Genomic DNA, 66433 nt, shown 5'->3' with positions numbered 1-66433 from the left:
TTATTGTTGTTCAGTTGCTAAATCCTGTCCAGCTCTTAGCGAGTCCATGGACTGAATTATGCCAATCTTCCCTGTCCTTCACTATCTCCCTGAGTTTGCTCAGATTCATGTCCATTGAGTCAGTGATGCTTTCTAACCATCTCATCCTCTGCCACCCTCTTCTCCTTTTACCTTCAAACTTTCCCAGCATCGGGGTCTTTTCCAATGAGTCAGCTCTTCACATCAGGTAGCCAAATATTGGAGCTTCAGCATCAGTCCTTCCAATGAATATTCAGGGTTGATTTCCTTTAGGATGGACTGTTTGGATCACCTTGCTGTCCAAGGGACTCTCAAGAGTCTTCTCCAACACCACAATTCGAAGGCATCAATTTTTCAGCTCTCAGCCTTCTTTATGGTCTAACTCTCACATCCATGCATCATTAGTCCATCCACATTAGTCATGTATGGATAAAACATACTATTTTAACCATTTTTAACGGTATAGTTCAGTGGCACTAAGTATATTCACACTATTGTGCAAGTCTCACCATCATTCATCTCCCCAACTGTTCACCTTCCTAAACTGAAACTCTGTCCCCATTACACTGTCCCCATTCCCCCTTCCCACCTCCTATCCCCCAGCCCCTGGCATCTACCAATGTACTTTCTGACTCTATGAATTTGACTTTTCTTGGTACCTCACGTAAGTACAATCAAATAGTATTTGTCTGCACCTCATGTATATTGTAAGCTGAAGCTGAAACTCCAATACTTTGGCCATCTGATGCAAAGAACTGACTCATTGGAAAAGACCCCAATGCTGGGAAAGACTGAAGGCAGGAGGAGAAGGGGACGACAGAGGATGAGATGGTTGGATGGCATCACCGACTCAATGGACATGAGTTTGAACAAGCTCCGGGAGTTGGGAGTTGGTGAAGCCCAGGGAAACCTGGCATGCTGCAGTCCATGGGGTCACAAAGAGCTGGACATGACTGAGCGACTGAACTGAATGTATATTGGAAAACATATTTAAGGTTAACTTAATGTATGTCCTACAAATAGACTATACTTTCTTTTTGGGGGGTTGGAGATTGGGATTGACGTACGTATACAACTATGAATGAAGTACATGGCTAGTGAGAACCTAGTGTATAGCACAGAAAGGGGGACGTGTATTGTTTTTATGAGAGATGCCCACAATGAGAAGTTGTTATAGTCATTTCACAACACTGCCCTCTCTTTGGTGAAGAGGCCACTGTGACCTGCACTGTGACTGCCCATTACTTTCCGACTCTCATCTCCCAGCTCTTGCCCCATTGGGCGTTGAGCTCAGGCCACATGGCCTCCCTGCTGGTCCTTGAAGGTGACAGGATCACTCCTGACTCAGCGATTTGTCAGGATCTGTGCTTCTCTCTCCCTGTAATGCCCTCCCCTGGACACACCCCACCCCACTAGGTCCAGTTCCCTTCCTTCCTTCCCATCTGCACTCTCAGGTCTTCCTTAGCTGCCCTATTGAGACTCCACCTCATCACCCTCTTGGCCACAAACACATACATACACTTGATATTCCCCTTCCGTTTTGTTTTTATCCAAGTCCTTATCTCCCTAAAATACTCTGTCTTATTGATTTTTCTTACTATTATCTGTCTCTCACTAGATTCTAAGTTCCATGAGGACAGATACATGGTTTCTTTTTAATTGACTTATTAAAGTATACTTGCTTTACAGTCTTATGTTACTTTCTGCTGTACAGCACAGTGAATCTGTTATATGTTTACATATATCCCCTCTTTTTGGAATTTCCTTCCCATTTAGGTCACCACAGAGCACTGAATAGAGTTCTCTGGGCTATACAATAGGTTCTCATTAGTTACCTCTTCTACACATATTACCAATATTTGGTCTGTGTTATCCATTGCTTTATCTCCTGCTCCTACAAGTATGCCTGGCACACAGTTGGGACTTGAAAGATATTTGTTAAATGATTGGATGGCTTACCTAGGACCTAACCAGACTCCTCTGAGAAAGTTTGAGGGAGTGGCCTGAAGGCCTAGAACATCAGGTTTCATCCAATCAGAAAGGCGAGTTGCCCAGTTGAGAGTGGGAATCACTTATTTTGCTGTGAGAGCATCCATAGGTCTGACCTGTGGAAGCCTGCTGCTAAGTCACTTCAGTCGTGTCCGACTCTGTGCTACCCCATAGACGGCAGCCCACCAGGCTCCCCCGTCCCTGGGATTCTCCAGGCAAGAACACTGGAGTGGGTTGCCATTTCCTTCTCCAGTGCATAAAAGTGAAAGTGAAGTCGCTCAGTCGTGTCTGACCCTCAGTGACCCCATGGACTCCAGCCTTCCAGGCTCCTCCGTCCGTGGGATTTTCCAGGCAAGAGTACTGGAGTGGGGTGCCATTGCCTTCTCCATGTGGAAGCCTAGGAAGAGAAGATTTGCTGGAAAGGGTTCCCTTGGCCTTTGATAGGTGTTCTGGGATGGAGTAAGACTTTGAACATCTCCACCTCAAGAAATAAAAGCAAAAAGCATAAATCCATCTGAACTTCCTTCTGCCAAACCTGCCATGGTAGAGTGACAGTGCCTGCCATGCGTCACAGTTGGAAGTGGTTTTCTTTCAATGACTCATCTTCCCAGCTAAAGTCTAGTGGGGACCATATCTCTCTGGTTAACCACTGTATCCTGGTGCCTCAGTAAATATTGAATGTATGAGTCTGAAACTGTGAAGATGTGTGACCATGATTCCACCAACTGTTAAAGTACCTCCCAGAGTTTGTTCAGATGTGAAGACGTAGGTGTGCAGTGTTGATTGGAATGTGGTCCTTCCCTCATGGAGCTTGCTGACAGGATGTCATCAGCCAAGTAAATAACTGGGTGATACTTTCAATGAAAGAGCAAGTCAAGAATGCTGTGGTTTTTATAGCCAGGGAACTTAATCCAGGTTTATTGGCTTGGGAGTGAAAGGGCTGAATTAGCCTGAAGAGATTCGGGCTTGTCAGAGTCTTCCTGCCAAGTAGGAGGTTGGGTCTGAACTCCCACCAAATGCTCAGACCTTGAATCTCATGTTCTGTTGGCCACGTGTCAGTTTAAAGGCCCATCTTCCAAATCCAGGAGTGCTGGAGGGAGGGTTCTCTTTTCCAACATCCGTTCCACAAAAGTGAAGCTCATGACTCAGGGCCTCCAGTGTCTGCTGTTCTCCCCATCATGGCTCCAGCAGCATGAGGACAGCCATCTTGAGTCTTGACCTTGGGCCGGCGTTGGAGGCAAGGGCGGGGCGCGGGTGGGTTTCCGGCCTCAGGTGACCCGGTGCTCATCGTCCTGTGCACCCCGGCAGAGTTCGTGAAGCGGCTCCGGTATTGCGAATACCTGGGGAAGTACTTCTGCGACTGCTGCCACTCGTACTCGGAGTCCTGCATTCCCGCCCGGATCCTCAGGATGTGGGACTTCCGGAAGTACTACGTCAGCAACTTCTCCAAACGCCTGCTGGACCACATATGGCATGAGCCGATCTTCAACCTGGTGCACGTCAGCCACGGCCTGTACACCAAGGCCAAGGAACTGGACAGAGTGAGGGTGAGCAGCCACCTTTCTTGGGGGAGGGAGTCCAGCGGCCAAAAGGGCCCTGCGGCAGTAAGTGGACGTCTCCCCCAGCTCCAGGGATCCAGACAGACCCTTTAAGGGGCAGACTTGCCATCCAGCAGCTGGAGCTTATGCTTCAGAGACCTTCTCCTGCTTCGGCTCTTTTCAAAGCCCCGTACCCAAGTCTTACCTTTATGCCTAGTTTTGTTTGTACCTAGCTTTTGAATTTTATTGTCTTTTAAATGGGGCTTCCCTGCTAGCTCAGTCAGTAATGAATCTGCCTGCATTCTTAGAGACCAGGTTAGATCGCTGGGTTGAGAAGATCCCCTGGAGAAGGAAATGTCAACCCCGCCCCAGTATTCTTGTTTGGAAAAATCCCAGGGATAGAGGAGCCTAGTGGGCTACTGTCCATGGGGATGCAAGGATCGGACACAACTTAGCAACTCAACCACCGCCATCTTTTAAAGAAAAATTGTATGTGTTTAAGGGTACCTGATGACTGGATGTATATATATACACACAGTGAAATGATTGATAGTCAAGCTAATTAACATATCCATCCCCTCACAGGGTTACCTGTCTGTGTATGTGATGAGAACATCTGAAACTTACTCTCCTAGCAAATTTCCAGTTTTTAATACAGTCTCGTGAATTATAGTCATCATGCTGTGCATGAGATCTCTAGACTTATCCTTATTGTTCAGTTGTTGTTCAGTCGCTAAGTCGAGTCCAACTCCTTCGTGACCCCATGGTCTTATCCTAGGTAACTGTAACTCTGTGTCCTGGACCAATTATCTCCCCATTTCCCCACCTCCTCAGGCCAGGATCCACCCTTATAGTCGGTGCTTTTATGTATTTGACTGTTTTAGATCCCCTGTATAAATGAGATCAGGCAGTTTTTGTCTTTCTGTGTCTGACTTCACTCACTTGGCATAATGTCCCCCAGGTACATCCATGGTGTCTGCAGTCACAGAATCTCCTTATTTTGTACATAGGTTGGTGGTTTTAAAAAAGAAGGCCCCCAACATTGTGTAAGCTTTAGACTCCCCAAGACCTGGGTCCTTCCTGGGCCCTCTGTAGATCCCAGGACTCAGTCATGGGCCCCTTTATAGACTCTATAGACTGTGCATTATATGCTTTATATATATGCACAGTTGATATGCTTTATTGACTGTGCATTTCAAAGGCTTATTTTCTAGAGTTACAGCATTTCAAGGTTAGAACTAACATTTAATTTTGACTTATACATTTCCAGTGTTACTTATCACATTACACTTTCCCCCACTCCCTGTCTGGTTTTTCACATTAGGAAATCCAGGAGCAGCTATTTCACATCAAGAAGCTGTTGAAGACCTGCAGGTTTGCTGAAAGGTACTGCTGTGGGCTGGGCTGGGCTGGGCTGGGCTATGAATGGGAGGTCTGATAACCTCCACAGTCTTTGTGGTCCATCTCCACCAGTGCAGAGTGATTGTCTCATGCCTTTCCTTGGGGATGTAGACACTCTTGAATGTTGCTAAACGTTCTTACTCACCACCAGGGAATTTAACATGTTAAGAAGAATGGACCAGTATAAGTATCAAACAACCCTAGCCAGTGGACTTTTATTATTATTATAAAAAAAAAAGAAAGTGAAAGTCGTTCAGTTGTGTCCAACTTTTGCAACCCCATGGACTGTAGCCCACTAGGCTCCTTTGTCCATGGAATTCTCCAGGCCAGCATACTGGAGTGGGTAGCCTTTCCCTTCTCTAGGGGATTTAAGTTGTGATAAAATACACATAAATTTACCATCCTGACCCTTTTTAAGTGTACAGTTAAGCGGTTAGGTACATTGATGTTGGTAGGCAACCATCATCACCATCCATCCACAGAGCTCTTTTCATTTTGTAAAACTGAAACTCTTTACCCACAGTAGTTCTCCGTCCTCTGTTCCAGCCTTTGGGAACCACCATTCTCTGTTCTGTCTCTATGATTTTGACTGTTCTAAGTACCTCATATGAGTGGAATCATACAGTGTTTATTGTTTTGTGCCCGGCGTTTCATGTGGCATCATGTCAAGCTTCACTCACACTGTGGCCTGTGTCAGGATTTCCTTTGAAAGGTGGAGTGATGTTGAATATTCATACATTGTCTGTATATTCCATCTTTTGTTGATTGATCCACCCATCTTGGGTTGCTTTCTTTTGGTTATTGCTGCTGTGTTCATGGGTGTACCAGCGCCTTTTAAAACACTATGATAAAGAGGCATGTCAACTTTTATTGGCTGTATAATATTCTGTACTATGATGTGGTATTCATTTAAGTATTTTCCTGTTACTGAACACCTAATACATTTAAAGTATCTTTTGTTATCAAAAAAAAAAAAAATCACACCCAAACACTAAGCTTCAGCTGAATCTCTGACCACATCCATAGCTATGTCCTGAGGATGAGCTTTTGGAGGCCGTGGCCATAAAGGCACAGGCATGAATTCATTTACCAGAGATATTTTTAAGAGGCGGAAAAACAGCTTACTCAAGGAGTTAGGATTATTTGTTATAATAGGTGAGGTCATAGTGTTAGTCTCTCGGTTGTGTCCAGCTCTTTGTGTCCCCATGGTGTGTCCCTGGCAGTCTCCAGTCAAGAATACTGGAATGGTTGCCATTCCCTTCTCCAGGGGATCTTTCCGACTCTGGGATTGAATCAGGGTCTCCTGCATTGCAGGTAGATTCTTTAGCACCTGAGCTACCAGTTGGGATTATAGGTTTTTAAAAACTTTTGTTCTCTTTTAAAGCTGCTTTCTGTTTCTGATCCTTATTTAATGATGCACTACTTCTGAGTTACATTTCTTGGGGAGCAGCTTGTCCTTTATAATCATTTTGGCCTTGAACTCTAGCTCCTGGCTTTGGGGTGAAAAATTAGTTTCTTCTCAGAGCCTCAGTTTTCTCTATAACATGTAACAACATCCACAGTTCTTACCATCTGCAAAAATGTCTTGAATATCCACTCTGTGCTTCAGATGAAAAAGCCGCAGGACACGTGTTCAGAGAGAGTCTGGGGAGGAAGTCAGCATGGAGAGATCTTTGCCAAAGTGCGTGCCTGTCACTGGTGCATGTGCTTCTGAGGGCATGGGGGAGGGGCAGCATGTTGTTTTTAAGGGACAAGGTGGGGAGGCAGGCAGACAAGGCTTCCTAGGGACAAAGCCAGAGCTTGAAGAGCAAGTCAGAGCAAAAACAAGGGTTCAGGGACCCTCTGGCTGAGAAAATAGTGTGAGCCAGGACCACCCGTTGCTGGGCAGAGAATTAAACTGGGTTTAGCATCCCTAGTATTATCAGTATTGGGCTTTCCTGGTAGCTCAGACGGTAAAGTGTCTGCCTACAATGTGGGATACCCAGGTTCGATCCCTGGGTCGGAAAGATCCCCTGGAGAAGGAAATGGCAACCCACTCCAGTATTCTTGCCTGGAAAATCCCACGGACGGAGGAGCCTGGTAGGCTACAGTCCATGGGGTTGCTAAGAGTTGGACACAACTAAGTACCTTCACTCACAGCATCCCTAGAGCATCAAGGTCAGTGTAGGCTTGGGAATGCAGTTCATGGTGATGCTGCTAACTGACATAGGGGGTTCAGAAAGAGATCGGGGGGCTTGGAGAAGATTACCTACAGTTCTGAGTGCCCTTGGGACATCCAAGTGCCTTTAAGCAGCCCACACTTGGATTGTGGTTGTTGCTTAATTGTGTCCGATTCCTTGTGGGACTGCAGCCCGCCAGGCTCCTCTATCCATGAGATTTCCCAGGCAGGAATACTCGAGTGGGTTGCCATTTCCTTCTCCAGGGGACCTTCCCGACTCACTTGGATGCTTGTGTCTTAATATCATGGCTGGACCTGAGCTTTGGGAGTCATAGCATCAATAACTCTTCCTGGGATATCCGTCAGTCAGACTGATGGACTTAAAATTGAGCTGGAGTTGAATAAAGTGGTCATTATTATCTCAGTACATGTCAGGACTCAAAAACCAAATTTTAAGTTTTCTTTCACTCAAAGTGTACATGGGCAGCTGTCAGAGACACTTTCCTTATTCAGCTTTTTGAAATCATTATTTACGGAATTTTACCTTCCTGGCTTCCAAGCAAAACTTGCAAAACGTAAAGTAGGGAGTTAACTTGTTCCTGGGGCTGTTGTTTTTTTTTTTAAGTTGAAAAACTTCAGTTTTGAGAGCCAGGAAAAAACAAACCCTCTCCCAGTCCCTAGTTCCTGCCCAGACCTGTGTGGGTGGGTTTCTGATTTCCTCTGGTTTTCTCTCCTGAAGCACATTAAAGGAGTTTGAGCAGCTGCCGGGACACTTGACGGAGGCTCTCCACTTGTTCTCCCTGGAGGACATGGTCAAGGTCAAGAAAGGGCTGCTGGCGCCCTCGCTCAAGGAGATTCTGAAAGCTTCCCTTGAGCACGTGGCCAGCTGTGAGGTGAGATCTGCTTCCCCAGCGGGCGTGCCCTGAGCTGTCCTTTCTTCCGCCGATCCTGGGGGGGCTGTTTTGCACTTAGCCCCTTTACCCTCACAAGCTGAGGAAAGTGCCAGCAGCACGTGTCATTGCCATAGTTTAGTCCCTCAGTCGTGTCCGACTCCTTGCGACCTCACGGACTGTAGCCCACCAGGCTCCCCCTGTCCATGCGATTTTCCGGGCAAGAGTGGGTTGCCATTTCCTTCTCCAGGGGATCTTCCCAGTCCATGGACTGAACCCACGTCTCCTGCATTAGCAGGCGGGTTCTTTACCACTGAGCCCCCAGGGAAGTCCCTGCACTATTTACAGATGAGTGAAATGAGGTTCAGAGCTGTTCAGTACCAGATCAAGAGTGTCCTGCTGGTATGTAAGCCTGGGCCAAGCGACTGGTCGTCTGAGCGCCCAGCCCAGCGTGTGGCCTCCCTCCATTCTCGTCTGCTCTGATGTGCCAAGTGCAGCCGCATAGACTCAGGATCCAGTGGAAACAGGAGCTCTGTGTCTTCATGGACTGATGAATTGCAGGGAAGCTCCCAGAAATAAAATGAGATCATTTAAGAACACGTGTTTAAAATCATGATCTTTCTTTGGTGCCTCAAACTACCCTGATGCAGTTGTCCAGACAGAACGGACACTCATTTATTGCTCTGACCCATCCACTGTGGCAGGAGATAGTATTCTGTTCCTTCTAGAGGCTGGAATCACAGACACTTAAAAAATGATGTTTTTGAAACTGTATATCATTAGAACGCTTGTATAGTGAAAGGAGATTACCGTCTTGGCTTATAGAATACCAAACTGAAAATTTTCTTTCATCTGACATAGACAGGCTTTTTAATTGTTACTTGTATCCATGACATTCAGTGGCCTTCTGCAAATATGATATATGGCTTAGGCCTATCTTTTGTCCTGTGCAGAGTGTTTCATTTTGACTTGTATGAAAATTGCAATTCACAGATTTATATAAACCTTTTAAATGCAGAAACTTGCTACTTCCACAGCCAATTTAGGGGATTTTAGAAGAACATATTTCAGTACCTGGGGCGGGGGAGTGTGGAAATCTGGTGTTTATAGAGTTCTATGAAAGTGGAACTCAGTTTCTCCATTAGGAGAAATGTTACTCATGAAGATTCTCATTTTTGACTTCTGTTCTTACAGCTGTGTCAAGGAAAGGGCTTCATTTGTGAATTTTGCCGGAGTACAGCTGTCATTTTCCCATTTCAGACTGCAACGTGTAGAAGATGTTCAGGTATCTTAATACCATAATACCGTAAGCTTAATAGCAATATTATAACATAAGCGCAAAGTTTCTTAAGCAGAAAATTAACTTAAGCTTGAAACTGAAAGTCGCTCAGTCGTGTCCAACTCTTTGGGACCCCATGGACTCGTGGAATTCTCCAGGCCAGAATACTGGAGTGGGTAGCCTTTCCCTTCTCCATGGGATCTTCCCAACCCAGGGATCGAACTCAGGTCTCCTGCATTGCAGGTGGAGTCTTTACCAGCTGAGCTATCAAGCTTAATAACAGCTTAATAACTAAAGCATAGTGTTATTTCCTTAAGGTATAATGATGCTAGTGTGTGCTTCTCTGTTGAATTGGAGCTGATAAAGTTTTGGTTGCACAGGGAGGAGGTGTGATGGGGCAGGGAACAGAGTTCAGAGATAGGAGGTGGCCCTGTTTGACCTGTCCCCCAGTTCTTCTACATCAGGGCAAGTTACAGCTGCACCTGTTTTGTAATTGAATCACAGTCAACCCCAAGTTCACTCCAGGGGTCCCCAACCTCTGGGATCTAATGCCTGATGATCTGAGGTGGAGCTGATGTAATAATAGAAATAAAATGCACAGAAAATGTAATGCACTTGAATCATCCCCAAACCATCTCCCACCCTGACCCATGGAAAAATTACCTTCCACAGAACTGGTCCCTGGTGCTAAAAGTTTGTGAACCGCTGCCCTAGGGGTAGTTCTCAGGCTCCACACCCACGAGGGTACGAAGGCTGCAGGACTGGGCCAAGGAAGAAGGCTCGTTGCCATGAAGGCTCGGGGCATCTCTCAGAGAACTATAGAGCTGAGGTGGATTTTCAGCATTTTCCCGAATTAGGGACAGAGAGCCAGCCAGGCCTTTAAACCTCATATTGACCAGTCACTGGATGTGGCCTGCGACTACCAAGGGGACATAACGTTGGTCGAGGCAGCTCTCTCTAGTTAGGGCCATTTCCAGAGAAGGGATGTCACCTCCTGAGCCATCAGCCACCAGCTCTTCCGGCACCCATGGTGGATGGTCTTTGAGCGGATCTGGGAGGCACTGCAGTCCACTACCCAGGCTCTCTCAGCCTGTTTCACTGGTCCTTATGGCCTTGTTGTTGTTTTTGTTTAGTTGCTAAGTCATGTCTGAGTCTTTGTGATGTCATGGACTGTAGCCTGCCAGGCTCCTCTCTCTATGGGATTCCCCAGGCAAGAATATGGAGCAGGTTGCCATATCCTTCTCCGGGGTATCTTCCCGATCCAGGGATGGAACCCGTGGATTCTTTACCACTGACCTGCCAGGGAGGCCCATCCTCATGATCTTCTGGGGACAAATCCTCTTGTCTTCAAGGGACCTCTTGGCTTTAGGTCCTCTCTCCCCAGGCTGGGGATGAGTGTCTGTTACATATTTGAGAAACCAGCTACCCATTTGCTGATGGCTCTCCTCCTTGCTTGCAGCGTGCAGAGCTTGCTTTCACAAGCAGTGCTTCCAGTCCTCCAAGTGCCCCCGGTGTGCGAGGATCACAGCGAGGAGAAGACTTCTGGAAAGTCTACCCTCTGCGGCGACATGATGTGCTTGACTATAGCGAGAAAGACCTTGAAACATGCCTTACGATCACATCGCTCATGTCTCCTGTTGATAACATTGTTTTTTTTGACTATTGTCTATTAAGAAAAAAGATGACCAATATTCTCTTTATTATATATATTTAATATTTTTGGAGACTGCGGATTCTTTGTTATTAAAAGTAGAGTTGTTACTGGTGCCAAAGAATGCTCAAACAACCGCACAATTGCACTCATCTCACACGCTAGTAAAGTGATGCTCAAAATTCTCCAAGCCAGGCTTCAGCAATACATGAACCATGAACTTCCAGATGTTCAAGCTGGTTTTAGAAAAGGCAGAGGAACCAGAGATCAAATTGCCAACATCTGTTGGATTGTTGAAAAAACAAGAGAGTTCCAGAAAAACATCTATTTCTGCTTTACTGACTATGCCAAAGCCTTGGACTGTGTGGATCACAATAAACTGTGGAAAATTCTGAAAGAGATGGGAATCCCAGACCACCTGCCCTGTATGCAGGTCAGGAAGCAATAGTTAGAACTGGACGTGGAACAACAGACTGGTTCCAAATAGGAAGAGGAGTATGTCAAGGCTGTATATTATCACCCTGCTTATTTAACTTATATGCAGAGTACATTATGAGAAACACTGAGTTGGATGAAGCACAAGCTGAAATCAAGATTGCCGGGAGAAATATCAATCACCTCAGATATACAGATGACACCACCCTTATGGCAGAAAGTGAACAACTAAAGACCCTCTTGATGAAAGTGAAAGAGAAGAGTGAAAAAGTTGGCTTAAAGCTTAACATTCAGAAAGCTGAGATCATGGCATCTGGTCCTATCGCTTCATGGCAAATAGATGGGGAAACAGTGAAAACAGTGGCTGACTTTATTTTTCTGAGGTCTGAAATCACTGCAGATGGTGATTGCAGCCATAAAATTAAAAGACACTTACTCCTTGGAAGGAAAGTTATGACCAACCTGGACAGCATATTGAAAAGCAGAGACATTACTTTGTCGACAAAGGTCTGTCTAGTTAAGGCTATGGTTTTTCCAGTGGTCATATATGGATGTGAGAGTTGGACTATAAAGAAAGCCGAGCGCTGAAGAATTAATGCTTTTGAACTGTGGTGTTGGAGAAGACTCTTGAGAGTCCCTTGGACTGCAAGGAGATCCAACCAGTCCATCCTAAAGGAAATCAGTCCTGAATATTCATTGGAAGGACTGATGTTGAAGCTGAAAATCCAACATTTTGGCTACCTGATGCGAAGAGCTGACTCATTTGAAAAGACCCTGATGCTAGGAAAGATTGAGGGCAGGAGAAGGGGATGACAGAGGATGAGATGGTTGGATGGCATCACCGACTCAATGGACATGGGTTTGGGTGGACTCTAGGAGTTGGTGGTGGACAGGGAGGCCTAGTGTGCTGGGGTTCATGGAGTCGCAAAGAGTCGGACACAACTGAGCGACTGAACTGACCTGAACTGTTACTGGTGATTTTGTTTACAAATGTTCAATGTTTTGCTGCTACTGGTGGTTTTTTTTTTTTAAGGGTTTTTTTGATACTTCTTAACTTGTATTTGAATGGTTGTATTTAGCTAATGGTGGATCCTGTTTTTTATGAATTGTAACTGACAAGATGAATTACTCAGTTCCTATTCCTATAAAGCTTGTTTTGTGAAAGGAATTGGTACTTTCAATGAAAAAAAAAAAACTGCAAGCAAAAATCTGTATTCTCAGGCTTTTTTTCTGACCTAAATTCCATTTTGTAACTGTATCATAGAGACTTTACTTCTTCCAGGGTTTGTGTCCGGGGCATGGTTTACTTTTGCGGTTACATGTATGTATGGATGAGTTTTGAGTTGCTTAACAGCGCATGGAGGTGCTATTTGAAGTACTTGCCTCTAGATGGCGCCCTTCAAAGGGCACAAATCAAACCTCTTGTCAACTCTATTCCACAAAGTCAGGGCATGTGTGGGTGACTAGAACTTTATTCCTGTCTTTCAGAACTTTGTCTTGTAGATATAAAATTGAACATAAAGTAGTTGAAAACATAAATAAGCTATTTACTTCTTCAAATACAGGGGAAATGCTGTTAATGAACAATGTGATGCTAGTAATAACTACAATCACAGACATTCCATGAACAAGGTTAGGTGAATCACTGAACCTTTATGAATCCCTTTTTCTTATTATTTCTTATATTTGCATGCTTTCTTGAAACATGTGAGCTTATTTTTTCTTCCACCTCCTGTATACTTTATCCTGCTTGAGAAAGAGCCCTGGGGCTGAGTCCCTTCTCAGCACATCTTTAGTCTGGAATGTGGTGTCATATCCCCGGGATTCCCATGCCCTAAAAAAACCTGCTCGGAATGAACTTGTCAAACATCACTGCTGCTGCTGCTGCTGCTAAGTTGCCTCAGTCGTGTCCGACTCTGTGCGACCCCACAGACAGCAGCCCACTAGGCTTCCCCTTCCCTGGGATTCTCCAGGTGAGAACACTGGAGTGGGTTGCCATTTCCTTCTCCAATGCATGAAAGTGAAAAGCGAAAGTGAAGTCGCTCAGTCGTGTCCGACTCTAGCGACCCCATGGACTGCAGCCCACCAGGCTCCTCCGTCCATGGGATTTTCAAACATCACTGGCCGGCAGTAAAGTGGGACAGGTGGTCCCCTGGCCCCACCCAGTCCTGTGTATGTGTGTGTGTCTTTCATTCAATGGGTTAATATTGTTGTTTAGTCACTAAGTCATGTCTGATTCTTTGTGACCCCATGGACTGTACCCCGCCAGGCTCCGCTGTCCGTGGGATTCTCCAGGCAAGAATACTGGAGTGGGTTGCCATTTCCTCCTCTAGCGGGTCTTCTTGACCCAGGGATGGAACCCACGTCCCCTGCACTGGCGGGCAGATTCCTTACTGCTGTGCCACCGGGGTAGTCCTGGGGTGAAACTGAGTCCATGGAGGAAATGAGTGTCTCCTGTGAACCTGGTATTCTCTCATTCTATCCATGTTTTCTTGTCCCACGTACCTCTGCCAAAGCAGGGTCCCTTTTCCTTATTTAAGCTGGGTCTCTTTTAAATAGAAATTTAGGCACAGATGGACAGGGAAGCCTGATGTGCTGCAGTCCATGGGGTTGCAGAGTCAGACACGACTGAGCGACTGAACTGAGGATAAGAGATGAAATTTAAGACGTTTCATTCCTTTAAAATATTTTGTTTATTTATTTGGCTGTGCTGGGTCTTAACTGCGGCATGTGGGATCTAGTTCCCCGACCAGGGATGGAACCCAGGCGCCCTGCGTTGGGAGCGAGGCGTCTTAGCCACTGGACCACCAGGGAAGTTCTGATAATGTTTTAGCCTTACCCATAGCTTACATTCCCTCTTAGGAACTCAGAGTCCGAGGGACATGTTGATATTCCTGAGAACAGCTCCACGAGGTTCATGTCGTTATCTCCTCTTTGCAGGTGAGCACACTGGGACTTAAGAGAAATCACTTCCCTAGGTTCCCACAGGTAGTGTATTCTGCCTGCCTCCAAAGACTGTGGCACAGCCTCCACTTCTTCCGTGGTCTCTTTTGGAGATGATAAAAAAACAACTTTAACTTGTGAGAGCTGGTCACCCCCAAGTTGGCGGCATCGTGCCGAGAGCATTCTCACATCCTTCCCTTGTGTTTATTTATTTGCGGGAGTTGCTGCGGCTCATGCACTGCTTGAAGGGCTCTGCATTCAGGTTGCCATGTCCGTAAGGCACTGGTGAGTGTGTGGGTCTGTGTGAGTGTGTATTCGTGCTTGCGCACAGGTGTGTGACACGACTTTTGCTGAGGAAGAGTGCACAGGCGCTACCCAGGAAGTGATACTTGTGAATTGTTGTTTTGAGGAAGAGTGTAGCCATTGGAATAGCCAGTCTACAGATCTGACTGCACTGTGGTTCCTCCCAGCCATGGTAATAGAGGCTCCGTCTCACTAAGGCACCTGCTGGAACAGAAAAGTGGGCTGAGCTCACGTGCAGCATCTTGGAGGAAGTAATTTGTTGTGACTTTTTCTGGTTGTTGTTTGGTTTCTAAGTCGTGTTTGTCTTTTGCAACCCCATGGACTGTAGCCCACCAGGCTCCTCTATCCCTGGGATTTTCCAGGAAGAATACTGGAGCTGGTTGCCATTTCCTCCTCCAGGGGATCTTTCCAACCCAGGGATTGAACCTGAGTCTCTTGGGTCTCATGCATTGACAGGCAGATTCTTTACCACTGAGCTACCTGAGGAGCCCTTGTTGTGACATAGGTTGCTCTTTAATAGGATATACTCCTTGCCTGGTTTTCCCATGTGATTCTTCCTCGATTGCCGGAAGGAAGGTGAAGACCTGGCGTTTCTCATCAGACCATGGCCCACTGTGGGGCACCCAGATGCAGAACCCGGATCCCAGTGATTAACTTTCTGCCTTTGTATTCTTCACTTGGAAAATCCCAGTAACATATGCTTTACAGTCCGATGCTCTGCAGGTAGGGAGTTATACCTTCAAGGCACATGGGGTGAGGAGGGCGAGCCATCCCAAAGATGTTCTGGTGTTTTGACTTGGGTGAGAATCTTTGGCTGAAACTATGGACGAAATCCCACATCTGTGCCTCCTACCCTAGTGACTGACCACACTACATCCATGACCTGAGCTGTTCGGAAATAAGGGGATGATAACAGTGTGTAGTTGATATGAGGATCTGACATAAAAACAAATCACCCAGCAGAGGGCTGACTGACCCCAGGCGGGAGCACGCAGGCAGGAACCCAGCTGGATGAGGGTCGCGGTGGGCCTGGGGTGCGGGGCCCCTGGAGGGCCCGGCAGAGGCCTGACACGATGCAGAGAAGAGCTCAGGACTGGCTTCAGCTCTGTGGTTAATCTCTGGGCTCCCTCTGGACCGGAGAGCTGCCCCTTCATGTGTGAGGAAGCGGGGAAGTGTGTTTTTCAGTTTCAGGCTGAGGTTTCGCAGCTGTGTTTGCACTCTGCCTCCCATGGCACAACTCATGAACACACTGTTTGAGTTTCTGGTGAAGCCAAAAAGAGAACTCTGCTTCTCCTTCCCAAACCAGTTGGGGAATTATTTCAAGAGAGAGGTCCTTAAATGTTTGTTTTGAGGAAACAGCTCACAAGGATGTTGACAATGAGGCGTTGCAATGCTCCCCCATATTCCCCTTTGGAGAAGACCTTGAGAAGTCTCGTGATGGAGGCTTCCTGTATGTGGCATCGGGCTGCCCTGAAACCCACTGTGCCATGGTGACTGGGACTGAAGTTCCCAGCTCTCCCCTGACACGCTCACAACATCCCTCGCGGTGAGAAGAGGAAGCCGGTTAGGAGCCTGTGGGACGCGTGAACTCACCAGCCCTGCAGTCCGGAGCCCTGGGCCTGTAAAGCCTTCCTGCCACACCCAGGCAGGGACAGAAAAGCTTCTAACTGCTCACTGGGAAGCGTCCCCTTCTCACCTGCCTGAAGTGAAGTGAAAGGTCCAACTCTTTGTGACCCTATGGACTGTAGCTCTGTCCATGGGATTCTCCAGCAAGAATACCGGAGTGGGTAACCATTCCCTCCTTCAGCGGATCTTCCCAACCCAGGGATCGAACCCAGGTCTCCCACACTGCAGGTGGATTCTTTACCAGCTGAGCCACCAGAGAAGCCCAAGAATACTGGAATGGGTGCCCTTCTCCAGGGGATCTTCCGGACCCAGGAATTGGACTGGGGTCTCCTGCATTGCAGGAGAATTCTTTACCAGCTGAGCCACCTCCCTTCCCCCACTCTTGTTCTCACCTGCAGTCCCACTCACTTTAAACGAGTTTCAACATTAAAGGGAACTGCTGCATAGCACCGGGAGCTCACTTCCGCTCTGTGGTGACCTAGAGGAGCGGGGCCACGTGGGAGGGAGGGGGTTCTCGGACGGAGGGGATACATGTATACATCTAGCTGATCCACTTCATTGTGCAACAGACACCAACACCACATTGTAAAGTAACTATACCCCAATTTAAAAAAAAAAAGAAGCCATTCCATTGGCCACTTGTTGAGCGGGTACTGTTGCCAGGCAGATAAAAGTGACTGGGAAAGGGCTGGACTCCAGACTCCAGTTACCCGGATCTGAACTCCTTCCCCTGAACTCGGTTCATTATGGGCCCCACGAGGATCAAACAAGAGTACCTTGTCTTCCCACTAAAAGGGGGAGACCCTGGGGATAGCTTCTCAATCAAAAGTCAATAGAAGACGGCTTATTAGTGGCTGGTGGACAGTCTTCATTATATCAAGGGACTGGACAATGGCTCCCATTAACCATGGGCCTGTAAAACAAAAGGAAAGATGGGTTCACAGCTTGCAGCATGTCCACCAAGATCTGCTCTCCTCCTAGATACACCGTCCTAGCCTCGTGCATCTGCTTGAGCCAACGCAGCCAAAGAGGGGCCAGTGAAATTCAAGTGGAGGTGATGCCACCACTTCCGGTCCGGCCTTGAAACATCCTGCCTTTCCTTCCACTCCTCTGTGCCCTGAGACCCCGCTCTGATGTTTAGCCTGAGAGGAGAGAGCTAACCTGGATCTGGAGTGTTTGTTCTTATACATGTGGATTGGTGACAGGATGTAAGAGGAACAGGTGGGACTGTGGGGGAAGGGTGGCTGTGGCCCCCAGCCTTCCCTGAGTTTAGCCCAGTTCCTTTAACAAGGTTCTCTGGTGTTCCAACTAGACCCCCCTGTCCCAAGGATCTCAGCCTCACGTGGATACAAGCTGAACTCACCTACTTGTGACTATCCCCTTAGTCTTCCCCACTTTACTAAATTATGCTAACAGGTGAATGTGTTCTCCCAGTTCTGTACCAACTTCAGAACTGGGGGCAGGTGAGGACTTCAAATGATAATTCTTCCTATCCATGGCTTTGTCTGTGTTAACAGCACTAGAGTCTTGGATGTCTGGAGAAAGGAAGAAAAGGAATACTTATTGCGCCTCTGTTATGTAGTAGAAGTAGGGGCTTCCCAGGTGGCTCAGTGGTAAAGAATCCACCTGCCAATGCAGGAGACACAGGAGACATGGGTTCAATTCCTGGTTTGGAAGGTCCCAGAGTAGGAAATGGCCACCCACTCCAGTATTCATGCCTGGAGGATCCCATGGACAAAGGAGCCTGGTGAGCTACAGTCCATGGGGCTGCAAAGAGTCAGACATGCTGAGCAACTGCGCACACTTTGTAGTAGAGACGGAGATTTTCTGTTTTAAAATGAATGGCCAGAAATTCTCTCTGGCGAAATGACTTTGATTCTGTGCCACAAATAACAAAAAGTAGACAGGCGTGCAGATGTCTGTGGCCTGAGCTTTCCTTGCCAGGAAGAATGGCCAATGCCAAGGTCCAAATATGCCTGCTCTGTCCCCAAACCAGATGACTGGAGCAGCCTAGGCAGTGGTTCGAGAGCAGTCAGGAGCTTGATCTCCTAAGGCTGCAAAGGCCATGGGAACGAGCCCAGATTTAGATCTGTATGAACCTGGAGCCCATTGGAGGATATATGAAGGGGAGTAGCATGCTCTTTGTTGTTCAATCACTAAATCATGTCCGACTCTTTGCGACCCCATGGACCACAGAACACCAGGCCTCCCTGTCCCTCACCGTCTCCCAGAGTTTGCCCAAGTTCATACCCATTGAGTCGGTGATGCCCTCCAACCATCTCATCCTCTGTCGTCCCCTTCTTCCTGCCTTCAGTCTTTCCCAGCATCAGGGTCTTTTCCAGTGAGTCAACTCTTCACATCAGGTGGCCAGAGTATTGGAACTTCAGCTTCAGCATGCTCTGGTTTACATTTAAAAGTGATCACTTCAGAGAAGGGTGTGCTTAGGGGAAGACACAGTGGCTGGGTGATCAGTTGGAGACCATCCAGATTCAGGGAAGGGCTACACCTGCAGTGGTAGCAGTGGGGTTGAAAGAAGCTGATGGTCTGTTATCCAGACATCACTGTTGTGATTAAGACTTCAGAGTATATCTGTGCTCAATTGTGAGAAGAAATGTAGTAACAATTGTGTCTTTGGCTGTGACCACAGCTAGGCATCGACTCAACACTTAAGGAGAGTGATCTAAATTGATCATCTCCTCTCTCCCTTCTTTGTTTTTATGACTGTAAACATTGTTTTGCTGCTGCTGCTAAGTCGCTTCAGTCGTGTCCGACTCTGTGCAACCCCATAGATGGCAGCCCATCAGGCTCCCCTATCCCTGAGATTCTCCAGGCAAGAACACTGGAGTGGGTTGCCATTTCCTTCTCCAATGCATGACAGTGAAAAGTGAAAGTGAAGTCGCTCAGTTGTGTCCGACTCTTTGAGACCCCATGGACTACAGCCTACCAGGCTCCTCCATCCACGGGATTTTCCAGGCAAGAGTACTGGAGTGAGGTGCCATTGCCTTCTCCGAATGTTGTTTTAGGAAAGAGAAAAAAGTATCAACCCGTCTCTACAGCAGGTGGCAGTCTTGCTTGGAGTTTGAGCCTCAAACAATGACGCATGTGCATATCAAAGCTACCAAAATCCACAGTACTTCAAGCCAGATTTGGTGTCTCCATGGGAAGAGAAGCAGCTAATCAATAATTATCATTATCTAGAAAATCACCCTTTAGGAAGGTGGTCGATCAGAGTATAAACATGTCATTTTCACTAAGGATAACATGTCACCTTTTTATAAGGAAGAGTTGGTTTTTCCTGCCTTTCCAGTCATTACAAACCAACACACCGCACCAGGAGTGTTTCCTGCTAAATCTTCGCTGTCTTTATCTCTTTAAAGGTGGGGCTCCCAGGGCTGTTTTTAGAGCTGGGGTGTAGAGTATGGGTGCCTGACAGCACAGAGGTTCAGAGCCTCAGACCTCTTGGGTTTCAAAGCTGGCTCTTACTAGCTATGACCTTGTGCAAGTTATGTACGGCTTATGTCTCAGTTTCCTCATCTCTAAAATGAACATAATAGCGGCGTCTGCCATGTGGGGTTGTTGTAAAGACTGAATGAGTAGTGTGAAATATGGGCTTCCCTGGTGGTAAAGAATCTGCCTCCCGATGCAAGAAATGTGGGGTTCAATGTTCAGTCCCCGATCCAGGAAGATCCCCGGAGAAGGAAATGGCAACCCACTCCAGTATTCTTGCCTGGAGAATCCCATGGACAGAGGAGTCTAGCAGGCTACAGTCTATGGGGTTGCAAAGAGTCAGACAGAGCTTAGCACTGAACAACAGCAAGTGTAAAGCCTGTGAAACAGAACTGGCGCACGGAGGTGACAGCATGATGTGAGTGACAGTGACTGTTGTCGGCATGGCGAATATGCATTTCAGGGGTGGGAGCAGCTTTGCAGTGCACCGAACGCTCATCACCCCAAGCCAGGGACAGCTGCCACAGAAACCTCCTCTCCCCCAAGGGTAGAATCTAGGTGATAGAAACCTCAGGTTGGAGTGGACGGAGAGGCATGAGGTGTGTCTCTGCTTTTAGAATGGACTACAGGCTGAACTTGTGGAGGGGCAGTGCTCAGTTGCTCAGTTGTGTCTGAACTCTTTGCAGCCCTGTGGACGGTAGTCCACCCGGCTCCTCTGTCCATGGAATTTTGTCCATGGCATTCAGGCAAGAATTCTGGAGTGGGTTGCCACTTCTACCCCAGGGAATCTTCCTGACCCAGGGATCAAACCGTCGTCTCCTGCATTAGCAGATGGATACTTTACCACTAGCGCCACCTGTGGAGAGGCAGAGTAAAACCGAAATTTGTACCTGGTCCAACCTCCCGCTCCTGTGAAGTTCTGGTCTCAGAAAGCACAGTGGCGCCCCCTCTGCCAACGTCCCCTGACTCCCCTGCCATCTATACCCTAGTCCTAACTGCACATTCAAATCAGCCTCAATAAATGGAAATCTGCCCCCGTTCCAACGGTTCTGCAGGGAAAGAAAGCGTGAGATGCAAACTTTGCCCCAACACTACCACTGTCACGAAATCCATGAGGAAAAGGGACTATTGGAGAATTCAGTAAGGAAAAGGGACTCCTTCTGAACTTAGCCTTTTTCTTTTGTTTGAAAAACAGAAATTCATTATGGTAGGACCTTGACCATAGGGTCAACCATGAGCTGGTCTGTCCCTCAGTGAGTGTCCAAATGCTCTGGGTCCATAAGCTGCCTCAATAAGAGAGGAAAAAACGTGTCCAGTATTTGAGTAGCTGTGGAGCAGCACCCTTATGGCAGAAAGTGAAGAGGAACTAAAAGCCTCTTGATGAAAGTGAAAGAGGAGAGTGAAAAAGTTGGCTTAAAGCTCAACATTCAGAAAACGAAGATCATGGCATCTGGTCCCATCACTTCATGGGAAATAGATGGGGAAACAGTGGAAACAGTGTCAGACTTTATTTTTGGGGGGCTCCAAAATCACTGCAGATGGTGACTGCAGCCATGAAATTAAAAGACGCTTACTCCTTGGAAGAAAAGTGATGACCAACCTAGATAGCATATTCAAAAGCAGAGACATTACTTTGCTGACTAAGGTCCGTCTAGTCAAGGTTATGGTTTTTCCAGTGGTCATGTATGGATGTGAGAGTTGGACTGTGAAGAAAGCTGAGCACCAAAGAATTGATGCTTTTGAACTGTGGTGCTGGAGAAGACTCTTGAGAGTCCCTTGGACTGCAAGGAGATCCAACCAGTCCATTCTGAAGGAGATCAGCCCTGGGATTTCTTTGGAAGGAATGATGCTAAAGCTGAAACTCCAGTAGTTTGGCCACCTTATGTGAAGAGTTGACTCATTGGAAAAGACTCTGATGCTGGGAGGGATTGGGGGCAGGAGGAGAAGGGGACGACAGAGGATGAGATGGCTGGATGGCATCACTGACTCGATGGACGCGAGTCTGAGTGAACTCTGGGAGTTGGTGGTGGACAGGGAGGCCCGGCATGCTGCGATTCATGGGGTCGCAAAGAGTCGGACACGACTGAGCGTCTGAACTGACTGACTGACTGAAGCAGCACCAGTGAAAAGACAGTGCTTCACAGAGCTGAGTCAGGACTGTCCCCTGATCCCATCCCAGCCCGTCCTGCCAGCATCGCTTAAGAGAAGAAGCTAGGCTAGTCTTGAAACCCAAAGAACCAGGGTTTATTTGGAGACTTAGTTTTCACACACATCACTCAGTTACATGACGGACATGAGCAAGTCACCTCACTTCCCCAGGCCTTCATTTCCCCTCCCATAAACTGAGCATAAGTGAACCAAGTCGGTGTTTCCAGAAGTGAATTCCCTGGAACATTAGTCCTTTGAGTTGCTCCATGAAGAAAAGAGTTCTATGGTCTAAAGCTGTAATTTCAGTCTTGTCCCTCTGGAAACAGCTGGCCATGTCTGGAGATAATTTTTTTTTAATTAAAAAAATTTTTTAATTTATTTTTTGGCCACACCACACGGCATGTGAAATCTTTGTTCCTCAAACAGGAATCGAACCCACTCCCCTTTGCAGTGAAAGAATGTTTTCCTATCCACTGGACTGCCTGGAAAGTCCCTGGAGATAATTTTGGTTATTACGACGTGGGAATGGGGACTGCCCTGGCATAGAAGCCAGGGATGAAGCCAGGAATGCATAGAACAGTCCCCACAACAATTATCTGGCCCAGAGTGTTATAAGGTTGAGGAACTAAGATATAATGAGGGTGCTCCCTCGTCCAGTGGCAACCCCACGAAGTGGGTTGCCATTTCCTCCTCCAGAGATATAATGAGAAGCCCTGATCTGAGAGTTTGAGGTTTATGGAGCACATCTCATCACTTTCTTTATCCACACATATTAGCACAATGAAGACAGAAAATGTTAGTGTTAGTCACTCAGTCATGTGCGACTCTTTTGCGACCCCATGGACTGTAGCCCGCCAGGCTTCTCCATCCTCTGAATTCTCCAGGCAAGAATACTGGGGAGTGGGTTACCATTTCCTTCTCCAGGGGATCTTCCCCACCCAGGGATCGAACCCAGGTCTCCTGCATTGGCAGGCGGATTCTTTACCATCTGAGCCACCCTTGAAGACACAAGTGTCACCATAAATTTTTTTTCACCCCGTGTTTCATTTGATCACGGAATATTCTGCCTCCCCACCCGCACCATCACATACCCACAGCCTTACTATCCTCATGCAGAATGCCCTCCAGATAATGGGCCACTGGGGGAAAGGCTGGCAAGACGATCTCCAACGTGGTTTTCCAGTTCCAAAAACATCTGAAGGAATTTTCCTCTGATGAGGCCTCTGAGGCCTCATGCTGAGTCGTGAGGACAGCTCTTGAAATCCCCCTCCGTGAGTTGGGTCCCTCTGTGACCCGTGTGCCGCGTGACTTTGGACTGCTGGCTTCAGCCCCGGGTTCCTCGGTTTCCTCTGCTCTAAGAGGAGGTAACATCCCTACCACCGGGCGCCCTCGCTCAGGGAGCTCTCAGGTCAGCGTCACCCATTGTCTATAAATTTTGTTTATTTCCTCAAGGCGCTGAGATGCCAGATCTGCCCGCAAGAGGGCGCAAGGCACACGGTTTTTTGCCTCAAAGCGTTTTCAAATCCATTTGGAAGGCCCTGCAGGCAGTTTTGCCAGAACGCGCCTCCTGGGTCAGATTTCTCCTGAACCACTGAACCACGGACTTGAGAGCCGGAAGTGTGTGTGTCAGTCACTCACTCATTGTCCGACTCTTTGCGACCCCACGGACTCTCCAGGTTCCTCTGTCCATGGGATTCTACAGGCGAGAATACTGGAGTGGGTAGCCATTTCCTTTTTCAGGGGATTTTCCCAACCCACGTCTCCTGCACGGCAGGCAGATTCTTTACTGTCTGAGCCAGAAGAGACCCTGCAAAGGATGGGATGCGACCACCAGATTTTGCAGTTAACAGCCACAGAAGGCTAACTGTGAAGCTGGTGAGAGTGACTTGCAAAACCAGCAGAGTGGCAGGGAACCGACTCCAGGAACATTCTCTGTGGGGTTGGATGGCCGGGCAGAAACAGTGTTTCTGGAAGGAAAAATATAATGCATCAAGTGGGTTAACAGCATGTAAAGCTGAAACGAAAGGATGCTGCTGGTGTGTGACTGTGTGTGTGTATGTGAGACACACGTTGAAAAAAAGAGAGAGGAGAAAACACCAGATTCTGTACTGTTCCTTTCCTCTGGACCAGCTTGGTGGTGGTTTAGTCTCTCAGTCATGTTCGACTTTTGCGACCTCATGGACTGTAGCCCACCAGGCCCCTCTGTCCATGGGATTCTCCAGGCAGGAATACTGGAGTGAGTTGTTACTTCCTTCTCCAGGGGATCTTCCCAACCCAGGGATCAAACCTGCGTTTCCTGTATTGCAGGCAGATTCTTTACCACTGAGACTTTTGGAGGACTGAAGTATTCAGGACTACATTTAACACACTGAGCTTGAGAGTATCTTTCACACCCACAGCCCTTTTAAGGGACATTGTTCCATCCCCCCACCAGGGGTTCAGACACCCATATTTTGTCCTTCTCCCTCCTCTCCAGCCGCACCTAACCCCAGGTGTCCAAGTCTTCAACTGGCTGGGACCTGTGGTTCATTGCCTGGTGGGGTGGTTGAGCTGGGTCCCTTGTTCCCTGAGATGTAAGTTATTAAAAGATAGAGGTGATGAGCGGTGGGAGTTCCAGGTGACAAGTCACAAGGCGAAAAGGGGGCAAGGGTGGCCTGAGTGACTACACCAGGCCAGAGGGTGAGGGGAGAGGACAGAGGTGTCCCAGAGCCGTACACACACCCCGAGAAGCGAAAGTGCTATGAGAGGGGATGAAACCACGTGCCAGGGAAGGGCTAAAGGAGATGGAGGGTTACTGCAACGTTCTGTCCTCCGTGTTTTTTCAGAGCAAATTGTTTGGGTCTTTAGGCTGCCCTGAGAGTTTAGAAAAGGCAGAGAAACCAGAGATCAAATGGCCAACATCCGCTAGATCATGGAAAAACCAAGAGAGTTCCAGAAAAACATCTATTTCTGCTTTATTGTCTATGCCAAAGCCTTTGACTGTGTGGATCACAATAAACTGTGGAAAATTCTGAAAAAGACGGAAATACCAGACCACCTGACCTGCCTCTTGAGAAATCTGTATGCAGGTCAGGAAGCAGCAGTTAGAACTGGACATGGAACAACAGACTGGTTCCAAATAGGAAAAGAAGTACGTCAAGGCTGTAAATTGTTACCCTGCTTATTTAACTTATATGCAGAGTACATCATGAGAAACGCTGGACTGGAAGAAACACAAGCTGGAATCAAGATTGCCAGGAGAAATATCAATAATCTCAGATATGCAGATGACACCACCCTTATGGCAGAAAGTGAAGAGGAACTAAAAAGCCTCTTGATGAAAGTGAAAGTGGAGAGTGAAAAAGTTGGCTTAAAGCTCAACATTCAGAAAACTAAGATCATGGCATCTGGTCCCATCACTTCATGAGAAATAGATGGGGAAACAGTGGAAACAGTGTCGGACTTTATTTTTTGGGCTCCAATATCACTGTAGATGGTGATTGCAGCCGTGAAATTAAAAGACACTTACTCCTTGGAAGAAAAGTTATGACCAACCTAGATAGCATATTGAAAAGCAGAGACATTACTTTGTCAACAAAGGTCCGTCTAGTCAAGGCTATGGTTTTTCCAGTAGTCATGTATGGATGTGAGAGTTGGACTGTGAAGAAGGCTGAGCACCAAAGAATTGATGCTTTTGAACTGTGATGTTGGAGAAGACTCTTGAGAGTCCCTTGGACTGCAAGGAGATCCAACCAGTCTATTGTGAAGGAGATCAACCCTGGGATTTCTTTGGAAGGAATGATGCTAAAGCTGAAACTCCAATACTTTGGCCACCTCATGCAAAGAGTTGACTCACTGGAAAAGACTCTGATGCTGGGAGGGATTGGGGGCAGGAGGAGAAGGGGACAACAGAGGATGAGATGGCTGGATGGCATCACTGACTCGATGGACGTGAATCTGAGTGAACTCCGGGAGTTGGTGATGGACAGGGAGGCCTGGCGTGCTGCGATTCATGGGGTCGCAAAGAGTCGGACACAACTGAGTGACTGAACTGAACTGAACTGAACTGAGAGTTTAGTGGTAAAGAATCCACTTGCAATGCAGGAGACACAGGAGATGGGGGTTCAATCCCTGGGTTGGGAAGATCCCCTGGAGGAGGAAATGGCAACCCACTCCAGGATTCTTGCCTGGAGAATCCCTATGGACACAGGAGCCTCGTAGGCTACAGTCCCTGGGGCCTCAAAGAGTCGGACACGACTGAGGGACCGGGCACACACGAACTAGTTTCCTACAACTAAATGGCTTAGTGAAAGTAAAGATTTGAAGGCACTGTCAGATTGGAAATCTTATGACAAAAGCGACACTGACGGTGTGTGTATAGAGTGAAATCATATTGCAGGGGAGCCTGTGGGTGTATGTGCAGGCTCAGCGGGCACAGCCTTCCTCCCTTCCCCCTCCCTCCCCCTCCTCCCCCCTCCTCCCCCTCTCTTCCTCCTCCTCCCCTCCCCCACCCCTTCCTGCTCCTCAGTCTCTTCCTCTTTCTCTTCCTCTTTCTCCTTTACTTTCTCTTTCTCTCCCTACTTCTCCTTCTCCTCCTTGGCTCTAATACCTTCATTTTTAAAATCTTTCATATTTTGAAGTTGTTTCCGAATTACAGAAAGTTGCATTCTGCTGACCACCTGCCCTGATAGGTTCAGGGCTGACTCCCTTCTGTCATTAAAATTTGAGCTCAAACATCACCACTTTGTGGCTCCCCAGGGGGCGCTAGTGGTAAGGAACCCGCTTGCCAGTGCAGGAGACAGATGTGTAAGAGACTCGGGATTGATCCCTGGGTTGGGAAGATCCCCTGGAGGAAGGCAAGGCAACCCATTCCACTATTCTTGTCTGGAGAATCCCATGGACAGAGGAGCCTGGTGGGCTCCGAGTTGCAGAGTCGCTGGACACGCAAAGGACATGACTGAAGCGACTGAGCCCAGCACAGCACATCACCCCTTTGAGACACCTCGTCGCTCTCACCTTCTTGCTAACTTGAGTAAAGGGAATTTATATAAGGATACACAGGGCAATCGGGGAGGGTGAAGGGATCCAGTGTTGCCTAATTGAGTCAAGGGGTTGACAGGTTTTGCGCAAGGACACTCCTGCTAAAAGTGGGGGTTGGAGGGCTATGAGGAAGGACCCGGAGCAGCTAGCTCTGGCAGTAAGCACAATATTAGGTAAATGTGGGCCACTTGCTTGAAGAAGTTGTGGGACTATTAATCATATCTGTGGGCACATGGGGAAAAAAGTCACCACGAGGATAAAAACTCTGTTTGTTCTGGGACATGCACCACAAACAGGCATCATGTCTCAATGTATCCTGCTTGCACGGACTGTGAAACTGGACTCAAGAAGCGAACCTGCAAACCGCTCCAGAGCCACGGAAAGTTCTAGCACGCATGCATGTGCGCGCCCTCAGTCGTGTCTGACTCTCTGTGACCCCATGGACTGTAGCCCGCCAGGCTCCTCTGTCCATGGAATTCCCCAGGCAAGAATACTGGAGTGGGTTACCAATTCCTTCTCCAGAGAAAGTGCTAGAGCTGTGGCCAAAACAAATGCAAGATTTTCTTAACCCAGGGCTCACTGGGACTCCCACTGAAAAAGCAACCCTTAGTAAAGATGAGTACAATTAAAAAATAGTCTACTCAAAAGAGGAAATTAGGGACTTCCCTTGTGGTCCAGCGGCTAAGACTCCACACTCTCCAAGCAGGGGACCCAGATCTGATTGCTGGACAGGGAACTAGACCCCACATGTCACAACTGAGAGTTCTCATGATGCAACTGAAAACAAAATATCCCGTGTACCATGGCTAAGACCTGGTGCAGCCAAATAAATAAATAGTTATTTTAAAAAAGAGAAAATCAGCCATTATGAAGGAGAGTTAGCAAACATAATAAACAGGAGATTAACACGCTGAGAATGTTAAAGAACAGAATAATCTGAAAGAAACCATAAAATAAACATATTTATCATTATAAATATGATATTTTATAAGTTTAGAAATTTTACAGTTTTTAATAAGCTTAGAAATAGAAATAACAGCATAGATGCCATGAAAAAGAGCATTAAGAATCAAATAGAATTTCTAGAAGTAAGGCACTGAAAAGAAAAACTCAATTATACACCATATTAGGAACAGCTGCAATACTGGAGAATAAAGTTGAAGAAATTATCTTGAATGCAGTACACCAAAATAAAGAGATGGAAATGCACATGAATAAAAGTTCAAAGACACAGAGAACTAAATAAGAGATTTTTAAAAATTGCATTGAGAAAGAGGGCTCAGAGGGAAGGGGGGAGGGACCAATGAAGAGCAATGGCTAAGACATTTCTAGAAAGGAGCAGTATGCAGCCTAGATCTGAAGATGCATTTTGAATGCCCAAGCTTGCATGTAAGTACATGCGTGCTCAGTCTTGTCTGATTCTTTGCAACCCCATAGATTGTAGTATTCTTGCCTGAAAAAACCCCATGGACAGAGGAGCCTGGCAGGCTACAACCAGATGGTCGCAAAGAGAGGGTCGTGACTGAGCGCGCATGCTGAAGGGCCAAAGTTGCCTGCTGCGTGGGACCATGATGGGGAGGATAAGAAGGGGCTTTCAAACAGACAGGTGGGGTCGTGTTCCAGCTCCGTCTCTTATTAGAAGAATATCTTTGGGGAAACTACTTAAATTCTCAAAGCCTCAGTTTCTTATGTTGTAAGCATTCCAAGTGGACGTTTGCTGTGTGGATTAAAGATACAAAACTAAGGTCTCTGATGTTCCCTCTTGGGGTAGGCAGAATAACGGTCCCCCAAAGACGTCTCGGTCCTAGTCCTCAGAACCTGTGACTACTGTTACGTCTCATGGCAATGGGAAAATTCAGGTGGGCAGGCAGAGTTAAGGTTGCTAATCAGCTGATCTTGAGATGGAGAGATGATCCTAGATTATCCAGGTGGGGCCATTGTAATGAGGACATGCGTGCTAAGTCGCTTTAGCCCTGTCTGATTCTTAGCGACCCCATGGACTGTAGCCCACCAGGCTGCTCTGTCCATAGGATTCTCCAGGCAAGAATACTGGAGTGGGTGGCCATGCTCTCCTCCAGGGGATCTTCCCAAACCCAGGGGTCAAACCCGAGTCTCTCATGTCTCCTGCATTGGCAAAGCAAGTCCTCTACCCCTAGAGCCACCTGGGAAGCCCTGTGATGAGGACAACTATCCTCATAAGGCACAGACAGAGAGGAAAACTTAGAGATGCCGGTAAGAGAAAGAATCATTGCTGGCTTTGCAGACAGAAGGGGCACTGAGCCAAGGGATGAAGGCAGCCTCTAGAAGCTGGAAGAGGCAAGAGAACACAGTCTCTCTAGAGCCTTCAGAGGAAACATAGCCTTGCTGACACCATGACTCTATCCCTAAACTCAGTGAGACCGTTTCAGACCTAAACCCTTCTGAGCTGTACGATAATGAAATTGTGTTGTTTTAAGCCACTGATTAGTGGTACTTTGTTACAGTAGCTGTGGGAAATGAATATACCTTTCATCTGAGCATCATTCCTGCTTGCTTTTTTAAAAACATAGTTTTATTTGTTTGGGCTGTGCTGGGTCTTCTTGCTGCTCTCTAGTTGAGGTGCGTGGGCTTCTCGCTGCGGTGGCTTCTTGCGGTGGAGCACAGGCTCTAGGGCACAGGGGCTTCAGTAGTTGAGGCACGTGGGCTCAGGAGTTGCGGCTCCCAGGGTCTAGAGCACAGGCTCAGTAGTTGCGGCACATGGGCTTAGTTGCTCTGTGGTATGTGGGGTATTTCCAGACCAGAGATCGAACCCATGTCTCCTGCATTGGCAGGTGGATTCCTTACTACTGAGTCACCAGGGGAACCCTATTCCTGCTTTCTTAAAGCAGTCTTTACATTATCTTTTGGAAGACAGAGCTTTTTGCAGGACGCACCTCATAGTGTTATCTGGGGGTAGAATATGCTCTAACAAAACCAGCCAAAGCAGAAAGCCTGCTTCTTTTTGGGATGTAGCTTCTCTCCTGTTCCTTCTCAATTGCTTTTAGCTACTTTGTTAGAAAACAATGGCTTCATTTGGGAGTCATCCCACTTGCGAATTCAAATGTACTCTCAAATAGCTGATAAGCCGATTTTTGTTTTCTTGCCTGATTGTACAGCGGCCCTCTCATGCTGCATCAGACACTGTTTGCCAGGAAAGGATTGAGAGGGTGTCAACTCTGAGGTTACGCGGTGCCTGGCAGGGGTGGCAGACGGTTTGTGATCTCTGCCCCTTGCAACACTCAACATCCTGTTTGATGCAACCCTTTGATGCAGCGTGAAAGGCAGCAAGCGCCTCTATTTGACCCACTTCCTTATTCTCGAGCACAGGTATTGGGATTTGCATATTTCATAACCGGGTCTTCATTATGTCGCATAAAATTCTTAGCACGTGGAGACACCACAACATGACCATTGGCAGTGATGAGTTTTTATTAAAAAAGGAGAAAATGCAGAGTGAGGCTCAGCTTAGTTTTGACACATAACTTGCCCACTTACTTCCATTCATATGGGTCTATCACCCTCTGCTTCTCCGGTGACACCGATGCTAGTGGAACTCACTGGCTGTTGAGAAGAGGAACAAACTTTTTTCTGGTTCTTCAGTATAAAGGAGCTGCTTCTGTTTTTGGAACAAGCTCTGGAAATGTGGGATACTTTAAGCTTCCCCCTTTTCTAATTTTTTTTTCAAGAATAAAACAACTGAATCTGGCTCCAGGTAAAATAGTGAAGCATTTAATTCCTTTCCTTAGGATTTGTACCGTGTTTGCCCCCCCCCCGCCCCCGCAAAAAAGAAAGATTACAAAAGTAAACTAGTAGAAAACGGGAGATTTTTAAGAGAGAGTTAAAATAATCACAACAAAGCACCCGTTTCCCCTACCAAGTGATTATATATTTTAAATGACAGTTCTCAGTGTTATGATGAGTATGTGGTGGAAAAGATGATGTTGACTGCTGCTGTGTACATGAGTGGGGGCACGAATTTTCCAGAAAGCAGAGTGACTTTCTGTATTAAGAGCCTTCAGCAAGTTTATACATATATATATATATCTGAAATGATACTGTTCAGAATATACCCTATTTAAACTCATCCTTTCAGTTTCCTTGTGTCTAAAATAGAGATATTAACAGGGACTATTTCATAGAGTGATTTGAGAATTAACTTATGGAAAACTAGCACACAAATGTATGCTTGACAATTGCTAGGCATAATTATTGATGAAAAACTAAGAATCTTTTCAGATAAAAATCACCAATTTTTACAATATGGTGGCCTGAAAATTTGGAGTATTGTTACTCTATGTTCCAGAGCAAACCTAAATACCACTTTAGGATGAGATCTCTGGTCTACTCCCTGCCCATTCACTTCTGGAAATAGATCTCTTTAAGTGTCTCAAAGCTATGTAAACTGGAACTTTCAATTTAATTCAGACTTATTGTCATAAAAAGGGGTAAGGATTTCTTCGACATGAAACTACACATATAAGTTTTATGGATTGCTTTTAGGGCAATCTTCGTGTTCTGAGGGAGCATTCTAGCGAACACTCAGAGCCTGAAATTGTTTCATGTGAGCTGATAAAGCTTTCTAAGCGGCAGGTTTGTAGGATCAGGCTCTGGATCTCTTTGAAGGTTTTCAAAGGTCTTTGAAGACCAGGCTTCTTGGCCCCCAAGGAAGGGAGGTTCAGATTAGCCTTGGCTGGTAATGATGGGGCTGTGGTTAGGATGAGCAAGTCACAGCCTGCTGTGAAAGAAAAGAGAATTCAGCTGTTTTGGAAGGCAGTAGAGTGAGTGTCCAACAGGAACTCCCAGAAAATAGGGAAGAGAGCATTGCAAGCAGTGTTTCCGGAATGGAGAGCTAGTTGCCTGGCGCTTGAGAAATAGGGAATGGTCAGAATGGGGAAGGGCTGCCTGAAAGCGAGAGGAGGGCAGACTAATCGACTTGTCCTGGGTCCTTCTTAGGGAACTTCTTATGCACCTAGAAGCCACCTTGAATGGTGTCTTCAATCACGGACCCTCAAGCCTTCTTCACACACTTGGAGACTTCTTTCCCCTCCACCTCTGAGCTGGGTATAGGGTAAACCTGGGCTTCACCTGCCCTCTGCTTTGTCAACTGAAAGATTAGATCCTCAGCCTGGGACGGTGCTTAATGGTATCCCCATTACCATTATAAGGTGATTTGTTGTTGTTCAGCTGCTAAGTCGTGTCTGATTCTTTGTGACCGCATGGACTGTAGCACGCCAGGCTCCTCTGTCCTCCACTCTCTCCCAGAGTTTGCTTAAGTTCAAGTCCATATATAAGGTAATATGGTTTTCCTATTTTTAAAAACCTATTTGTCTTTTACACAAGACATGCTCTCTGCTTGCGTCCACTGGGAAATACAAATAGCTGTAATTCCATTTGCACTGTAAAAAGGGGGTCAAAGAGACAGATCCCGTGGTTACAGATCAGAGAAACAAACAGCCTCTGCTATTATAATGGAACGAAAGCAGCTGCAATCTAAATTCAGGGTCGTTTGAGGGTTCTTGGAGAAGTTGCCGAAAGGACTACTAGAGATCATTTGGGGTCTCTTTCTCAGTGTTCTTGCCAAGTGGAAAGGGAAAATGCAATTGGAAAGTTCCAGTTAAGGCAATTCTTCCTATGACACATGATGTTACAAAAAAGTGCCCTTGTCTGCATGCTGTTTCAAGGACTGTCTATTATTGTGCTTTTTGGGCCAAGAGAATCTTCAGTTAAGGTCAACTGAAAATCTGGTGTCTGAGCATATATCTCCCAATTAGATAATGACTTTTTGTAACTGTCTCTGTATCTGCCCTAGGCCTTATGGAGACTATTGATCTGTGTGCTGGGCCAAGTTTTGCATTACTATAAATTACATGGGTAATTCTTACTTTTTAGTGCCTCACTCCTTAAATTAAAAGTTTATGACCGAAGCAAGAGTGACTCAGGGATCAAAAAATGCAATTAGTGTGCATCTCTTTTTAGTACAAAAAAAAAAAAACCTTCTACAACTTAAAAACTATATGGATTGAGCTAAAAAAAAAAAAAAGTAAAGGAAGAAAATCAAGCTGATGATTGTCTGTACAGTTTTAAATTAGCCCATGGATCTTACTGAACTTTTAAAAATTATGTTAGGTGGCCTGAATTCCTGAGAAATATGCCGGTTGTCCCCATAAAGTTCCAACTCTGGCTTCTGCAGAATTTCCTACTGTCAACTTTCTGTCTTTGAAACAGTAAAAATTTAACTGGTTCAGCTTTTCCAAGTGATCAACATATTCAGGCTTCCTAGGTGGCTCTAGTGGTAAAGAGCCAGGCTGCCAATGCGGAAACGTAAGAGACGCAGGTTCGATCACTGGGTCGGGAAGATCCCCTGGAGGAGGGCATGGCAACCCACTACAGTATTCTTGCCTGGAGAATCCCATGGACAGAGGAGCCTGGCAGGCTACAGTCCATAGTGTCACAAAGAATTGAGCATGACTGGAGCGAGTTAGCATGCATACAAACATATTCAGCAATTGTTAAGGAGGGTCAAACAACATTTCAAAACTGATGAGACATTTTGAGGAGACTTATCCTTATTCTTCTCACACTCTGGGTGCCAGGAAATATCCTTTCCGATTGGAGAAGCAGCTGGGGTGGAGCTTCTCTCAGAAGGGACCCTGCACGCATGCACTGTCCATGGGCCACGAGGGCCCAACGGTGAGGGCACTGCAGCTGCTTTTTTGAGCAAGTGGGACCCAGCGAAGGTGGAAGCAGTGGCCACGGGTTAACTCGACCCTTTCTCCGCACAACCCTTTATATCCACGTCTGAGGACTGTTTTGTTTTTTTTAAACTTTTTACTATTCTTTCATTTATTAGTCTGCGCCAGTTGCAGCATGTGGGATTTTTAGTTGCGGTATATGAACTCTTAGTTGCAGCATGTGAGATCTAGTTCCCTGACCAGGGATCGAACCTAGGTCCCCTGCACTGGGAGCGAGGAGTCTTTAGCCACTTCCACCACCAGAAAAGTCTCTAGAGCATTGCAGATGAAGCACGTGGTGCTCATTATCTAGTAGGTGCTCCATAAATCACTGACGACTTGAACTCAGCTGGAAAACATTAGTTTGAAAGTCTTATTTAAATAATAGTGAATGTGACTATTATTTATTTTCTTCCTCCCTTACCAAAAAACAAAACAAAACAAAACAAAACACCCACTAATCTTCAGGTCTCACTGGAAGTATGAGCAAGACCTGTTGAATCCTTTGACCACCCACATGTATATGTTCCCCAACCACCATTTTCTGGTCAAATATATAGCAATTCTTATTGGTGGAGAAATAGAAATTTCCAAAACATGTTAGAAAAAGTGGTTAGGTAGTCAAAATGGGCTGGCATTCTTGATTTGTGGAGGTATGGATTTCTGAGATTAATTGCACTGGGAACATTTGCATTGCTGGCCTAGCCAAAGGAATCCTATTTAAAGATTAGAAGTGCTTAACTAAGCACATCTTGGAGAAAACAGAAAGAAGAATCAATTTTCTGTCATTAATCTTTATATCATCTCCCCCTACTCAATGTAATGAAAACAACAAATAAAAATAATCAGAGATCCTCAACTGACAGTCAATCAACTGGAAGCATCACTGTGTCAAGAAGTTTAAAATCTGTTTTAAAAAACAAGCCATAGGACTCCCCTGGAGGTCCAGTGGCTGACTTTTCTTCCCAGGGGGCACTAGTGGTAAAGAATCCTCCTGCCAACGAAGGAGGTGCAAGAGACTCGGATTCTGTCTCTGGGTCAGGAAGATCCCCTGAAGTAAAGGAGTAGCAGCCCACTCCAGTATTCTTATCTGGAAAATTCCATGGACAAGGAGGCTGGTGGGCTACAGTCCATGGGGTTGCAAAGTCAGACACAACGGAGCACGCATGCGTGAATTGTGAGCAATCCATTGCAGTCAGCAGGGGCTCCATCCCTGGTTGGTGAGCAAAGATCCCGCATAACTTGTGACCAAAAAACCAAACGTAAATAGCAGAAGCAATAGTCTGACAAATTCAACAAAGACTTTAATAGTGACTCAAATAAAAAAAAATCTTGAAAAAACAAAAACCCAAAACATAACTCTCTTGAAGGCAGACATCATGGAACAGAAGTGACGACTGGGCCGGGGCTGAGGAGCCACATACTGATATTAAAAGTAAGAGCTACCCTTTTCTGAGGCCTCACTCTGTGCCAGGTCCCATATTAGGGACCTTAGCAGTCCTGTACCGAGTGGAGGAGCTTTGGGCCTTTCACCTTTTCCTGGCCTTTTTGGAAGGACGGACTCTGAATCTCGGCTTTGGGAGGGAAAAGAATCGACTCCTTTCCCCCAACCAGCCCTGCTGCATAGCAGCTGCCCAAGTGGTGGTGTCTGCTGGCTAGAACAACTCTGCACATATATGTGGCTTTCCAACCAAGCATCAGCCCTCACTGCCAGAAAGTGGGATGAGAGAGAGGTTGGGGAGGGATGGATCATTACCAGAGGAGGGGGTGTTTGGGCTGTGGAGCGCTTGCTCACCACAGGACACTTGTCTGCCCTTTGTGAGCAAGCCAGAAGGGATCTGGCCCCTGAGCCTGCAGGCAGCAGAGCCCTGGGGGTGGGGGACCACCTGGAATGCTCATCGCAACTGCCCCAGCCAGGGCTGGAGAAAGCCCCGGAAGGTGAAGCTTCCCCGCCCCCACCTCTGCTATCTCAGTGACAGTGAGTGACCCAGTGGAGAACCTTCAGATGTCATTCACGGGGTATTGTAAGAAGGGCAGTATATGCGGGTCAGATTATCAAGAGTCCAGGCTCAGGGTGTAGGACGGCAGGAGTATGAAACCCAAAGTACCGCCTCTGTGGGCAGGTTATGGTTAACCTGGTTAAACAGTGACACCAGTGAGTGACCTCTGACCAGGAGACGTCACACACTCCTTAAATTCTAAGCAGGGGACTTCCTTGGTGGTTCAGTGGTGAAGAATCCACCTGCCAGTGCAGGAGACATGGGTTCGATCTCTGATCTGGGAAGATCCCATATGCTATGGAGCAACTAAGCCCGTGTGCCATATAGTTGCATATATTAAAATAAGTTCATCTCATCAGGTTTCATTAGAAATAACATTTTAGTTTTAATTGCACTTAAAAGTTATGCCATACATGAAACAATTCTATGCCTTTCTTAAATTGTTTGTTGTATCAAAATGCCCTTTTACATTCCTCTTACCAAATACTAACTTCTAAATCCTCAAGTTCTACTGTATGCATATGTTGCTTTGCAATGTAATTTTGTACTTATATTTTCTTGCCAGACCATTACTGAAAGCCTAATGAACGCTGACATGGGCCTATGGATTCAGGCTTTATGAGATGGTGGTCAAGATAACTGAAAGGTGGTACCAATTTTCTAAGAGCCTGGGTAATGAATTCAAACAAATGAATGTAGTATTGGAATTAATCCTTTATTCCCCAAAGCAATCCACAGTGAAGACAGTTGGCACTGGACAAATTTCCACAGAAATGCACGAATATTGAGAACCTGGCTGCATGACTTTGAATCCATATAGGCTCAAACCCCTCCGATGACTTTCGGATATTGAGAACCTGGCTGCATGACTTTGAATCCATATAGGCTCAAACCCCTCCAATGACTTTGAATTACTATCGTATCCCTGAGAATGGATGCATACGAAGACCAATTGTAAGATGAATCCTTTTTGCAAAGGATTTTAACATTTTTCTTTTCATACTAAACATGCTCTGAAAGACATTTTCTAGATCTTTTTCAAAATTCTCAGACTTTTATTTACTAATCCTTCTCAAAAAAATATTCTGAAAAGATTCCCTAACAATCACAAAGTTTCATAAGGAGCTAGGATTACAAAGAGGATTCATGTGAGAAGACATCTCCACACACAACCTGTACTCTTAAAGACATGAATGATTGTACACATCGACTTTAATGGTTTTTAAAGTGGAATTCATAAGTCATTGTAGGATTCATCAGTTCAGGATTTAGAGATATTCTTTTTTCAGGAACATGATCGAAAACAACGTTGCTTTCCTTTACTTTCCTATAGCAGGAAGAGGAACAGACATAATGTATAACAGGAAGCTGTGTTACTCCAAAAACATCGCAGGATCGGATGATGCGAAAACCTTCACCGAACATTGGACCGTGACACCACTCACATTGGGATGTGCTGCAATGAAGGAAACATCACTGTCTACTAGAGGAAAGACATTTTGCTTGAGGCTATGTCAGACTCAAAGCAGTATGAAGCATGGCCTTTCTCATTATTGATCTTACCCTCTCTCTGAGGATTTGACATGCACAAGTGAAAAAGTAAATGCTAAAAAAAATCTGTACAAAATAATCCTAATTTTCTAGAACAGGAAAGTATAGCTTTAGAGTAAGAAAGCATCCTAAGGACAATTCCCACAAAATGTGTATAAAATAATCCTAATTTTCTAAAACAGGAAAGTATAGCTGCTCCTATTTAATATGTGACCACAGGGAATTTTTCTGTATTTTCCAAATGTTATATAATAAATACATACTATATTTATCACTCAAAATAAATATATATGTTGTTTTAAAGATAAAGGGACTATTATAACCTAGCATAGGATTAGTATCCACATGTATATATTCCATGTCTGTGAGATCCATATATATTGCACAGTCCATGGAGTCACAGAGTCAGACATGATTGAGCACACATTCACGCAGGCATATTTTTAAAGGCTTACAGGTCAGTTAAATAGTACTTTTAACAGTAGCACATGAACGGACTATTCACAGAAGTAGAAATCTGAACGTCCAAGAACCTCCAGAATAAAGATTCTCAATTTCATTAGTAATCGGGGAATACAAAACAAAATAAAGGATTGTGTTCAGTCATGTCTGAGTCTTGTGACCCCCATGGACTGTAGCCCACCAGACTCCTCTATCCATGGAATTTCCCAGACAAGGATACAGAGCAGGTTGCCATTTCCTCCAAGGGATCTTCCCAACCCAGGGATTTGAACCCAAGTCTCCTGCATTGGCAGGTAGATTCTTTACTGTTGAGTCAGCAGGAAAGCCTCTAGTGGTTCACAGAAAAGACTTAACTAAAACTGTATAGAAGTTGCCAGCTACATCTCCACAATCTGTACCTCACCTTAGATTTAAGTAATAGCTTGAGAATATTAGAAGATAGGCTGAATTCAAACTATATTATTATGCCAGAAAAGCCAGAAGGAACAATCTAAAGACTTGGATGTGTGGTGTGGTGTGAGGTGTGTGTGTTTAACTCTAAAACTATCATCTGGCCCTATAATAAACTGTATTTAAAAGCTTAAAAGCGTGTCTTGGTAAAAAGGACTTCAGAATTTGCTCACCATTTTAGTAACTTTTGGATTTCCACTGGGATCACATTATAATATTTATGTAGATTATTCTTGAGAAAGAACAAAGCTGTAATTTGAGTAAGATGTTGTGGATTATTCATAGAATTCTCTTTCCAAAAAATAGGATTAGTGAAATTATTCTCAAATAGGATCTTTTTCAGGTTAAGCTTTAAAATTCCATGTGGAAAACTAGTCAGTTCATTTCCATCAACCATCAATTTTTCAAGTGATCTGCAAACAAAGGAAATCATATTTTAAAAGGAAAAAGTAGACATCTGTCCCTGTGTGCCCCAAAATTGGTATAAAACTTAGTAGTAATAAAATATGAGTGTCAAGTATTTCCTTAAAATCCAGAGATTTAACTTAAAAAGCAACCAACCAATATATTATGCAAATAAGTGCATTTGTGTAAAGGGTAGCATTAAAGCACATATTCTGTGCAACAAGTCATCACTATGGAAAAAGAAATAATCATAAACATAGGAGAGTGAATGTTATACTAAATAACTTATAATAGGGATACAAAGAAAATTTATTTTCATAGACAAATTCAACATCAACACATACATTTTGTTTCATTCAGGCGAAAAGTCTCAACTATTAGTTGAAGCAGCAATGGGGGGAGACAGACCACTGTGTTAGGTGAAGCTTTTATAAAATATTAAGGAAAACATGTGTTTATGAATTTTAGGGAAGGAAAGATAGCCAGTAATAGACTTGGAAAATTCAGTGGAGTTCCAAAATTAACAAGGGGGAAAAAAAAGAGAACAAATAGCATCCTGAAATAAAAAATCTCCAAAAAAAAAAGAAAGAAAGAAATATGGAAAGGAGAAAGTGAAGGGACAGTAAATACAATGTTAAACAGAAGGCAAAAAATTAAATATATCAGCCATAACAAATATGAACAGGCTGAATTCTTCTATGAAAATACAAAGATTGTTACACAGGAAATTAAACAATTGATCAAAATATTAGAAACGCAGAAATAAAATGATCAAATTTTACTAAAGATAATGCTCCTTAGAAACCAACTAAAATCTAGTAAAAGGCATTCAGAGATAAGATAATATTTACATAGTTTGATTTTTAAATGCATGTAAAGAAGTAAATAGCTTTATTTTGCTCTGTCCTTAAGGGGCATATGTCTTATGGGTACTTACTACTTGCAAAATACCTGAGTTTCTGGATATCATTTGGAATAAAAGCAATACTATTGTAGGAAATATCAAGTTCCTCAAGATTATGCAAGCAAAATAGCCTTTAATAGAAAGAGAAAGTGAATTGTAAAAATGTTTATATGCTTATCATTACTGGATATAAATCATTTCATTCCTCAGTTAGTAGGTAGAAGTACAGAGAGAAATCATATATTTTTAAGATCTTGAAACTTGTACAAATAGACTTTTGTTTCCATTACAGATGGTATAATTACAATAATTTTCCTAAAATAATTCATCTATCCGTTAAGACTGATTAGAAATGTTTGGAGTGGTTAAAGCCCCATCTAGAAAAAAAAAACACCTGAGAAATTCCTTGTGCTCAGCGGTGTCTGACTCTTTGAGACCCCATGGACTGTAGCCCGCTAGGCTCCTCTGTCCATGGGGTTCTTCAGGCAAGAATACTGGAGTGGGTTGCCATTTCCAAGGGATCTTCCTGACCAGGGATCAAATGTCCTGTCCCCAGCATCTCCTGCATTGGCAAGCAGATTCTTTATCACTGCGCCCCCTGAGAATATGCTGAGAAATTCTTAACAATATTTAAAAATATGTATTTTATTGGTTGCTGTATTAGTTTCCTAGGACTGACAGAATAAATTCTCACAGTCTGGGTGGGCTTAAAACTACAGAAATTTATTCTCTCACGGTACAGGAGGCCAGAAGTCTGAAATCACAGTATCAGCAGCGTGGGTTCCTCTGGAGGCTCTGAGGAAGAAGCCGTCCCTTGCCCCTCTCCTAGCTTTTGGGGGCTGCCAGCAGTCCTTGGGGTTCCTTGGTTTGTGAAGCATAACTCCAATCTCCATCTCTGTCTTCATGTGGCCTTCTTATGAGGACACCACTTATTGGATTTAGAGTCCCCTCAAATCCCACCCTAATCAAGTATGACTTCTTGTTAACCAGTTACATCTGCAAAGATCCTATTTCCATATAAGGTCTCATTGTAAGGTTCTGCATGGACATGAACTTTTGAGGGACACCTTTCAACCCAGTGCAGTCTCATTAAGACTTTCCTAGTGAAATATCCTTGATTTTTCCTTCCATTAAGCGAAGTATGGTGCTCAGTCACTTCAATCATTTCCGACTCTTGAAACCCCATGGACTGTAACCCACCAGGCTCCTCTGTCCGTGGGATTTCCCAGGCAAGAATATGGGAGTGGGTTGCCATTTTCTTCTCCAATTAAGTGAAGAACTTAAAAGTAAGAGCCAAAGAACACAAAGGCTAAGGCAGAGAGCCCTGCCTGGAGGGCGGAGGTGGGAGTTGCTTCCTGAAGACTGGAATGGAAAGGCTGAGTATGACATTCACCCAAATCCCCAGTAATTATCCCCTCTTTGTGAATGCTCTTATCAAATACCTTCCTGTTTTCCATAAAGATGAAAAGTTACTTGCACGATTATTAACTAAAGCACCATGAGCAGAATGTTTCATGACTTCCTACTATTTTTGTGTGGATTGTAATGGTCCTCATGATCTGTCCCCAGGCTACTCATCCAGCTCACCCTATGTTCACATATAGGCCAGGATTTATTTGCTAAAATTCCCTGAATTAGCCCAGTTCTCACATATCTCCAGTTCCCCCAATTTGATAGCTTCCTTTCTTTAAGTCTTGATTTGGAAGTCAACTCTTCCAAGGAACTCTTCCTGAATTTTGCAGACTAGGTGAGCAGCCTCTTCTGTGCTTCTCTGTTTACCTCTGTCAAAGAATTTGTCACGCTGTGTGACAAATGTCTGTCTCCTAAACAGTGACATTCGGGAGGCCAAGGATTCAATTTTACATTTCTATATATCTAACGCTTTGCATGGTGCCAAGCACATCAAAAGTACTTCAGGTCATTTCAGTTCAGTCGCTCAGTCGTGTCCGACTCTTTGCGACCCCATGAATCGCAGCACGCCAGGCCTCCCTGTCCATCACCAACTCCCAGAGTTCACTCAAACTCATGTCCATTGAGTCAGTGATGCCATCCAGCCACCTCATTCTGTCGTCCCCTTCTTCTCCTCCCCCCAATCCCTCCCAGCATCAAAGTCTTTTCCAATGAGTCAACTCTTCACATGAGATGGCCAAAGTACTAGAGTTTCAGCTTTAGCATCATTACTTCCAAAGAAATCCCAGGGTTGATCTCCTTCAGAATGGACTGGTTAGATCTCCTTGCCTACTTAGGAAATCACAATTGAATGGAAGGCATGGTGATTATTGTTCAGTTGTGACCCCATAGACTGCAGACACCAATCACTGTCTCCCAGAGTTTGCTCAAACTCATGTCCATTGAGTCAGTGATGCCATCCAACCATCTCATCCTCTGTCACCTCCTTCTCCTCCTGCCCTCAATCTTTCGCAGCATCAGGGTCTTTTCCAATGAGTCGACTCTTTGCATCAGGTGGCCAAAGTATCAGAGCTTCAGCTTCAGCATCAGTCCATTCAGTGAATATTCTGGATTGACTTCCTTTAGGATTGACTGGTTGGATCTCTTTGCAGTCCAAGGGACTCTCAAGAGTCTTCTCCAGCATCATAGTTTGAAAGGCGTGGTGATCCTGGTTAATTTTAAATCATTTGCTCTGAGAAATGAATGAGATCAAATAGAAAAGCAAAAAAAAAAAAAAAAAAGACAAACATTTTCAGTTCAATGTTCATCTTAGACTTTTTTCACCTCTGGAAAGAAAATATTAACACCACCTGTTCCAATTTTTTATTTATTTAAAATTATGTTATTTCACTTTTTTACCTCAGTAAGTTTCTAGAATCATTTTGTCTTCCTTTATTTCTTTAGTACAGGCAAACTAGTCTGATCCCAGGCTTTCATCTTTGATGATATATTCCTGTTGATAGTGATGTTTAATTGGGCTTGTAGGCAGCACTGAGAAAGCTAATTAAGAAACTTCATAGGCTCTAGAGATGAAATTTATCTCATTTACATAGGATTTTAGAGAGCAATCTGTTTTAGAAAGCAGCCTGTTTAAAAATCCTCAGTTTGGTCTGACAATCTATATCCCACTAGTAACAAATCTATCACAATTTTTAGGATGTATAGAATGTTTTACATTTATTTCATTGTTTTATTTATCAGCACATCATTGAGCAATGAGCTACTTAAACTAGAGCCCTGGTGATGGCTTGGAGGACTGTGCCAGCATTAATAATTGCATGTAATAACATCACACTGCCATGGAAATATAACTGTTATTTATTGAGAGTCTATCATATGTTCGTGGCAATTCAGGATGATCTTAGTGGTCACTGGACCACTGCATTACTATTAATATTATTTGCAGATTTTTAAAATTGGAAGCTATAAGAGTATTAATAGTTTATCCAAGTTAGTATGAAATCAAACATACCACTCCGTTCTTCAGATATATGGGCATAAAGTAATTCAATCCCTATCTTTAATCGATAGCAATATGGGAAAATAAATTTGTGCATTTCCAGAATCAGCTCTTACTTCAGGTATGAAGTAAGTATGTTCACAAGCATGTTCTTAGGTTCTTTATTTCAAACAGCTTCTCTCTCCCAAAGAACATGCTGGTTAATCAAATCAAACTGTATCAAAAAAGCAAGGCAAAACTGTCAGTCTGTCAGTTAAAAGTGGTAATTTTCTATGTCAATTTTCTCCTGTTATCCACTGAGAAAAAAATTAAGATTTTTTTTTAACCTTTGTTACAGTCACGCCTGCATGACTTCAGAGGGTAAGTTGTGTGTATATGTACACACAGAAACAATTATAGACATGTCTGTACACACAGATTAATATACTTCAGTTACTTATCTCTGTCCACTGAGAGTGTCTACAAGCATCTTGCTTTTTAAATACCGTCCTCCAACTAAAAAGGAAACAGGATTTCCTAAGAGAAATGGCTGATTCTCATATCAAGGCAGGGCAAGGCACTACAATTTATGTTACTGTGGAGATATAGAGGAGTCAAACAAAAATAAAACCCATAATGCAATATCTTTACTCCCTTAGAATTGATTCTTTCTTTATTAATACATTTTATGTGTGTTTAATATATTTTATATGTTCACTTCAGTTCAGTTGCTCAGTTGTGTCCGACTCTTTGCGACCCCATGAATCTCAGCACGCCAGGCCTCCCTGTCTATCACCAACTCCTGGAGTTCACTCAGACTCAACATCCATCCAGTCAGTGATGCCATCCAGCCATCTCATCCTCTGTCATCCCCTTCTCCTCCTGCCCCCAATCCCTCCCAGCATCAGAGTCTTTTCCAATGAGTCAGCTCTTCGCATGAGGTGGCCAAAGTACTGGAGTTTCAGCTTTAGCATCATTCCTTCCAAAAGAAATCCCAGGGCTGATCTCCTTCAGAAGGGACTGGTTGGATCTCCTTGCAGTCCAAGGGACTCTCAAGAGTCTTCTCCAACACCACAGTTCAAAAGCATCAATTCTTTGGTGCTCAGCCTTCTTCACAATCCAACTCTCACATCCATATATGACCACAGGAAAAACCATAGCCTTGACTAGACAGACCTTAGTCAGCAAAGTAATGTCTCTGCTTTTGAATATGCTATCTAGGTTGGTCATAACTTTTCTTCCAAGGAGTGAGCGTCTTTTAATTTCATGGCTACAGTCACCATCTGCAGTGATTTTGGAGCCCCCCAAAATAAAGTCTGATGTTTCCCCATCTATTTCCCATGAAGTGATGGGACCAGATGCTGTGATCTTCGTTTTCTGAATGTTGAGCTTTAAGCCAACTTTTTCACTCCCCACTTTCACTTTCATCAAGAGGCTTTTAGTTCTTTGCTTTCTGCCATAAGGGTGGTGTCATCTGCATATCTGAGGTGATTGATATTTCTCCCGGCAGTCTTGATTCCAGCTTGTGTTTCTTCCAGTCCAGCGTTTCTCATGATGTACTCTGCATATAAGTTAAATAAGCAGGGTGACAATATACAGCCTTGGTGTACTCCTTTTCCTATTTGGAACCAGTCTGTTGTTCCATGTCCAGTTCTAACTGTTGCTTCCTGACCTGCATACAGATTTCTCAAGAGGCAAGAGTATTATATAAGTATAATACTTATAAGCATTTTTACACAGTAATGATATAATTTTTATATACTTTTTAATTTTTTTAATGACTGAATAGTTTTACAATGTATGAATATAGATCTTGTTGGATTGTTAATGGCAAACAATGCTAGATGAACAATTTTATAGACAAATTTTGATGTACATTCTTAATTACTATAAGAACCCTCTTTTGCAAAACATTGTTCAACTCTTTAAGAGTCCCTGTGCTCTTAACTCTTTGCCCTTAACTTACATTCAGTTTGTTAAACTCTAACTAGAAGAAATACCTTGTTTTGGCATTTGGTTAGGGTTTTGGTTCAAAACTTTCATTAGGAGTTAAACAGTTACCAGTCCATACATGGAAAAAAAAATCCATCACTTTTATATCCATATGTCAACATTCTTATTGGAGTTTAAAGGATCTGAGATATCATACAGGTAGATTCTTAGTTTATAGATTAGGAAATTGAGGTCTAGAATGGCTAAGTGATTTTCTCCAGATCAAATAGAGAATTCTCAATTATAAGGCTAGAATTCTTAATTCCAAGTTCAGAGTTCTTTCCATATCCAAAGAGACTCCCCAGGGATAGGTATAAGGCTCTCCCCCCAGCTTCTTTAGATGACTTCATCCACACTCAGATAATGCGTGTCTAGTTACCACCCCCACATCAATTGCCATCAATGTAGCTTATAGGTTGTTTTTTTTAATAAGATAAAAAGAATCAAGTCCCCTAATGGGAGCAGAAGAATTATTATCAAATGGCTCAAAAGTAGCTAGCTGCTTTCAAAAGGGAGATTGATCATTTTCTAAATTATAAATTCTTTATTTTCTGTGTTTATAATCTCAGACTATCAACCTTACCCAGGTGGAAGAGTGGTAATCAAATTAAAAGCAACATTCAAAGATTTAAGGAGCTTAAGTTGTTGAATTGTAGAAGGGATTTCTTTGATAGGATTATTTCTCAGATTCAGTATTTGCAAATTTTTAAGGCAATATATCTAAGGAATAGAAAAGAGAAATAATCATGAGTAGAACAATAAACCCTTTGAACCAAAGCAGAAAAATCAGTAGCTTACACTCATTTTTCTCAATATATCACATATCTCAATAAGTACCTTTGCTAAGCCTTCAAAATAACTAACCCTCATTCATATCTATGATCTGGTGAGATAGTGTAGCTACTATATTTATATATCCTTGACTCAAGGATCTTCCTTTTGTAAATGGGGAGATCATCCTGTTTAATCAATCTCCTGGTTTCATAAGAAGCAACTATGCAAAGAATGAGAAATGTAAGAGCTACCTGTGTGATGTATCTTCTCCTATACTTTTACTCTTAACCTCTTTGTCTCTTTCTCTCTTAAGGGTATCTACTTTAGACAGAATATCACCGGGGCTTGTCTTTTTAAGTCCAGTCTGACACACTGTAGTTTTTGATTGGGGTGTTTGAATGTATTCACATTTAATACTACTATTGACATGGCTGGGTTTACATCATAGTTTAACTTGCAGTGTTCCATATGGCTTGTCATTTTTGTTCCTCATCTACTGTCTTGGTCTGCATCAACTGAGTATTTTAGAGTATAGTATTTTAATTACTTTAATGATTTTTCCCCACTATATTCTCCCCAGTTATTAGTGATTACTCTAAAGCTTGTAATATACTCCTTGACTTATCAGAATCTACTTCAGATTTACACTAACTTGATTCCAGTGAGATATGGAAATGTTACTAAATAGCTCTATGCCCTCTTCCTTTTTTGTACTATAATTGTTATACATACTACATTCATATATGTTACAGACCTAACAATACATTATTTAATTACCACTGTATGTGATTTTGTGGCTAAGAGAAGAAAGGAGACCAAGTAAATATTTGTATGGTTTGTTACATTTACCATTTTTGCTTTTACTTTTTTCTATCCTTAACTATTTCAGTAGGTTCTGTCCTCTGCCAGCATCTACCACCTTGAATTTTTCATGAAACTTGTAATGAATCCAGTCACCACATTTATGCCAGCCTCTGGTCTTTTATTCACTTCTTTCACAGTAAGATAATAACTTGGCATCATTTGCCTGCCCCTAGTAAAGCACTTCCAAGTCTGGATATTGCCATTTTCATTGGAATATTTTATCTATAGCTATACAACACAGATCTGCCTTTTAACGGCAAGTTCTACTTAATTCTATCACTTTAAAAATGAGCACTTTATATTTTACAACAGAAAATCTCCCATATAGTTATACATTTTAGCGGTTAAAGTATTCTTTGACAGATCCATATGTCTCACATATAACTTGTTTAGAAGAAAGGTTAAAATTAACATGAAGAACTAAAATCCCTATACTCCTCAGGAATTCTTGTCATTTTTGTCGTAGTCAAATTAAGCCAACTAGTGTGACATACTCAAGAAGAAAAAGTAACTCTTCTAGTAAAAATAAAAACACAGTTGTTGAGTCGCTAGTTCAGTTCAGTTCAGTTCAGCTGCTCAGTTGTGTCCGACTCTTTGCGACCCCATGAATCGCAGCACGCCAGGCCTCCCTGTCCATCATCAACTCCTGGAGTTCACTCAGACTCACATCCATCGAGTCCGTGATGCCATCCAGCCATCTCATCCTCTGTCGTCCCCTTCTCCTCCTGCCCCCAATCCCTCCCAGCATCAGAGTCTTTTCCAATGAGTCCACTCTTCGCATGAGGTGGCCAAAGTATTGGAGTTTCAGCTTCAGCATCATTCCTTCCAAAGAAATCCCAGGGCTGATCTCCTTCAGAATGGACTGGTTGGATCTCCTTGCCATCCAAGGGGCTCTCAAGAGTCTTCTCCAACACCAAAGTTCAAAAGCATCAATTCTTCTGTGCTCAGCCTTCTTCACAGTCCAAATCTCACATCCATATATGACCACTGGAAAAACTATAGCCTTGACTAGACGGACCTTTGTTGGCAAAGTTTCAACATGCTATCTAGGTTGGTCATAAGTTTTCTTCCAAGGAGTGAGCGTCTTTTAATTTCATGGCTGCAGTCACCATCTGCAGTGATTTTGGAGCCCAAAAAATAAAGTCTGACACTGTTTCCACTGTTTCCCCATCTATTTCCCATGAAGTGATGGGACCGGATGCCATGATCTTCGTTTTCTGAATGCTGAGCTTTAGGCCAACTTTTCCACTCTCCTCTTTCACTTTCACCAAGAGGCTTTTTAGTTCCTCTTCACTTTCTGCCATAAGGGTGGTGTCATCTGCATATCTGAGGTGATTGATATTTCTCCCGGCAATCTTGATTCCAGCTTGTGTTTCTTCCAGTCCAGCGTTTCTCATGATGTACTCTGCATATAAGTTAAATAAGCAGGGTTGAGTTGCTAAGTCATGTCCAACTCTTTGTGACTCCATGGACTACAGCAAGCCAGGTTTCTCCGTCCTTCACTGTCTCCCAGACTTTGCTCAAACTCATGTCCATTGAGTCGGTGATGCTACCTAACCATCTAATCCATGGGACATAGTGAAGAGTTCTGATAAAATGTGGTCTCCTGGAGGAAGGAATGGCAGACCACTCCAGTATTCTTGCCATGAGAACCCCATGAACAGGATGAAAAGGCAAAACACAACATTATAGAGAAATTATGAAAATGTATGTTTTCAATACTGCATATTTGAAACAGAAAGCAAGTCAGTTTGCTGGAAATCAATTTGCTTTAAAAGTCAATATTCTAGAAATCAATTCATGAAACAATAAAATACCCTATGACCAATTAAACAATGACTAAGCCATCACTTCATGGGAAATAGATGGGGAAACAGTGTCAGACTTTATTTGTTTGGGCTCCAAAATCACTGCAGATGGTGATTGCAGCCATGAAATTAAAAGACGCTTACTCCTTGGAAGGAAAGTTATGACCAACCTAGATAGCATATTAAAAAGCAGAGATGTTACTTTGCCAACAAAGTTCCATCTAGTCAAGGCTATGGTTTTCCAGTGATCATGTATGGATGTGAGAGTTGGACTGTGAAGAAGGCTGAGCGCCGAAGAATTGATGCTTTTGAACTGTGGTGCTGGAAAAGACTCTTGAGAGTCCCTTGGATGGCAAGGAGATCCAACCAGTCCATTCTAAAGGAGATCGGTCCTGGGTGTTCACTGGAAGGACTCATGCTGAAGCTGAAACTCCAATACTTTGGCCACCTCATGCGAAGAGTTGACTCACTGGGAAAAGACTCTGATGCTGGGAGGGTTTGGGGGCAGGAGGAGAAGGGGACGACAGAGGATGAGATGGCTGGATGGCATCACTGACTCGATGGACGTGAGTCTGAGTGAACTCCGGGAGTTGGTGATGGACAGGGAGGCCTGGGGTTCTGTGATTCATGGGGTTGCAAAGAATTGGACACGACTGAGCGACTGAACTGAACTGAACTGGACTGAAAGACACAGAAAACATAATCTGTCCTGAGCTTCCCTGGTGGCTCAGATGGTGAAGAATCTGCCTACAAGTGCAGGAGACCTGAGTTTGATCCCTGGATCAGGAAGACTCCCTGGAGAAAGTAATAGCTATAACTGTCCTCATTAGTCATAATGACCTATTTATATAAAATGACATTGAACTACCTCTTCCCATATCTGATTATCCTTGGTATGTTTTACTGAGCAGATTATCCTATTTCATCCTATGATAATGAATACTTGTTACAACATCATATTACCTGGTCACTAAAGATTGTCTTTAAAGCTTCCAATTAACATAGATAAGGTATATCTTAGATTTTATTCAGAATCAGGAAAAAAAATAATTTTACATGCATTGTTTAATTATGAGAACATATTTGAGAACCAGACTATAACACAGTCTTTGAGGATTTTGTCATTAGGACTTCCTAAGAAAATGTACTATACTTTTGGTACTTTTGAAAGTAAGCCTTTTTGGGTGCAATCCAAAATACATTTACTTTACAGTAACTCCAAGGTGCCATAAGTGTCTATTTTAAACTAATAATTATTATAAATAGTAAGAAATTATGATAATCGATACAATAATAAAATGGACTTACTTCTGTGGGGAAGTCACAGATGTTATTATATGATAAATTAAGATATATCAACTGGGAAGCCAAAGGTGTTAGATCTGGACAATTTAGGAGAAAAAAGCCCTAGAAGAAAGTGACAAGAGAAAAAGTTAATTATTTACCATGCACAAAATATTTTATACAAGAGTTTAAAAAGATGAGCATTTTAGCCTTTCATGATAATAATTTCTTAAATATGTAAATAAACAAAATAGAAAAACCACCAAGTATTTATGCATGTAATAAATACAGTGTTATATGTGTGACAGGCATTATTTCAACTAATAGCAAGCAAACACTTATTGACTGTCCACTACATGCTGAAATAAATAAATATATTTTATGTTTAATTCTCTTTACCCCCTATTTTTCATGTCTCTACTTCTATTTCTCTGTTATCTTTTTATTAATCTATCTAAGATTTGTTTAACTGCCTAAACATGCTAATTTCTGACTTAGGAAAATGTATGCCTTAATTTGGACTAAAATGTTTCCATTTTATCACAGTTGTTGTATTTATTGGGAAAATATTGTTCTTATTATTTTGTTATTTTCTATTTTAATGTCTGAGAAAATGTGATGATTTCTCCTTTTCAAGTTTTGAATTTGGTGTTTAGAGTTCCTTTTTTTCTTAATCATATCATGGATTTATCAATTTTATTAATTAATTAACAAAGGGTATTGATCCATAGTTTTCTTGTGGTGTTTTCAACTTCCTACGATATCTGGGTTATACTGATAGCATAAAATGTGTTCTGGATTATGATATTTTTACTTAGTAAAAAATATATTTGGTCATCTGAAAGACCGAAATATATTTCTTATATACAGTTGCACTTCATCCATGGTTCCTGGCTACTAGCTCCCGGAACCCTTGGAATTTCCTAGGCAATAAGAGCAAAGGGAACATTTTTTGCCATAATAGTTATTTCCTTATCTTCAGTTCCTGAAGTTGTTTCAGAGCCATGAAGGCAAAATGAGTGTCTTATTAGTCATAACAAACCTCTTTATATCACAACTGTCTTTATGTAAACGCAGTAACTTTGGAAAAGCTCCTAAGGATGGAGACTGGTTATCAGAGGAACCCACCATGTGATTAGAAGGTTAGAACTTTCAATCTCCTCACCTCTGAAGAGGGGGACAATTAAAGACTAAGCTCAATCGCCAATGGTCAAAAATTTAGTCAATGATACCCATGAATGAAGCCTCCGTAAAACCAGGCGAACAGAGTGTGGAACGTTCCAGGCTGGTGAACGCATGGAGATTTGGGGAGAGCAGCACCTGAAGAAGGTGTGGAACCTCTGAACCCTTTCTTCATATCTTCCCCTATGTATCTCTTCATCTGGCTGTTGATTCATATCCTTTAATATCCTTCGTAATAAGCCAGTAATCAAGTAAGTAAGTCGCTTTTCTGAGTTCTGTGAGCTGCTCTAGGAGATGAATGGAAGCCAAGAAGCAGGTTGTGAGAATATCTGATTCATGGCCTGTCAGTCAGAAGTATGGGGCTTCCCAGTGGCACCAGCGGTAAAGAATCCTCCTGCCAGTGCAGGAGACGTAAGAGCCGCAGGTTCAGTCCCTGGGGTGGGAAGATCCCCTGGAGGAGGAAATGGCAACTAACTCCCGGATTATTGCCTGGAAAATCCCACGGACAGGGGAGTCTGGTAGGCTACAGTTCATGGGGTCACATAAAGTCCAACATGACTGAAGCGATTTAGCATGGACGTGGTCAGAAGTATAGGTAACAACTTATGATTGGCATCCTGAGTTGGAGGGGGTCCTTGGAACCTCCAATCTGTAGCTGGTTGGTCAGAATCGCAGGTCAACATCCTGGGCTTGTGATTGGTGTCCGAAGTGGAAGGCAGTCTTGCGGGACTGAGCACCTTCCCTGTGGAACCCAGTGTTATCTCTGGATAGATACTGTCAGAACTGAGTAGAACTGCGGAACACCCAGCTGGTGTCCAAGAATTGTTTTGTGACGTGGAATTCCCCTATTCAGCAGTGGAACTGGGTTGTGTTCCTACCTCTTTTATTTTCTGGAAGTTTTAGAGAAGGATAGATGTTTATTTTCCTTTAAACAATCAGCAAAATTCACCCATGAAGCCATTCGGTCCTGCATTCTTCTTTGTTCAGAAGTTTTGATTATTTATTAAATCTATTCACTTTTTAGGCGTCTGCTCAAATTTCTAGTTCTTGTTGAGTCAGTTTTGTTAATTTGTGATTTTCTAGAAAATGTTTCATCTCATCCAGGATATTTAGTTTGCAGGCATATAATTGCTCCTACTGTTCTCTTATAATCCCATTTACTTCCGTGTTTGCTTATAATCCCATTTACTGAAGCCAGTAGTAACTTTTCCATTTTCATTCCTGATTTTATTTATTTGTACCTTCTGTCTTTCTTTTTTAGTCTAGCTAAAGGTCAACTTTGTTGATGTTTTCAAAGCACTAACTTTTGGTTTCTTTGATTCTCTTGCTTTCCTATTCTGTTTCATGTATCGCCATTCTAATCTCTGCTGTTCCCTTCTTTCTGCTAATTTTGGATTTAGTTTGCTCTCTTAATGAAGTTCCTTAAAGTACAAAGTTAGGTTGTTGATTCGAGATCTTTCTTTTCCACATATCTATTCCCCACACATAGCAGTGTATCTCCCAATATCAACATTTCACACAGCAGTATGTTTTGTTATAATCAATGGGCTAACGTCGCTATTGTTCAGTAGCTAAATCATGTCCAGCTCTTTGCAACCCTACAGACTGCAGCATGCCACGCTTCCCTTTCCTTCACTATCTCCGGGATTTTGCTCAAACCCATGTCCATTGAGTCGGTGATGCCATCCAACCATCTCATCCTCTTTTGTCCTCTTCTCCTGCCCTCAATCTTTCCCAGCATCAGGGTCTTTTCCAGTGAGTCAGCTCTTTGCCTTAGATGGCCGAAGTATTAGAGCTTCAGCTTCAGCATCAGTCCTTCCAATGAATATTCAGGGTTGATTTCTTTTGTGGCTAACTAGTTTGATCTCTTTGCAGTCCAGTGGACTCTCAAGAGTCTTCTCCAGCATCACAGTTTGAAAGCATCAATTCTTCAGCTCTCAGCTTTCTTTGTGGTCCACCTCTCAAATCCATATATGACTATACAGATCTTTGGCAGTAAAGTGGTGTCTCTTCTTTTGATATACTATATGGGCTAGTCACAGCTTGTTTTTCAAGGGCAAGCATCTTTTAATTTTGTAGCTGCAGTCACAGTCTACAGTGATTTTGGAGCCCAAGAAAATGAATTTGTCACTGTTTCCACTTCTTCCCCTTCTATTTGCCATGAAGTGATGGGACCAGATGCCATGGTCTTTGTTGTTTGAATGTTAAGTTTTAAGCCAGTTTTTTCACTCCTTTTTCACCCTCATCAAGAGGCTCTTTATTTCCTCTTTGCCCTCGGCTATTAGGATGGTATCATCTGCAGATTGTTGATATTTCTCTTGGTAATCTTGATTCCAGCTTGTGATTCATCCAGCCCAGCATTTTGCATGATGTACTCTGCATAGAAATTAAGTAAGCAGGGTGACAATATACAGGGAGTCTTGACGTACTCCTTTTCCAATTTTGAACTAGTCCTTTGTTCCATGTCTGGTTCTAACTGTTGCTTCTTGTGCTGCATACAGGTTTCTCAGGAGGCAGGTTTGGTGGTCTGGTATTCCCATCTCTTGAAGAATTTTCCACAGTTTGTTGTGATCCACACAGTCACAGGCTTTAGCGTAGTCGATGACGTAGAAGTTTTTTCCTGGAATTCCCTTGCTTTTTCTATGATCCAACAGTTTGATCTCTGGTTCCTGAACTTTTTCTAAATCCAGCTTGTTCATCTGGAAGTTCTCGCTTTACATACTGTTGAAGCCTAGCTTGAAGAATTTTGAACATTACTAACATTAGCACTAGTCTAGTCAAGACTATGGTTTTTCCAGTGGTCATGTATGGATGTGAGAGTTGGACTGTGAAGAAGGCTGAGCACCGAAGAATTGATGCTTTTGAATTGTGGTGTTGGAGAAGACTCTTGAGAGTCCCTTGGACTGCAAGGAGATCCAACCAGTCCATTCTAAAAGAGATCAGTTCTGGGTGTTCACTGGAAGGAGTGATGCTAAAGCTGAAACTCCAATACTTTGGCCACTGATGCGAAGAGTTGACTCCTTGGAAAAGAACCTGGATTCTGGGATGGACTGGGGACAGGAGGAGAAGGGGACGACAGAGGAGGAGATGGCTGGATGGCATCACTGACTTGATGGACATGAGTCTGAGTGAACTCCGGGAGTTGGTGATGGACAGGGAGGCCTGGCACGCTGCGATTCATGGGGTCGCAAAGAGTCGGACACGACTGAGTGACTAAACTGAACTGAACATGAGCATATCATTATCAACCTAAATCCAAAATTTATGTCAGAGTTCAAAGTTTGTGTCATATATCCTAAGGGTCTTGACAGATGTATAATGAAATCTGTTCATTATGATAATATTAAATCACAGAGGATAATTTCACTTCCCTAATTTTGCTCCTGCTGTTCATGCTTCCCTCCCTCCCCCCAGAACCATTATAAGCACTGATAGCGTTACTGTCACCATGGTTTTACCTTTCTAGAAGTTTGTTGTTGCTGCTATTCCTCGTTCACTCCATTACTACCTGCTTGGCATCCAATTAATTTTTTGTAATCTGTCATGTTGATTCCTTTCTCATTCTCTTTTGTGTATATTTTATAGATAGCTCCTTAGGAATGGTTACCATGAAAATTAAATTGGCATCCTAAGTTTAAAACATCTAGCTTGGATTGATACCAAGTTAACTTCAAGAGAACACAAAACTGTTCTTACTATGCAGCTCCGTCACCCCAACCGCTTCATGTTGTCCCTTCAATACCATGGAGAGTAACCTAAGTTAGGAAACCTAAAGAAAAAACATCTGACAATACAACAGGAAATTACTATTAAAAGTACCAAGCATACCTTCAGATTAAGTGCATTTCTTCCATGAATTTGACAGTTTATTATGGCCAGGTTGGTCATGGCTAGTATTGTTTCATAGCGTGTTGCCACAATAGTCTTGAAACCTTCACCTTGTACGACAGGTACCACTATAGGATCTATTTTTTTAGATTTAATGCTATCTAAACAAACAAAACAAAACAAACATGAATCATAAATGCGTCATCACTTAGAGTGAAACCTAAAAGATATTTGTACTGTAACAATTATTGCTGTCGTTGGTTAGTCACTGAATCATGTCAGACTTGTCTGCGACTACCAGGCTCCTCTGTCCATGGGATTTCCCAGGCGAAAATACTGGAGTGGGTTGCCATTTCCTTCTCCAGAGGATCTTCCCAACCCAGGGATTGCAGGCATCTCCTGAGTCCCTCGCATTGCAGGTAGATTCTTTATCAACGAGCCACCAGGGAAGTTTCTAGGATAGCAGTGAAAAGTGAAGATGTTAGTCACTCAGTTATGTGTGACTCTTAGGAACCCCATGGACTGTAGCCTGCCAGGTTCCTCAGTCCATGGAGTTCTCCAGGCAAGCATACTGGAAGAAGGAGCCATTCCCTTTTCCAGGGGCTCTTCTTGACCCAGGGATCAAACCTGGGTCTCCTGCATTGCGGGTAGATTCTTTACCGTCTGAGCCACCAGAAAAGCCTGGTAAGTCAACAGAAGTAGGTTACCTAGATACATCCTTTGGAAGAGATTCCTTTAAATCTTCAAACCTCATGTTCGAGATTCCCTACAACCTTCATCCACCCAACCTCAGTTGGTTCTACTGACCAAACTTTTTAATATCAGATAGCACAGTTGTCTTTCAAAAAGAAAACCATAAGCTAATAGATTTCTACCTCAATAATTTAGAGTCCATCAGACTTTTATACTATATATAAAAATATCTGATTTTACAATGAATTACACAAACAACTTCTTGCTTCATAAAATGAAGACAGGGCATCATGTAAACATATCTCAGATAGAGATCACATCCCAAGGCGCAACCTTGCTTCTTCCTTAATATCACCTTGACACATGATTCCCATACCCTATGTAACTCGGTTTGAAGACTTCACACAGGGAAAGGAAAATAAAAACCTAAACAACTCAGAAGTAGCCAAACAGCAACCACCTGCATTTACTTTATCATGATCCTTGTGGGTTTCACCTTTCCTCAAGAATGGTCTACTCAAGGGATTTCCCTGGCGGTCCAGTGTTTAAGACTCTGAGCTTCAAATTCAGGGGGTGAGGGAGTGCTGGTTCAGTCCCTGGCTGGGAAACTAAGATCCCACATGCAGCTTATCATGCAGCTATCTTAAAAAAAAAAAAAAAAAAGGCCTATTTAAGCAGACACCCAGGAGTGGCAGGAAGATATTTTGAAATATAATATTTTACATTCCCAGCCATTTTTGCTGTATTACTTGCACCAACAAATTTTATCATCTCAGTAGCTCTTATATTATGCTTCAGTAAAAAGAAATGGGGCATGCTAGACCAGAGAAAACAATGTTCAGTTGTTAATTTCTAAAATAGACCCACTTCAGGTCAACAGATGTGAAAGTTAGCCGCAGAATGAAGATGTATGATGTGATACAGAGATTCCTTGTCTCGTGGGAGGGAAGACAGCGACAGGACTGGAGAAGGAGTGGAGACATAAGTCTGCGGCCTGCTTTCTGTCTGCCCACGCTCATGGCTAAGCTCACACAGTTGGTTTCTGATTGAAAGCTAGGGAGATGGAGGTGGCAGAGGTGGTTAGAAATTCCCCGACAGATCTCTGAAGGATCTGAGGATGCTAAAACTCACCTGGAACTTTTAAAGAGGGAAACATCAGAGAGGAATAAACTCTGTAAGTTAGAGATGCTAACCTGATTTGTTCAGGCCTAGGACATGGAGGGGCTTCTCAGTGGTTCAGTGGTAAAGAATTCGCCTGCAATGCAGGAGATGCAGGAGCTGAGGGTTCAATTCCTGGGTCAGAAAGATCCCCTGGAGAAGGGAATAGCAACCCACTCCAGTATTCTTGCCTGCAGAATCCCGTAGACAAGAGCCTGGTGGGCTACAGTCCATGAGGTTGCAAAGAGTCGGACAGGACTTAGCGACTAAGCAGACACACGCACGTGACATGGAGGACACCCAGAAGGTAATTTATGTCACAGATAGGGACAGGGAGCGGCTAGAAGGCTAGCATGCGCAGAAAGCCCTGTGGTTGCTACAGTTAATGATATTACACACATATATTTGAAAGTGTATCTGAAAGTTGCTGAGAGAGTCAAGTTTAAAATTTTCATCACAAGAAAAAATTGTGAAGGGATGGATATTAACTCAATTTATTGTGGTAATCATTTTACCATATATTCATGTATCAAATCAGTGTGCTGTTCACTTTAAATGTATACAGAGTTACATGTGAATTACATCTCAATGCAACTGAGGAAAAAAGAAAGCTTTATGGTTGGAGTGTTCTTCTGTGTAAAGTGTGAGATTGAAAAGTGTTAGCCACTCAGTCGTGTCCAACTCTTTGAGATCTCAAGGAGTACAGCTAGCCAGGCTCCACTGTCCATGGGATTTCCTAGGCAAAAATACTAGAGTGGGTAGCCATTCCCTTCTCCAGGGGATCTTCCCAACCCAGGGATCGAACCTGGGTCTTCTACATTACAGGCAGATTCTCTACTATCTGAGCCACCATCTCCTACTAAACACATCCATTGAATCACTAATTTGTTATATTATGCTTCCTGTTCTAAAATTTTACGTGATTATTGTTTTTCTAAAATTTCAGTTCTCTGATAAAATTCTCCAACTATTTTTTTCAATATAGTAATCACAATTATTTTAAAATCCTTGTTTGAAAATTCCAGTATCTGAATGTGCGATTCTCATCCTATTGCCTGTTTCTTTCTACTGGTTTTCAGACATTTTATCCTATTTTTAGGATGTTGAAAAAAAAATTGGGATTTTGCAATTTAAAGCTGGACATTCTGGATAACAATTTTAAAGGGTCTGGATAATATTTTCTGTCTCTAGGTTTTCTTTGACTGGACAGGAATTATCACTGTGATTTATCAAGGATTGGTTTTGAGTTTTGTAGGGGATAACCTATTTTAGTTTTGTCCTTTCTCCTCAAACACCATTCTTATTCCCAAGGCATGGGTCCTCTGGGTCTTCAACTGAAAGCTTACCAAAGCCCCTCCACTTCAACAGAGCTTGAAAACTTTAAGAATTGTCTCCTGTGCAACTGGTAAAATTCATGCTCACTTAGTTAGCGTCTCAGCCAATGTTTCCTGCTGTGTTCCTTAGTGCATCGTCCAGCGCGCGCCCAGTTTAGAAACACCCAACACCCTTAACACCCGTGGGTCTGTTTCTACTGCTTACTCCTTCTGCTAGCTCCCATTCATTTTGTCTTTCTTTGTGTACCTGAAAACTGTGAACTGTTAACTACACATTATTTGTGAAATTGTTTACAGAAATAATGTGAGGTGTAGGATGAAGTCATCTTTCTTTAAACATGAGTTTTCATTTGTTTCTGCTCAGTAACTAAGGTCAAAACACTTAAAACAGTGCTGGCACATGGCAAGAAGCTATCATGATGCCATATCAGTCTTCCCCACCCAGATTAAGAATACTCTAGCTTTTAAGGTCTCAACATCAATACAAAGTTGGGTTTATAGTCAGCACTTTAAAAATAGTAGCTGGGGATTTCTGTAGTGGTCCAGTAGTAAAGACTGTGTTCCAAATACAGAGGGCCCGGATTCGATCCCTGGTCAGGGGACTAGATTCCGCATGCTGTAAGTAAAGATCCTGCATGCTGCCCCCAAGACCCGGTGCAGCCAAAAAAAAAAAAAAAGTTGCTGAGTAAATAGTTTAAGGAAATGATAATGAGGTGTGACATATGTGTGAATCACACACATATACACAAATGCACAAAATCACAAATACTTCCATGGTGAGAGAATCATACATATAATTTTTTAAAGAACAATATAGACCTATTTACCTTCATGTAGGCTCAGCATGCTTTGCGTTGGGACAGTTTCTATATGTTCATGTTCTGTTACACGGCTTTCTAGAAAAAAAATTAAAATAGGCCCATGGTTAGATGTGCGTGAAATTTCATGTTGAGGATGGGTTATCCATGGAAAAAAACAAAATGCACCCAGGAAGGCATCCATCTGCACTGGCATTCTGCTTCTAGAGTTCATCAAAACCACCTTACGGAGGCCCATTTTCATTCCTACTGCTCCTTTTTATGAGCTTCTCTGTTCCTTTGAAAGGCTTTATCTGGTTCCCATCACCACCATCAGGGGTGGAGTTTCTAGTATGTCCTTGGCAGACCTGCAAGGTCAGGATTTCTGTCACTGCATTCTGCCCCATCTATTAAACATACAGGCGAAAAGGAATCCCGTCATTCTATCCTGCAAACCCAAGGGGGAACCACCATGTGCTGGGATGCCCCTCTGCCTTTGCTCTACTTGACCCCATTATTACAGACCATCTCCAGACTGGATTTACCTATCACAGACTGTCTTAGAGGTTTCCTCGGTAAAACTGGTGACGGTATGATCATGGGACCTGGGAAATCAGTAATATTGAGTGTCACTGTTCGGCTGTGTACACGGCCAGACCACTGACTCGTGGCTTTCACAGGCGTGGTCCTCGGTACAGGGATCGGCACTGTTGCGCTTAAACGCAACAGGGGCTGCTTGAAAGTATAGATGTTGCCCTCTTGTAAAAAGTGCTCAGAGTGAACCTCCTTGAGCTTGGGACTAGGCACTGAAGGAGTGGCGCTTGGAACTCTGGAGAACTCCGAAGAGAGAATCAGAATGTCTTTTAAAATGCTGGTGTAAATGTTTTGTATTTTTAATGGCCCTTCTGATTTCTCTGCACCTTCCGTTTTGCTTACTTCTTTCCCAAAAACCCGAGCCGAAGCTGAACGACACCTGGGGAAAAATATTGAACCAGTAGCAGTCTCTGGAATGTGCCAATAGACGTGCTTAGAAGACTTTTTAGTTGTTGAAATAGTCATCACTCTCCGTGGTACATCATGATCAAGGAAGAGGTTTTGAATACTGACAGGGGTTTGTGCTCGATCCCTTGGAACGACAGGAAAACTAGTTTTATCTCTTTCAAATGAAGCGGTTTTTTCTTGGATGAAGTGTACACGTGGTAGGCTAGTTTCACCAGTCCCAACTAAACCAGAAAAAAGAAAAAAGAAAGCAGAATTAGATTATGTTTGTCAAGGTGTCAGGAGAAAAACTATTAATGTATTAGCATTCATAGCTTTTTTCATCCACTCACCCTCCCTCACCTTCTTAAGATGTTTCTGTATATACTCACTCAATTATCAGGACTTTTGTTTAGCTAACAGGGATAAAGTTTGAGTGAACAACTGGAGAACTGAGAAGGCTAAACTGTGTTAGAGTATGGAGCTATTCTTGGAAGAATAGAATGGATGAAGAGCATGACATAAAGGGAGATTTTTGAACAGTTGCCACTAAAATCTCTGGCAATATAGAAAGTTAAAATGACTTGAAGTTGGGCTGTTTATTATTTATCATTATCTCTTCCTCATTTGTAACTTCTTTGAGGAAGGATTTACATTTCTTTTCCAAGCCAGATGTCAGACCAAGGTGTCTTTTGAGCACGATAGCATTCTGATACTGGCTAAAGGTACCACAGGTTCATCTGGGTTACAACCAGAAGTATTCTTTTCTCTCTTAGGTCCAGAAAATGCAATGTGCCTGCGTTCTTAGGGACTTCACTACATCCTATTATGCTTTCTCTTTCTGATGTGCTGGAATGTTAAATGACGTTTTTGTCTATTGTCTCAGTTGAGCACAATTAATGATGAGGACTTCACTATTCTAATGAGATAATAGATTCGTTAAGGCAAGATTTGGCCAAAGAGATGGTGAAAGCAAGTCCAACTCTGTTGTTCATACATGAGAGATGGCAAGAGGCTGATCTATATTTGTAGAGGGGATTTTCTCTGAGTAGAGCTCTTGGAGTGTTTTGTGTTTTCCTGATCTTCCTCTCCTTATGGTGTGTGAAAGAAGGATTTATCCCCACTTCCAACCAAGTTAGGGTCTAAATCATCTACAGAGAACAGAAGTGTATGGCCCCAAGGAGAAAATAATATCTTACCACTCCCTACCATGGTTTCCCCACCCTCATACACCCACGGAGTAACAAAAATGATTCGGCCCTTCTAGTGCTGTATCCCAACTGCAGAAGACAAGAGAATCCTTAAATCTACTTGACCTCTACCCCCTGGCATTTGGTGGGGGGGAGGGGAGCAGTGCAGAGACTCAGGACTGATGGTCACCTTCAGTCTTAACTCCTTAACTCCTCCTCACCCATAGCCCCCACCTATGAAAATACCAGAAATTACGAGTGAGGCAAGAGAAGCAAAAGAACAAGGTATTTCTCTGGGCTTGTATAAAAATTAGCAGACCTAGTCTGAGTTGGGTGAAAGGCCAAGGTTTAATCGCATGCAAGATGAAAATATCGATTTAGATTGGACTTGTGGTTTAATAGGATTTCCCTGATGGCTCAGACAGTAAAGCGTCTGTCTACAATGCGGGAGACCCGGGTTCGATCCCTGGGTCGGGAAGATCCCCTGGAGAAGGAAATGGCAATCCACTCCAGTACCAGGACTGGAAAATCCCATGGAGGAGGAAAATCCCACAAGAGGAGCCTGGTAGGCTACAGTCCATGGGGTCACAAAGAGTCGGACACGACTGAGCGACTTCACTTCACTGTGGTTTAATATCTAAAAATGAGACAAGGCTAATAGATGAAAGTGACTAGAAAAGCCTTGGGAGAGAGATGTCACATCTGATAAAGGGCTTGTATCCAAATAAAGAGCTCTTAAATTCAACAAATAAGAAAAGAAGCTAGGACTTCCCTAGTGGTCCACTGGCTAGGGCTCTGGGCTCTCAAGATAGGGGGACCAGGTCTGATCGGTGGTCAGGGAGCTACATCCTGCACTCTGCAACTTGCGGACAAATGAATAAATACTTTTTTTTTTTTAAGCCAATGAACACAGATACTCCAGCATTCTTCTGATTAGTGTTAGTATGAGTATCTTTCTCTGTCCCTAAGATATACCCATTTGAATGCAGAGTTCCAAAGAATAGCAAGGAGAGATAAGAAAGCCTTCTTCAGTGATCAGTGCAAAGAAATGGAGGAAAACAATAGAATGGGCAAGACTAGAGATCTCTTCAAGAAAATTCAAGATACCAAGGGAACATTTCATGCAAAAATGGGCTCAATAAAGGACAGAAATGGTATGGACCTAACAGAAGCAGAAGATATTAAGAAGAGGTGGCAAGAATACACAGAAGGACTGTACAAAAAGATCTTCATGACCAAGATAATCACGATGGTGTAATCACTCATCTAGAGCCAGACATCCTGGAATGTGAAGTCAAGTGGGCCTTAGGAAGCATCACTACAAACAAAGCTAGTGGAGGTGATGGAATTCCAGTTGAGCTCTTTCAAATCCTAAAGGATGATGCTGAGAAAGTGCTGCACTCAATATGTCAGCAAATTTGGAAAACTCAGCAGTGGCCACAAGACTGGAAAAGGTCAGTTTTCATTTCAGCAGTGGCCACAAGACTGGAAAAGGTCAGTTTTCATTTCAGTCCCAAAGAAAGGCAATGCCAAAGAATGCTCAAACGACCACACAATTGCACTCATCTCACACTCTAGAAAAGTAATGCTCAAAATTCTCCAAGCCAGACTTCAACAGTACTTGAACCATGAACTTCCAGATGTTCAAGCTGGTTTTAGAAAAGGCAGGGGAACCAGAGATCAAATGGCCAACATCTGCTGGATCATTGAAAAAGCAAGAGAGTTCCAGGAAAAACATCTATTTCTGCATTATTGACTATGCCAAAGCCTTTGACTGTGTGGATCACAATAAACTGTGGAAAATTATGAAAGAGATGGGAATCCCAGACCACTTGACCTGCCTCCTGAGAAATCTGTATGCAGGTCAGGAAACAACAGTTAATCTGGACATGGAACAACAGACTGGTTCCAAATAGGGAAAGGAGTAAATCAAGGCTGTATATTGTCACCCTGCTTACTTAACTTATATGCAGAGTACATCATGAGAAATGCTGGGCTGGAAGAAGCACAAGCTGGAATCAAGATTGCTGGGAGAAATATCAATAACCTCAGATATGCAGATGACACCACCCTTATGGCAGAAAGTGAAGAAGAACTAAAGAGCCTCTTGATGAAAGTGAAAGAGGAGAGTGAAAAAGTTGGCTTAAATCTCAACATTCAGAAAACTAAGATCATGGCATCCGGTCCCATCAGTTCTGTTCAGTCACTCAGTCATGTCTGACTTTTTGGGACCCCATGAACTGCAGCACGCCAGGCCTCCCTGTCCATCACCAACTCCTGGAGTTCACCCAAACTCATGTCCATTGAGTTGGTGATGCCATCCAACCATCTCATCCTCTGTCGTCCCCTTCTCCTCCTGCCCTCAATATTTCTCTGCATCAGGGTCTTTTCAAATGAGTCAGCTCTTCGCATCAGGTGGCCAAAGTACTGGAGTTTCAGCTTCAACATCAGTCTTTCCAATGAACACCCAGGACTGATCTCCTTTAGGATAGCTGGATGTCCTTACAGTCCAAGGGACTCTCAAGAGTCTTCTCCAACACCACAATTCAAAAGCATCAATTCTTTGGTGCTCAGCTTTCTTTATAGTCCAACTCTCACATCCATACATGACTACTGGAAAAACCATAGCCTTGACTACATGGACCTTTTTTGACAAAGTAATGTCTCTGCTTTTTAATATGCTGTCTAGGTTGGTCATAACTTTCCATCCAAGGAGTAAGCATCTTTTAATTTCATGGCTGCCATCACCATCTGCAGTGATTTTGGAGCCCCCCAAAATAAAGTCAGCCACTGTTTCCACTGTTTCCCCATCTATTTCTCATGAAGTGATGGGACCAGATGCCATGATCTTCATTTTCTGAATGTTGAGCTTTAAGCCAACTTTTTCACTCTCCTCTTTCACTTTCATCAAGAGGCTTTTCAATTCTTCTTCACTTTCTGCCATAAGGGTGGTGTCATCTGCATATCTGAGGTTATTGATATTTCTCCCTTGATTCCAGCTTGTGGTTCTTCCAGCCAAGTGTTTCTCATGATGTACTCTGCATAGAAGTTAAATAAGCAGGGTGACAACATACAGCTTTCATATACCCCTTTTCCTATTTGGAACCAGTCTGTTGTTCCATGTCCAGTTCTAACTGTTGCATCTTGGCCTGCATACAGATTTCTCAAGAGGCAGGTTCAGGTGGCCTGGGATTCCAATCTCTTTCATAATTTTCCACAGTTTATTGTGATCCACACAGTCAAAGGCTTTGGCATAGTCAATAATGCAGAAATAGATGTTTTTCCTGGAACTCTCTTGCTTTTCGATAATTCAGCAGATGTTGGCCATTTGATCTCTGGTTCCCCTGCCTTTTCTAAAACCAGCTTGAACATCTGGAAGTTCATGGTTCACGTATTGCTGAAGCCTGGCTTGGAGAATTTTGAGCATTACTTTTCTAGAGTGTGAGATGAGTGCAATTGTGTGGTCGTTTGAGCATTCTTTGGCATTGCCTTTCTTTGGGACTGAAATGAAAACTGACCTTTTCCAGTCCTGTGGCCACTGCTGAGTTTTCCAAATTTGCTGGCATATTGAATGCAGCACTTTCACACCATCATCTTTCAGGATTGGAAACAGCTCAACTGGAATTCCATCACCTCCACTAGCTTTGTTCGTAGTGATGCTTCCTGAGGCTCACTTCACTTCACATTCTAGATGTCTGGCTCTAGGTGAGTGATCACACCATCATGATTATCTGGGTTGTGAAGATCTTTTTTGTACAGTTCTTCTATGTATTCTTGCCACCTCTTCTTAATATCTTCTGCTTCTGTTAGGTCCATACCATTTCTGTCCTTTATTGAGCCCATCTTTGCATGAAATGTTCCCTTGGTATCTTGAATTTTCTTGAAGAGATCTCTAGTCTTGCCCATTCTATTGTTTTCCTCTATTTCTTTGCACTGATCACTGAGGAAGGCTTTCTTATGTCTCCTTGCTATTCTTTGGAACTCTGCATTCAAATGGGTATACCTTTCCTTTTCTCCTTTGCTTTTCCCTTCTCTTCTTTTCACAGCTATTTGTAAGACCTCCTTAGACAGCCATTTTGCATTTCTGCATTTCTTTTTCTTGGGGATGGTCTTGATCCCTGTCTCCTGTGCAATGTCACGAACCTCCATCCATGGTTCATCAGGCACTCTGTCTATCAGATCTAGTCCCTTAAATCTATTTCTCACTTCCACTATATAGTCATAAGAGATTTGATTTAGGTCATACCTGAATGGTCTAGTGGTTTTCCCACTTTCTTCAATTTAAGTCTGAATTTGGCAATAAGGAGTTCATGATCTGAGCCACAGTCAGCTCCTGATCTTGTTTTTGCTGACTGTATAGAGCTTCTCCATCTTTGGCTGCAAATAATGTAATCAATCTGAATTCAGTGTTGACCATCTGGTGATGTCCATGTGTAGGGTCTTCTGTTGTGTTGTTGGAAGGGGGTGTTTGCTATGACCAGTGTGTTCTCCTGGCAAAACTCCATTAGCTTTTGCCCTGCTTCATTCTGTACTCCACAGCCAAATTTGCTGTTACTCCAGGTGTTTCTTGAATTCCTACTTTTGCATTCCTGTCCCCCATAGTGAAAAGGACATCTTTTTTGGGTGTTAGTTCTAAAAGGTCTTGTAGGTCTTCATATAGTTGTTCAATTTCAACTTCTTCAGAGTTACTGGCCGAGGCATAGACTTGGATTATCTTGGTATTGAATGGTTTGCCTTCATAATGAACAGAGATCATTCTGTCATTTTTGAGACTGCATCCAAGTACTGCATTCATACTCTTTTGTTGACCATGACGGCTACTCCATTTCTTCTAAGGGATTCCTGCCCACGGTAGTACTTATAATGGTCATCTGAGTTAAATTCACCCATTCCAGTCCATCTTAGTTCACTGATTCCTAAAATGTCAATGTCCACTCTTGCCATCTTCTGTTTGACCATTTCCAATTTGCCTTGATTCATGGACCTAATATTCCGGTTCCACGCAGTATTGCTTTTTACAGCATCGGACCTTGCTTCTATCACCAGTCACATCCACAACTGGGTATTGTTTTTGCTTTGGCTCCATCCCTTCATTCTTTTCTGGAGTTATTTCTCTGCTGATCTCCAGTAGCATATTGGGTACCTACCGACCTGGGGAGTTCCTCTTTCAGTAACCTATCATTTTTCCTTTTCATAGTGTTCATGGGGTTCTCAAGGCAAGAATACTGAAGTTGTTTGCCATTTCCTTCTCCAGTGGGCCACATTCTGTCAGACCTCTCCACCATGACCCGCCTGTCTCGGGTGGCCCCACAGGGCATGGCTTAGTTTCATTGAGTTAGACAAGGCTGTGGTCCGTGTGATCAGATTGGCTAGTTGTCTGTGATTGTAGTTTCAGTCTATCTGCCCTCTGAAGCCCCCTCTCAATACCTATCATCTTACTTGGGTTTCTCTTACCTTGGATGTGGGGTGTCACTTCATGGCTGCTTCAGCAAAGCTCAGCCATTGCTCCTTACCTTCGATGTGGGGTATCTCCTCATGGCTGCCGCTCCTGACCTTGGACGTGGAGTATCTCCTCTCAGCCGCCGCTCCTGACCTTGGGCGTGGGGTAATTCCTCTTAGCCGCTGCTCCTGACCTCGGACATGAGGTAGTTCCTCTTGGCTGCTCCTGATCTTGGATGTGGGGTAGCTCCTCTTGGCCACTCCTGTGCCGCGCATCCGCTGCTCCATCACTTCATGGGAAATAGATGGGGAAACAGTGGAAACAGTGGCAGACTTTATTTTGGGAGGCTCCAAAATC

General features: G+C 43.6%; 2 protein-coding genes across 8 annotated transcripts in view; one reads left to right on the top strand and one right to left on the bottom strand.

Moving 5' to 3' along the window:
• Window positions 1–12567, top strand: part of RUBCNL (rubicon like autophagy enhancer) — a 43473-nt gene extending 30906 nt beyond the window's left edge. For all 7 annotated transcript variants that reach the window (XM_042254685.2, XM_004012064.5, XM_015098058.4 and 4 more), the window contains exons 10-14: window positions 3316–3554; window positions 4870–4931; window positions 7844–7997; window positions 9189–9279; window positions 10733–12567. In XM_042254685.2, the coding sequence (XP_042110619.1) occupies window positions 3316–3554; window positions 4870–4931; window positions 7844–7997; window positions 9189–9279; window positions 10733–10845 (659 nt within the window). In that variant the 3' untranslated portion in view covers window positions 10846–12567. The remainder of the gene's footprint in view (window positions 1–3315; window positions 3555–4869; window positions 4932–7843; window positions 7998–9188; window positions 9280–10732) is intronic.
• A 23495-nt stretch (window positions 12568–36062) lies between these two features.
• LRRC63 (leucine rich repeat containing 63) lies at window positions 36063–59725 on the bottom strand (the record flags this gene model as incomplete). Its single annotated transcript, XM_027973918.3, has 8 exons — window positions 36063–37050; window positions 38231–38470; window positions 39414–39497; window positions 45330–45466; window positions 49501–49599; window positions 54487–54647; window positions 58499–58567; window positions 59014–59725. Coding segments are annotated over 8 exons (1746 nt in total), but the record flags the coding sequence as incomplete, so codon positions are not given.
• Between the last annotated feature and the right edge of the window lie 6708 nt (window positions 59726–66433).

This window comes from Ovis aries, chromosome 10 (genome assembly GCF_016772045.2).
Source record: "Ovis aries strain OAR_USU_Benz2616 breed Rambouillet chromosome 10, ARS-UI_Ramb_v3.0, whole genome shotgun sequence".
NCBI classification, from domain to species: domain Eukaryota; kingdom Metazoa; phylum Chordata; class Mammalia; order Artiodactyla; family Bovidae; genus Ovis; species Ovis aries.
Note: the sequence above shows the minus strand (reverse complement) of the source record. Positions and strands in the feature narration are given on the sequence as shown.